The sequence below is a fragment of the Schistocerca americana genome, chromosome 2 (genome assembly GCF_021461395.2).
Source record: "Schistocerca americana isolate TAMUIC-IGC-003095 chromosome 2, iqSchAmer2.1, whole genome shotgun sequence".
NCBI classification, from domain to species: domain Eukaryota; kingdom Metazoa; phylum Arthropoda; class Insecta; order Orthoptera; family Acrididae; genus Schistocerca; species Schistocerca americana.
The window spans coordinates 660,434,104-660,506,192 of NC_060120.1; the positions used below are offsets into that span (position 1 = coordinate 660,434,104).

The window sequence follows — 72,089 nt, forward strand, 5'->3', positions numbered from 1 at the left end:
TTGTACCTCTCTATCTACACTATTCCGTGATTTATTCAGTTTTCAAATTTATACTGACTTTTTGATCACCTGGTACATCGTAAATGAAATGTAGAATCAAATGCGTCCGAAATCACAAACGCACGCGCACTTGATATTTGTCGATTACAGCGCCATCTGCCACGGATGGAAAACAATGGTTTGAGTAAACAGTAGGTATTTTTGGCGTAGAATCCGGTGTAATAGAAATGGGGAATCCCCATTTTTAAATATGAAGTTGATCCCTCCCACGAAGGAGCGATGGTTTGGGGTGGCCAGCTGTACATGTCCCCTTTATTAATATTAACTTTTCACCTAAACCTTTTTTTTATACGTAGCGTCGTTTTCGAGATATTTAGTTGCCTCAGGTTAAAATAAATACCCTGTATATGAAGTCCCGGTGGTGTGAGGATATTCTGTCAAGTCCCTTAAAAATGGTTGTTTACCCAAGCATAGTTATACAGAGAGATGTTTTATTCCGAACATTAGCGGTTGGGCTCAAGACGATCTATTGCAGGGGTCGCCAAACTACGGCCCGCGAGGGCCGGCAAACCGGCCCGCGTTAGCTGGTCGGACATCCCCGGTATCCGGCCCGCCAAAATATTTGAGGTGGTACCTATGCTGCCAACAATTGAGTTTCGAGGCCTATCGCGACCAATACACCGCGACATTGGCTCTGCTACTCGCTACAAGACTACACAGCTAAACTTATTGTTGCGCTGCTTGAAATAACAATGCGTTGACATACTCTACCTCTGTTACGTCTTGCAGTAATAGTGTTGCTAACAATGATTTTGAGATTTCGTTAACTTTGCAGGACGCTTTCGTGAAGAATATGCAGTGACATACTTTTTTGTCGGTGAAATTCTCCATAATTTCGGTTCGGTACGTCCACCAATTAAATTTATGTAATTAAATAAAAATGGTAGTTCGTTTCAGTGCTAGCTATTCCCACAACCTTAGATTTTTGCGATTTCATCTTTCCTTTAGCCTTACATTACGGTGATCATGGAGTGCTAGGGTGCTTTAGGTAGATCTTGGCCCTTATGACTTCGTGGAGGAGTCAATGCGGCCCGTGGACTAAAAAGTTTGGAGACCCCTGACCTATTGCATTGAAATAGACCTCGGGAGCCATCTTGTGGGAGGAAAGGAATGATGCAAGGTAGAAATAAAGAATCGAATACATATTTTTTGCAGTTTTTTATTCCATAAAACTGGAACGTACAGGGCGATGAAGATTTAGTGTGGGACACCACTGGTGTAGTAGTTGCGAGAAGTTTCGTACGAGAACCTGAGTGTGGGATGGCGTCCAGCAGCGAGTGTGTAGTAAGTGGGATATGGATCGAGGGGTAATGGGTAAGAGAAAAATAAGGAAGGTAATGGACGTGGACGGTGGTTTGGGGAAACAACGAGGATCACAATCTTTGGAAAGGAGAGGGGAGAGGGCGAGGGTGAAAAGGACGGAATTGTCGCCGACGATCGGAGCCGTCAGGCGACCACGGGGCGGGCAGCTGTCTCGTGATTTGACGTGGCCCCCATCAGGAGCTCCGCTACCCACCAATGCACAGTCCGCCGGAAGCGGCTTCCGACACCCAGCCTCTACTGTGCGCTGGGAAGTTGGGGCTGCGCCAAGGCTTCCCCCGCCTCACCGGCGGCCGGCTGGCCCCAGCCGGCCGCCGCCGAGTAGTTTCGGCGACTGACGAAGTGTCACCGCCGCGGGAACAGAGTGGTCCGCGTCCGCTTGCCACCAGCTGAGATGTCGCCCTGGTCCGCTGCACTGCACCGCACCGCGTGCTTCTGCCAGACGTTGACCTCGAGGCCCAGAGTCACTCCTTCACCGCTACGGCGAATTGCGAAACAGTTTGTAGCGTAAAGGTAAGTTTTGGAGCCTTGTTGGGGCCCACTCACGAGATGTCCCTCCCTGCGGTTGCACGAGGGGTCCGTCGGCGTGAGAGGGCCTCGGCTGCGTCGCCCTCCGCCGGCGGCGGCGCCGAGGCCCCGCCGTGGCAGCTGCTCACGGTGCAGGCAGCCCACCCTGGGCAGCCGCGCGTCGTTCCTGCCAACAGCCAGGGCGCGCTCTTCACTAACACGCCTCGCACCACTCGAATCACCTGCAGCTACATTGTTTCCAGCTGAATAATCATTTAAATAAGTTTTTAGAATGAGATTTTCACTATGCAGCGGAGTGTGCGCTGATATGAAACTTCCTGGCAGATTAAAACTGTGTGCCCGACCGAGACTCGAACTCGGGACCTTTGCCATTCGCGGGCAAGTGCTCTACCATCTGAGCTACCCAAGCACGACTCAGGCCCCGTCCTCACAGCTTTACTTCCGCCAGTACCTCGTCTCCTACTTTCCAAACTTCACAGAAACTCTCCTGCGAACCTTGCAGAACTAGCAAGAGCCCGCGAAAGGCAAAGGTCCTGGGTTCGAGTGTTCGTTCCGGCACTCAGTTTTAATCTGCCAGCAAGTTTAATAAGTTTTTAGTATTGCAAGTTCTTAAATCGGTCTAAGAAGTAAAAAAAATAATTTCTCCCAGCCCCATTCATACCCCCCCCCCCCTCCCCCACATCCCATGCAGAACGATTCAAAAATTTGTTTTCACGAATTTTTAATAGATATGAATATACTTGCAAGATTTATAACGAAAACTTTGGGGTTCATGCGCTAGTTAGGATAGATAATACACTACTGGCCATTAAAATTGCTACACCAAGAAGAAATGCAGATGATAAACGGGTATTCATTGGACAAATATATTATACTAGAACTGACGTGTGATTACATTTTCACGCAATTTCGGTGCATACATCCTGAGAAATCAGTACCCAGAACAACCACCTCTGGCCGTAATAACGGCCTTGATACGCCTGGGCATTGAGTCAAACACAGCTTTGATGGCGTGTACAGGTACAGCTGCCCATGCAGCTTCAACACGATGCCACAGTTCATCAAGAGTAGTGACCGGTGTATTGTGACGAGGCAGTTGCTCGGCCGCCATTGACCAGACGTTTTCAATTGGTGAGAGATCTGGAGAATGTGCTGGCCAGGGCAGCAGTCGAACATTTTCTGTATCCAGAAAGGCCCGTACAGGACCTGCAACATGCGGTGGTGTATTAACCTGCTGAAGTGTAGGGTTTCGCAGGGATCGAATGAAGGGTAGAGCCACGGGTCGTAACACATCTGAAATGTAACGTCCACTGTTCAAAATGCCGTCAATGCGAGCAAGAGGTGATCGAGACGTGTAACCAATGGCACCCCATACCATCACGGCAGGTGATACGCCAGTATGGCGGTGACGAATACACGCTTCCAATGTGCGTGCACCGCGATGTCGCCAAACACGGATGCGACCATCGTGATGCTGTAAACAGAACCTGAATTCATCCGAAAAAATGACGTTTTGCCATTCGCGCACCCAGGTTCGTCGTTGAGTACACCATCGCAGGCGCTCCTGTCTGTGATGCAGCGTCAAGGGTTCAAGGGTAACGGCAGCCATGGTCTCCGAGCTGATAGTCCATGCTGCTGCAAACGTCGTCGAACTGTTCGTGCAGATGGTTGTTGTTTTGCAAACGTCCCCATCTGTCGACTCAGGGACCCAGACGTGGCTGCACGATCCGTTTCAGCCATGCGGATAAGATGCCTGTCATCTCGACTGCTAGTGATACGAGGCCGTTGGGATCCAGCACGGCGTTCCGTAATACCCTCCTGAACCCACCGATTCCATATTCTGCTAACAGTCATTGGATCTAGACCAACGCGAGCAGAAATGTCGCGATACGATAAACCGCAAACGCGATAGGCTGCAATCCGATCTTTATCAAAGTCGTAAACGTGATGGTACGCATTTATCCTCATTACACGAGGCATCACAACAACGTTTCACCAGGGGGCAACGCAGGTCATCAGTCCCCCAGAACTTAGAACTACTTAAACCTAACTAACCTAAGGACATCACACACATCCATGCCCGAGACAGGATTCGAACCTGCGATCGTAGCGGTCACGTGGTTCCAGACTGAAGCGCCTAGAACCGCACAGCCACACCGGCCGGCGGTTACTGTTATGATTTCTTTTTAGTCAGGGCCATTCTTTTGAATTAATTATTTGAAGTGAGGTTATTCTTTTTTTTTTGAGCAGTCAGATTGCGTTGCGCCAGAATATTGTGGGTCAGTGTTGACATGATAAGAATAAGTAAAGAGAATGTAGGTTCACTTGCATTCAATTTCACTCAGCAGTTTAAGTAAAATATTGAATAAAGAAGTTTCAATGTTCAATAAGCGAGAGACAGGTAGCGAAACGGTAATATCTTGAGTCAGTCCCTTTCGCCTGCTCGGGTGGTTCAGGAGTTGAGCTGGACCCAGGGAGATTCGTTACCAGGTACTCTTTGGTACAAGTTTCAAACTGGCTAAAGGTTATTTTCGTACATACTGCCTTTGCGTGCGACATATTTTTTCTGCAATGAACATTGACTGTTCTCTTGTTCTACTGTAATGTTATAACGATCATTTCGTATTTCCGAACAACTCAGAGCCGTACTCTGTATTGTGTCAAACCCGGAAAGGAACTCCAATGATGGACACAACACCACGGACTGCATGGACTGTCACATTTACTTATGCAACTCACAGAGATCTTGTTAACGTTGGTGCCAATGATTTTTTTTCTTAGAACTTTATAAAGTGAAAAGATTACGTTTGTTATCAAGCGAACCGTGTGAGCAGATTGAGAATTTGTTCGTAGGGTGAACATAGCATGTTATCTTGGATGGAGTGCCGTCCACGTATGTTGAAGTAAATTCATATGAGCCCCGGAGAAGTGTGTTGCGATCCTTGCTGCTCATGTCGTATGTTAATGACGTAAGACATTTCACAGATGACGCAGCTATAAAGAACTGTCTGAAAGGAGCTGCCCAAATGTTCAATCGGATGTTGATAAGATTTCAAAATGGTGCAGGGATGGCAACTTGCTTTAAATGTTCAGATATGTAAAACTGTGTTCTTCACAAAATGAAAGAAATAACGTAGTATCCTATGACTACAATATCAGTGAGTCACAGCTTGAATCATCCAACTTACATAAATACCTGGATGTTCTAATTTGTAGATGTGTGAAACAGAACGATCGCGTATGCTCAGTCGGAGGTAAAGTCGGTGGTAGTTGGTACAACACTGAAAAATCAGTCTACAAAAAGATTGCTTAGAATACACATGTGCGATCCACCTTAGAATGTTACTCAAGTGTGTGTGAAACATACCAAATAGGACTGGCACGTGATACTGTACCTATGCAGAGAAGAGCAATACGAATACTCACAGGTTCGTTTCACTGACTGGAGAGGGTCACGAAGATACCGAAAAACGTGAACTGCCAGACTCTGGAAAAAAGATGGTAACTATCTTGCGATATCCTATTCCTAAGAATCTACTAAGCCCTTGTACTTACCGCTCCAGCTGGGAGCGTTAAGCCACATTTACACTGGTAACAGGGCGCACAGAGAAATTTAAAGAAGATTTCTTCACGCGCCCCGTAGCCCAGTGGAACGGGAAGACGCCCCACCAGCTGATAAAAAAATAAAAGTAACCTCTACCATATAGTTCAGAGTAGTACGCCCAGCACACGAGGACTGCCAAGAAAGTAATGCACCGCATTTTTTTTCTCAGCCGAAAACAATTCAACGAATACGAAACGTTACGTATGTATTATTTGAAGTCTCCCGAGTGAGCGCGCCAAGTTTCCGACACTTCAGACAGATAGCGTAGCTGCAGGACAGTTTCAGAATGGTGTCTAGGTGATGTAGGTTACAAGCAACGTGCCGTCATTGAATTTCTCACTGCAGAGAAAGAAATTGTGCGGAACATTCACAAACGCTTGTGCAAAGTCTATGGAGCATCTGCTGCCGACAGAAGTACAGTTAGTCGCTGGGCAAAGAGAGCGAGGTCACCAGAAGGCGGTTCGGCGGAGCTCCACGATTTGTCCGTGGCAGTCACACCTGGCATGTTGACGCGAGCTGATGTTGTCATTCGTGAGGACAGACGCATTACGACTCAGAAGTTGGCGCTGCATCTGCCAGTCAGCATAGGAAGTCCACACAGTGAAGCAGTGGCTCCGTCACCAGGACAAGGACTGTTGCCGACAGCGCATACACGCCCTTGTTTTGCGCTGGAGGGAGGCCACAGAACGGGTGGAGATTACGTTTAAAAAAAGGCGTGGGTAGAAAAAACACCATTATTTCGTGTGTGTAATTCTCATTATGTTCAATAAAGTATGGTTGAAGGGAAAAATGCAGTGCATTACTTTCTGGGCAACTCTCGTAACAGCAGAATAAGTACAGATCACAGCTTGAACTGTGCCGTACACAGCTCTACCGTTCAACACAAATGATTCAAATGACTCTGAGCACTATGGGACTTAACAGCTGAGGTCATCAGTCCCCTAGAACTTAGAACTACTTAAACCTAACTAACCTAAGGACATCACACACATCCATGCCCGAGGCAGGATTCGAACCTGCGACCGTAGCGGTCGCGCGGTTCCAGACTGAAGCGCCTGGAACCGCACGGCAGTTCAACAGTCACCATACTTTAGTACACATTTGCGCCATAGTCGAACCCAGACATCAAAGCTAGTTTGGAATAATTCGTGGTTTTGCTTCTTGACCCATTTTCTCACAGTATTTTTTAACCTCATGATTACGAACTCTAACTCATTTGTCTCGTCCAATCACTTCATCACCTCGTCCTAGATTGGCATCTGTGACAGATATTGTCGACTGCTACTCCGTCGTTTATCTACTATGTCCGTTTCTCCGTTAAAGCGGGCTTCCTACGCGGCACCTGAAACATGCGTCAGCCGTTATGCATTTCACGCTGAACGGCCGACGCTTAGCTCGCTATTCCTATACATCGTCAGAGTAATTCAAATGGAACATGGCCCAGTTCAGCGGTGTCCACGAACTCGTCAAAGAAGTTACTAAGAAGGATTTTTCTCCCAGACATCCACACCCAATAAGTCCAGGCGAAAAACTAGCCTTAATACTAGGGTGCATGAAATGAAAAATCTCCCAAATGTGTTACTGATTTATTAATAATGCAGACAGTATAAGACTGAAAGTAGTATAATATAAAAATAAAAACAGAAACTGATCGCAATATTAAAACGGTTGGTAAGCTTGCATTTCAGTCTTTTTGTAATCAGGTTATGCGACGACAGTGTTATCCGCAATTGATGGCGTTGGAGTTGTTGAGTGTAAGTAATCGCTGATGAACGACGCACGGAAAAATAAGAGCCGAATGAAATACGGTTTTCCAACTCGATAAGCTTCTGCAGAGTTCTCATTTTCGCTTCGTTGATCAATTTATGACTCAAGTTTTCTTACGCGGCTGGTGACACTCTCCACGAATTTCGCTTTTCTTCTCGAAGCATTATCCTTCACAGTTTGGTCCTTGTATAATGGTACCGACGCGAGGAAATTTTGAAATCATTTCCACCAATTTCTCATCTTCCATCACCGTATATAGTGCTTTTCTCTCGGATACGCTCACTTGTTGTCCTTTGCGGCTGCGTCTATACTGCTCGGCTACAGACGCTTGCTGCCCCAGCGCCAGCCGCAGGCAGCTGACGCATTGTGGGACATACAACGTCGCATACTGCTGATTACAGCACCCCGTGCACTTTTTTTGCGGATAAGGCTAAAACAGCTTGAAAATCGTGGATCAAGTAGCAGAAAATTGAATTTTACCTAACTGGTTGGTGGCTGGGTTCAATGAAGTCGCAAATGTGTACGAATGGATGGTGACTGTGCTGAATGGTTCTGTTGTGTAGGATACTGATCTGTACTACTTCCACTGTTACATTCCTTCTTTCTTTCTTTCACTGGTGCCACGTCCCGTACTGACGCAGGGTCGGTGTTGTTACGAACAGATTTGGCAAGGTTAGGATGAAGGGGTGGCCGGATGCCCTTCCTGCCGCCACCCCGTACCCCCCCCCCCCCCCCCCCCGGGACGGAATTATTGTACCCCAGCTCTCTGCGTCGAGTGTAATTCATGGAATAGTGCGAACGTGTTCAGATGTCGGCGAGTCGTATAACTGAGGCGGAACGTGGGGACCAGCCCGGTATTCACCTAGCGGGATGTGGAAAACCGCCTAAAAAACCACATCCAGGCTGGCCGACACACCGGCCCTCGTTAATCCGCCGGGCGGATTCGATCCGGGGCCAGCGCACCTACCCGAGACCAGGAAGCAACTAATTCCGGCCTTACATGTTCATTACTAAATCTTTTATGCCACAGGAGGCATTACTTTTTGATGCAGGCTCGTACACGTAGATGAAGACATCAATCTTAGCACAGTACCTCTCGGTATGACGTGCTCCTAACACTGCAGCACTATTTATCACAGTCTGTGAATTCACGACAGTATTAAGAGTCTGGGTTATTTTCTAATAGGAGAGTCCTTATGAAAAAGGTTCACATATTAGGATCGAAACTTACGTTTTTCATAATCGTTTTCCTCTGCCGTTTAGCGTTAGGGCAGGCCCCCCTAGGCTGTTGTGCAGGGGGCCCGGCTTCTTCCTCGCTGGGAGCCTTCCTCAGGTGGTGTTGGAAGGAGTCCAGTCGCAGGTCCTCGTGTTCTTTACGGGCTAACTGAGGACCCGTCAGCAGCGCCCGCTGACTGAGGTGTCCCGGTGCAAGCCACACGCCACCTGAAACCCATTCAAACGTTTTATCAAATAATATCAGCAGCACTACAAGATTAATCGCTGATGCTGCTACGCTTTATCATTAATGGAGTTCACAGCTTTTGTCACCTCTTTAACCACATCATTTAAATCAGAAGGTAAAATACTGGCAGCCAGAGTTTGTCGATGAAGAAAGCAGAGTGTCCATGAAACAAATGGCATTATCGATTTTAATTTCGCAACGACCGCACTTTTATTGCCAGTCATAGATTTAGCACCGTCACTACAAATGGCGTTACATTTCGTCCTATCAGTCTCGTAGCTGCGAGTGCTTTCTAAAAACATGTCGTACAAAAACTGCTCACTAGTGATAGCAGGAAGTGTTTTGCATAATAAAATGTCTTCCATGACACTTTCATCCACTTCAGAGTGCACAAATACCATAAACTGCGCACCATATGGAACATCAGTCGATTCGTCAGACTGTAAGGCAAACTGCGGGCTCTACTTTACTTTTGCGATTAATTGGTGTCGAATGTATTCAGCCATATCGTTTCTTCTGCTTTCAGTGCTATTATCGGAAAATTGTATGCTTTTTACCTTGTTTGCCTCCTGCTTACCTAGCATAATTACAGTCACATCCAGGGCTGCTGAGAAAATAAGATTCCCGGCATGTATACGCGCCTTCCCTGCTTTAGCGATTCGATATGTGACTCGGTAACAGCTAACGCTTTCGGTTTGACACTGGATACATAAAACCTAATAGAAATATTGTTAAATCAGAAAACATGTAATCCGTAACATACCATTATTTTTAACCTACAAATAAGAATACTATTTTATTACCTGAATAATAGTAGTTTGCTGCTAATTACGGATTTTCAGTTTTCTTTCGGAGAAATCCAACGGTTTGTCCATTTCCTTGGACTGTTTAATACAATACATATTGAGGTTTATTATTGGTGACAGTAAAACAATACTTCAAATAACTGTCGTCATAAAGTCTATTTTTTCGATTTTGAGCCGCTTCCGCCATTGCCAAATATAACAGACGTACAGAGCTGCGCAGGTATTTTGAGAAACTTCACCATTTTACCCACACAACTCGGAGCGATGTACAAAGACGTAGTAACCACGTCCGCACTCGCTGGCGTACTCGGACAGCTGACTGAAGTGAGCGAAAACGCGCACCCGCAGCTGGTTTTTCTCGCCCCCACGCCTCCATCCTGTCCGCAGAGCACTGCGACCACTTTGCACAGTGCAGTCGATTTCTCGATCACTACACTGTCAACAGAAAGAAAATCAAATCCGCTGCCTTTCAGGTCACTGACATAGTTTTCTCGCGGTTCTGAGGAGACACCAGAATTTATTTTCTTGGAAGGACGTCGCGTATTCAAGAAGATTGGAAAATACTTCAGTAGAGGAAAACATCGTCGTCAGACTAAAATAAAAAGTTGCAAAATGACTTAGACAAGACTTCCACGTCTCTCTAAGTGTGGATAAATGTAAGATAATGTCTGTAACAGAAAGGAAAACGCTTATAGCAATCATCTACATCTACATCTACATACATACTTCGCAATCCAGGGTACCTCGTACAACAACTAGCATCTTCTCTCCCTGTTCCACTCCCAAACATGACGAGGGAAAGACGACTGCCTATATGCCTCTGTACGAGCCCTAATCTCTCTTATCTTATTTTTGTGGTCTTTCCGTGAAATGTAAGTTGGCGGCAGTAAAATTGTACTGCAGTCAGCCTCAAATGCTGGTTCTCTAAATTTCCTCAGTAGCGATTCACGAAAAGAACGCCTCCTTTCCTCTAGAGACTCCACCCGAGTTCCTAAGCATTTCCGTAACACTCGCGTGATGATCAAACCTACCAGTAACAAATCTAGCAGCCCGCCTCTGAATTGCTTCTATGTCCTCCCTCAATCCGGCCTGATAGGGATCCCAAACGCTCGAGCAGTACTCAAGAATAGGTCGTATTAGTGTTTTATAAGAGGTCTCCTTTACAGATGAACCACATCTTCCCAAAATTCTACGAAAGAACCGAAGACGACCATCCGCCTCCCCACAACTGCCATTACATGCTTGTCCCACTTCATATCGCTCTGCAATGTTACGCCCAAATATTTAATCGACGTGACTGTGTCAAGCGCTACACTACTAATGGAGTATTAAAACATTACGGGATTCTTTTTCCTATTCATCTGCATTAATTTACATTTATCTGTATTTAGAGTTAGCTGCCATTCTTTACACCAATCACAAATCCTGTCCAAGTCATCTTGTATCCTCCTACAGTCACTCAACGACGACACCTTCCCGTACACCACAGCATCCTCAGCAAACAGCCACACGCTGCTATCCACCCTATCCAAAAGATCATTTATGAAAACAACAGCGGACCTACCACACTTCCCTGGGGCACCTCAGATGATACCCTCACCTCCGATGAACACTCACCATCGTGGACTACGTACTGGGTTCTATTACTTAAGAAGTCTTCGAGCCACTCACATATTTGGGAACCAATCCCATATGCTCGTACCTTAGTCAGGAATCTGCAGTGGGGCACCGAGTCCAACGCTTTCCGGAAGTCAAGGAATATGGCATCCGTCTGATACCCTTCATCCATGGTTCGCAAGATATCATGTGAAAAAAGGGCGAGTTGCGCTTCGCAGGAGCGATGCTTTCTAAAGCCGTGCTGAAGCATGGACAGCAACTTCTTTGTGTTAAGAAAATTCATTATATTCGAACTGAGAATATGTTCGAGAATCCTGCAACAAACCGATGTTAAGGATATTGGTCTGTACTCTTGAGGATCCGTCCTTCTACCCTTCTTATATACAGGCGTCACCTGCGCTTTTTTCCAGCCGCTCGGGACTTTACGTTGGGCAAGAGATTCACGGTAAATGCAAGCCTTCTGGTGCACCCCTTGTGAGGAGGCAGTTCAATTACGAGATTAGTCACCCTACATAGGGTAAGTATTTAGGGTAATACTAAAACCTATCTCCGCATCCGTAGCTGAGTGGTATTGCAGCAGTAGCAAAAACTACCAGCTGCAGGTTTTCCTCTGTTAGTAGGAAGGAGAAAAGCCATACCTTATGACTGATTTGTAGCCGCTAAAAACAAGAGGCATCAAACGAACCTGTGTTGGAAGCAGCACGGTCGAAGACATACCAAATTTAGAACGGATCGTGCGGTAAAAAGAGTCCGAAATCGGTATCGAAAACGAAAGCTTTCAAAACTATACAGTGCAAGCAGTTGAGGCAGCAGCGCAGAACGTCTCACCGACCAACGCGCAGGCAATTGTTGAGCAGGGCGAATTCGACGCCGCACGTGCCGCAGCAATCCGACGAAAGAACATAAGCACCACCGCAAGAACGAAGTCTCGATAAGTAAAATGAGAAAAACAGTGCCTGTACACAGACAGAAGTATGTCCGTCCCAAGCCCAAAACAAACATGACGAAAGACTTTGTGATAACAAAAAGCAGAAAATCGAAGGGAAAGCGGAAGCTTGTTGCCAGTATAGGAAACTACGTCTGCGGCGCAGATACAAAAAATTCCGGAACTTAGCCCACAAAATTTTTCTGCGCTACCTTTTACTTATTGTGTATGGTGTCCTTCGAAATCTCTCCTCCACAATTGATATGCCGCTCCCAACGCCGTTTCCACTTCCAAAAGCAATCTTGGTACGTCTTGTGAAGCGCCGTCTGTGAATTTTCTTTTATCTCGTCTGTCGTCACAAATCTTCGTCCTTTCAACGTCTCAACACCATAATCGTAAACCCACGTCTGTTCACCAGTTATGATTCTCTTAAGAAACATCTCACGTGCGCTATCCAGAAGCTCTTCATAGACTGCGAGGAGGTCTTTCTGGTGTTGACTCATGGGCAGTGGGACCAACTTAGCGACAACACGATGCATTCCAAGGTGCTGTGTCAGCATGATCGTGACATGGTCCAGCTGAAGCGTTACATTCTTCTGCAATCTCTCAGACAGTCGGTCTTCGGTTGGTACGCACAATTTCGTTGACGTCCCTGAGATGCGCATCATCAGTAGACGTCGAAGGGCGTCCTGAACGAGGGTCAACTGTAACTTCCGTCCGCCATTTTTAAATCGTGTGAAGCATTCATAACACCGAGTACTGTTTACGCACTCATAACCGTAGGCTTCCTGCATCATTTGGTGTGTCTCTGTAAAGGTTTTCTCAAGTCTCACGAAAATTTAATGCAGACGCGTTGCTCCTCTAACTCTGCCATCTCGAAATTCGCAAACTGTGCGACACAACGTTCTACTCAATACAGAACGGAACAATAACTAACAGACATACAACAATGAAACTTCCGGCACTTACGCATTAAACACACGCTTGTTCAGGGATACCAAGGGCTTTTCGCTCCATCACACCACTGGCGCGAAATTACGAATGTTCCGGAATTTATTGAACAGGCCTCGTACATGGAAAGAAACAGAATACCCACTGGACGTTGTCCGTGCCATCAGGTATGCGCGCACTGACGTGTATGAATGACGAAATAAATATTTTTGAATTGTCCTTTATACTAAAAACAGCGTCACAATACATTTACGGGGGACTTCAAAAATTAAGTTACCCATGTTGTCCCGCATGCGGCTGGTCCCGGCGGAGGTTCGAGTCCTCCCTCGGGCATGGGTGTGTGTGTTTGTCCTTAGGATAATTTAGGTTAAGTAGTGTGTAAGCTTAGCGACTGATGACCTTAGCGGTTAAGTCCCATAAGATTTCACACACATTTTTCGTTGTCCCGCGCTAAGACCACTGCGTAACAGGATAGACGCATTGTCAGAAGAGAAATCTCCCGGTCTCATGCATATGTTACCGGCCAAACCCGATTTTAGGATCCACTAGTTTCACCTAGGTCAAACTCGTTCATCTGTTACCGATAGGATAAAACAGTTTAGCCTAGGTCGAATCGGTTTATCCTAGTTAGAATTTACATGCTTTAGGATAAACTGATACGTCCTAGTCTGAACTAATTTTACCTAGTCGGAACGCAAGTCGCTGCCTGTACGAACGGGGAATCCCCGAATCATGTCTGGCTCGCCCCTCGCTCCGGTCAACCGTTCTTAACTCGCACTGTTCTTTGTTTTGAACGGTATTTTGCATCGACGAGTGCGCGTGTTGAATTGCTGGTTGCGTTTAAAAAATGGTTAAAATGGGTCTGTGCACTATGGGACTCAACTACTGAGGTCATCAGTCCCCTAGAACTTAGAACTAACTAACGTAAGGACATCCTGCCCGAGGCAGGATTCGAACCTGTGACCGTAGCGGTCGCGCGGTTCCAGACTGTAGCGCCTAGAACCGTTCGGCCACCCCGGCCGGCCTGCGTTTAAAAGATTTCATTATAATCCTAGTATAATTATTGTAGTAGACAAGCCAATCAAAAGCTGCGGAGAGACAAGTTTCTGGGGCAAACTTTGCAGAGTGAAAACAAAATGTATTCTCATTATCATGTGTTATCAGCAGATGAATATGCGGATTTGGTTAAACAACTAGAAGACGCGGAAAAGTTGGAAAAAAGAACATCATTACAAAAAAGAAGCCGGCCTGAGTGGCTGAGCAGTTCTAGGCGCTACTGTCTGGAACCGCGCGACCGCTATGGTCGCAGGTTCGAATCCTGCTTCGGGCATGGATGTGTGTGATGTCCTTACGTTAGTTAGGTTTAAGTAGTTCTAAGTTCTATGGGACTGATGACCTCAGAAGTTCAGTCCCATAGTGCTCAGAGCCATTTGAACGATTTTTGAACAAAAAAGAAGACTGAAACGATTTACTGTTTTGAAAATTGGTGATGTGAAAAATCTCATTGCACAGAGTGAAGGGAATATAAAATACTTTGTTCCAGCTGATGAACTTCATTGATGTGATTGACGCAGCTCATGTAGCTGTGGGCCATGGTGGTCGCGATAGGGTATTAGCCGAGACATCAAAAAAATATGCCAATATCACAAAGAAAATGATATGCCTCTATTTATTAATGTGTGATTTTTGTCAACAACAGAAGAAAATGAATAGCAGATGCCAAGTCGATTTTATTGATTTCCAAACACAAGCAGACGGGAATTTAAAATTCATTCTAGTTTACCAAGACCATCTGACAAAATTTGTTTTCCTTCGTGCATTAACAACAAAAGAGGGCCGAAGAAGTGGCTTATCATTTGAATGACGTATTCCTAACTGTAGGGGCGCCGTGCATTCTTGAATCTGATAATGGCAGAGAATTTGTCAATAATATTATAAGTGAATTCGCAAATCTTTGGTCAGAACTGAAAATTGTGCGTGGAAAACCAAGGCACAGCCAAAGTCAGGGTTCTGTTGAACGTGCTATTGAAAATATGTTAAGTTTTTGGTTGAAGGACAACAATTCGACGAAGTGGTCAGAACGATTAAGGTATGTCCGTTTCATGAAAAATCGAGCCTACCACTCTGGCATAAAACTGTCACCTTAGAAAGCATTATCCGGAATCGAACCTAGAGTAAGACTTTCCACTTCCCCGTTGCCTCAAGAAATCATAAACGATATTCAGGATGAACATGACCTAAAGAAGGCAATCGAAGATGACAGCAATACTGAACAGTACGAAGACAGTGATGACGATAACATTGTGAAAACTGACACAAACGACTTTCAAAATGCTAGAAAAATTGCGACAGAAAATTAAAAAAAGAAAAACAAGCTAAAAGAATGAAAGCTTCCTCTGACAAATCCCATCCACCATCTGACGTAACCGTACCTATTCCGGATGTAGATAAAGGCAGAGGTGACCTTCGAAACATAATTGGAGTAATACTTCAAAAGACTGATGAGGGCATATAAAAAGTTGGCACCAAACATGGCCTACTTCAAAAACACTATTGCAAGTATAATTTTATTAAAATTTTCCATAATTTTTTGTAATAAAATATTAAAAAATATTTGTTTGAACTTCTTTTTTATTTTTTAGAACTGATTTCGACGTCTGCATTCAGAAGTTTTTAGATGTGGGAGATATTAACCAGGATATTGAAATATCTTTAAGGACTGCAGCCACAAAACATTCTGTTGGATCAGGGCAAGGCTTCGTGAAATGCAGTTGCATGAAAAACTGCACAAGAAACAAATGCAATTGTAAGAAAAACGAAGTACTCTGCAATTCTAAGTACCATCAAAGTAAACCTTGTAAAAATAAGTCAATAAGCAAATTGCAGAAAAGGTGGTTTCTGTGGATGGATACATGTAAGTTGATCTAGTGACAGATGTGAAATTACTGATTAGTTAATAAATAACTTTAATGAATCATACTGAGTATTTTATTTCTATACCTTTATTCAGTTTACTTTGAAAAGCTTATAGAAGATACAAACTAGGTGAAATAAGTTCAGACTAGGACGTACCAATTTATCCTAAAGCATGTAAATTCTAACTTTGATAAACCGATTCGACCTAGGCTAAACTGTTTTACTCTGTCGGTAACAGGTTGAACGAGTTTGACCTAGGCGAAAGTAGTTCACCCTAAAATCGGGTTTGCCAGGTAACACACACACGGCTCCGTTGCGGTACAGGTGCATCGCAGTGTGGGAGCGAAACGGCGCGGGCTACAGGACACGTACTCCGAAGTTGAAGTACGTGCGACGGCACGGTTCTTGCGAACAAAACGTCTGAGCTGCACACAGATTCACAGTGAAGTTTTAGCGGTATGTGGACAAAATGCAATGTCGCGTCCAGCCGTAGTGGCAAGGTGCCGACAATTTGGTCAGGGCCACACACACTTTGGCGACGATGATTGGGAAGGAGAGCCATGGACATCCGCAGCACATGACAATGTCCAGGCAATGCACGAAATGACTCGCAGTACTTTATTATAACGCTTGCTGTGCAAAACCAGCTAAACTGAAACTAACAGTACGATAGCCGGCCGGTGTGGCCGAGCGGTTCTAGGCGCTTCAGTCTGGAACCGCGCGACCGCTACGGTCGCAGGTTCGAATCCTGCCTCGGGCATGGATGTGTGTGATGTCCTTAGGTTCGTTAGGTTTAAGTAGTTCTAAGTTCTATGGGACTGATGACCTCAGGTGTTAAGTCCCATAGCGCTCAGAGCCATTTGAACCATTTTTTGAACTAACAGTACGATATTCATAAACGCAACACTAGAAAAGAAAACAGCCTCCGCCGTCCATAGCTTCATCCTATTCATCCACAGAAAGGAGCAAAGTATGCAGCAACAAAAATAGGTGACTACCTCTTGTGAATCAAACGTGCTGACAGACAGTTAAAACAATTTTAAAAACAAATGTAAATCATTTCTGCTTGACAACTCCTTCTACTCCACAGACGAACTTCAGAACAATACCTACGTGTTGTTAATCATATTCATTATTTATTTCTTTTAAGATAATGTAAAAATCCATCTATGCAAGGTGCCAGCATGCATGGGAGTCCGCAGAATTTTTTCCAAGGTGGGGAAAAAAATCTGAAATTTCCGTTGTTGACATAGCTAATTCGATGAGTCTGAGAACACATAGTGCCACAAATACACTCCTGGAAATTGAAATAAGAACACCGTGAATTCATTGTCCCAGGAAGGGGAAACTTTATTGACACATTCCTGGGGTCAGATACATCACATGATCACACTGACAGAACCACAGGCACATAGACACAGGCAACAGAGCATGCACAATGTCGGCACTAGTACAATGTATATCCACCTTTCGCAGCAATGCAGGCTGCTATTCTCCCATGGAGACGATCGTAGAGATGCTGGATGTAGTCCTGTGGAACGGCTTGCCATGCCATTTCCACCTGGCGCCTCAGTTGGACCAGCGTTCGTGCTGGACGTGCAGACCGCGTGAGACGACGCTTCATCCAGTCCCAAACATGCTCAATGGGGGACAGATCCGGAGATCTTGCTGGCCAGGGTAGTTGACTTACACCTTCTAGAGCACGTTGGGTGGCACGGGATACAGGCGGACGTGCATTGTCCTGTTGGAACAGCAAGTTCCCTTGCCGGTCTAGGAATGGTAGAACGATGGGTTCGATGACGGCTTGGATGTACCGTGCACTATTCAGTGTCCCCTCGACGATCACCAGTGGTGTACGGCCAGTGTAGGAGATCGCTCCCCACACCATGATGCCGGGTGTTGGCCCTGTGTGCCTCGGTCGTATGCAGTCCTGATTGTGGCGCTCACCTGCACGGCGCCAAACACGCATACGACCATCATTGGCACCAAGGCAGAAGCGACTCTCATCGCTGAAGACGACACGTCTCCATTCGTCCCTCCATTCACGCCTGTCGCGACACCACTGGAGGCGGGCTGCACGATGTTGGGGCGTGGGCGGAAGACGGCCTAACGGTGTGCGGGACCGTAGCCCAGCTTCATGGAGACGGTTGCGAATGGTCCTCGCCGATACCCCAGGAGCAACAGTGTCCCTAATTTGCTGGGAAGTGGCGGTGCGGTCCCCTACGGCACTGCGTAGGATCCTACGGTCTTGGCGTGCATCCGTGCGTCGCTGCGGTCCGGTCCCAGGTCGACGGGCACGTGAACCTTCCGCCGACCACTGGCGACAACATCGATGTACTGTGGAGACCTCACGCCCCACGTGTTGAGCAATTCGGCGGTACGTCCACCCGGCCTCCCGCATGCCCACTATACGCCGTCGCTCAAAGTCCGTCAACTGCACATACGGTTCACGTCCACGCTGTCGCGGCATGCTACCAGTGTTAAAGACTGCGATGGAGCTCCGTATGTCACGGCAAACTGGCTGACACTGACGGCGGCGGTGCACAAATGCTGCGCAGCTAGCGCCATTCGACGGCCAACACCGCGGTTCCTGGTGTGTCCGCTGTGCCGTGCGTGTGATCATTGCTTGTACAGCCCTCTCGCAGTGTCCGGAGCAAGTATGGTGGGTCTGACACACCGGTGTCAATGTGTTCTTTTTTCCATTTCCAGGAGTGTAGTAATTATATAGAAAGAAAAAAAAACTAATTGTATCTCAAATGACCGATAATTATCCACTTTGTAATTTTAAGGTATATTACTTTGGTACCTAAACGGCATGCATTTTTCAATAGTGTGAAGTCTTTTAATATTATTTATTTGAATATGAATGCTACCACGGTTATTCAACAATCCGAAATTATGTCGTCGGCGTAGCAAATGAGTTATGATATACTATAGATATAAAATACTTACAACAAAATCATTATACTCCAATAATGTTAAGCTGCCACTGAAATTAAATACCTGAAATATAAAAATTCATAAAAATTCAGAAAATTCTGTTGGATTTCAACAAAAAGAACGCACAAAATGCCACTTGACTGTAACACGAAATGGAGAAACAGGGAATCAAATTTAACACTTACTTAACATTTATGGGATCCATAAAATCTTGTTTGTTTACGGAACCTCACATCTGACCACGTTAACTGATTTACTGCATTACTTCCATGATTTATACCTTTGATGTTGACCGGCGTAACTGAAGTTGAATAAAATGTGTTCAGAATGCTACATTTTTTTTGGTTTGGTTGGAAAGAGGGGATCTTATGGCCAGCATTCGACTAGATGAATGTGAGAAATCTCCCAAAAGCGGCCGCAAATTGGCCGGCGCAACCAACGATTTACAGCTTCAGATTGAATCAAGACAGCTTTCGTATCTTCAGTTTACCACTTTGTTGTGCAGTCCGGCCATCTGGATTCCAAAATTCGTACTCAATGACAGTATCTAGAGCTGTGTTGCACATCATAGAGATTGAGAAGGTCTCAGTCCCTAAAGAGGACACGTTTTCGACCTTGAAATTTAACATTTTTTTCCTGTCTTCCATTGTGGAAAAGGTATTGCCTTTTGCGACCGACATAGTTAATTACCAAGGTTAAGTATAGACGTACACACCTGCAGGACATCATGGTCGTGTTCTCTACAGGGCAGTGCAGCAGGTCTGCCGCGTAAAAACTGAATGCACGAGGGTTGCCCAGAAAGTAATGCACCGCATTTTTTTCTCAGCCGAAAACAATGCTGCGAATGCGAAACGTTACGTATGTATTATCTGAAGTCTACTGAGCGAGCGCGCGAAGTTTCCGTCATTTCCGACAGATAGCGTAGCTGCAGGACAGTTTCAAAATGGCGTTTGTAGGTGATGTAGATTACAAGCAACGTGTCGTCATTGAATTTCTCATTGCAGAGAAAGAAACTGTGGGAAATATGCACAGACACTTGTGCAAAGTCTATGGAGCACCTGCTGTCGATGGAAGTACAGTTAGTCGCTGGGCAAGGAGGGTGAGGTCATCAGAAGGCGCCGCGCGGGGTAGCCGCGTGGTCTCCGGCGTATTGTCACGGTCCGCGCGGCTCCCCTCGTCTGAGGTTCGAGCCCTCCCTCGGGCATGGGTGTGTGTGTGTGTGTGTGTGTGTGTGTGTGTGTGTGTGTGAGTCGTCCTTAGCGTAATTTAGTTTAAATTAGATTAAATAGTGTGTTAGCTTAGGGACCGATGACCTCAGCAGTTTGGTCCGGTAAGACCTTACCACAAACTTCCAATTTTTTATGAGAAGGCGGCTCGGCGGAGCTCCACGATTTGCAGCGGTCGGGGAGACCATCCACGGCTGTCACACCTGACATGCTGCAGCGAGCTGATGTCATTCATTAAATAATGCCAGTCGTGGAAGACATTTTGAGGACGATGAGGAGGTGATTCACACAGTGAAGCACTGGCTCCGTCATTAGGACAAGGATTGGTACCGTCAGAGCAAACACGCCCCTGTTTCGCGCTGGAGGAAGGCCATAGAACGGGATGGAGATTACGTGGAAAAATAGGGCGTGTAGATAAAACACCGTTCTTTCGTGTGTATAATTCTCATTACGTTCAGTAAAGAATTGTTGAAGAAAAAATGCGCTGCATTACTTTCTGGGCAACCCTCGTATATTCAGCATGTCATCATGGGTCTAATCCTCCACACAAAACGGTAAAGTACTGTTGTGATTCCGTTGTGCAATCTGCAATATCATAAAGGCTATATGAGAAAATGACAGATAAAAGATTGAGGACGCTATTTCGGAATATTTCTGAAAAATTTCGTTTACATCGTAATTGGAACTCGCTGTCGCATTTGGGATCGGCTTGATTTCCCATGAACGGTGCCACAACCAAAAAAATCGAGTTGTAGTACGTATGATACACGGAACATGCAAACGCCTAACTACATAACTTGGTTCTCACCTCTGAGGCGGCTCTTGGGCGCACATCGCTTTCCTGGTAGTTCCCGTTTTGCACACCCCTGCAACAGAAGAAAACATCAGATATACTTATCTGGGTGAGCCACACATGCTTACCAAGTAAAAGGTACGTGGAAATTTCTGAATTCGTGGACGTGTAACAACTCCAATTTTTGCTGCAGCATTTGGTGTGATACTGGATGACAGTGGTGAGAAAGATATTACCACCTGATTCGGCGCTATGTTCTACTCTACTAAGCTGCTGAAAAGAAGTTACTGCAGTAAGCACTCAGAACTAGACAGAATTTGTAATGTTTGTGGCAGTTCGGTGGTGTGGACAGTTCTACTCCTTCAGTGTTGTGCTGTGTGAGCTTCTGCGACTTGAAGCTGCCAGTGAAAATTATTTGAAATAATGCGACATCAAGAGCCTGAAGTAAGAAAACTACATTTCTCTTGCGCCCGTTTTCATTGTTACAAACAGTAATTAACAGATAAAATGGAAATATGTGAGCAATTTTGTAAAATTGATAATGGGGATGAATTAAACGTCCACCAGATGACGCATTCGGCATATATGAGAGCCTTTAGACACACTGTTCCCCCAAAGCTCTTTTTGTGAAAAGCCTCACTGTAAACATTGACGTGTGTAATATTTGTATGCGCCCTTCAAAAACTATGTTATGCTGGAGAGAAGAAATAAAAAGTTTAATGCACAACTGCGAAAGATCGCGTTTTATGACTCATTTGACTAGTATCGCTCGTCAGACCCGATTCCCAGATATATGGAAACGATTGTACAGAGCAATTCGAAATGAACATGGCAGTTACAAACGGCTGTAACTATTTAACGCATAACAACATGTCGACAAGAATCATACAGAATGTATGTCATCAGCAAAAATGCATTCTGCGTGTCCCAGTGTGGTTCTGGAAAAATAATCTAATGACGTGAAATCTATACTTCGAAGAACAAGTATTAGAGACGCAATACTTTTTCTCTTGGGCAACGATAGAGGAGGAAATCGGCTGTGAGCAGTTCAAGGAGAATCATACTGACGTCAGCAAGAAGAGTGTTACAGAACACAGGACAGTTACTCAATACCAACACAAAATAACGTGGTCGTATACACTGAAAAAAATCGCCGCTTGGTTCTATAACGTTTTTCTAGCGTTGTCCACTATACGGTTCAGCCAGATCACGAACAATTTCACGTGTTTACTTTCGTTTCTCCGAACCTTAAATTGCGACAGTCGTGGCTATTTATGCATCTGTTGCGTGAAATGTTGTCTCGTCTGTAAAACTTACAGCACATAGTCGTCAGCCGTCTTCCTCAGCATCATTGTTTCCAAACTCGATACGTCTAAGACGATTAATCTTCTTGATTTCACGTTGTTATTAAATCATGTTCATATGTGATCACTATTTCTTGCACGTGACATTATGGACAGTTATCAACGAACACCGTATTGCAAAGAAATCTACGACGGTAACTTTTTTTTCTTTTGCTCGAAGTACTATCCGTTGCTTCGCATTCTTCTGAAAAATTTATTCTCCTCAAAGCTACCGATTTTCTTCTACTTCTGGAACCTACTTCTGAAACCATACTGCTCTGGCGCTACTGTATCACGTAGCTCTCTGAACGTACGCTGAATAACAACAGATCAAATCAAACGACACACTGCAGCTTTTCTTGAACTGGCAGTGTCTAGACCGCTATTAACGAGTAAGCAATACCGTCAAAATGAAACTCGAACTGTCTCTTGATGAAAAAAATTACACACATTGTTAGCTCTATAATGCCGTTACTGCGTTAAATTGGCTTTTGTATTTATAAGATCTTTTGACTGAGATCATTGCGAAAACTGCCGAAACTTCTCAGTTCATTTATTTTAGGGAAGTTCGAGTCAATTACAAACGATAGGAAAGATTTAACCGACATAAATTTAAAAAGTTTAGATTTTCCGAGGTTGAGAATGAGACAGACTACGGGCAATGGAATATTTGTGTCGTATGGGAGCAGCTTCCCGTCAAACTTAAAATACCTCCTAGAGTGAGAAATCTTCTTATAGGAAAACACGTTAACACTGAGCTGGCTTTTTACAAGTGCTGGAAACAAAGGAAGATATTTTTCTCGGCCTAGAGTCTGAATATGTATTGCCTTATACCAAGCAGCTAAAACCCAACCGCCCTCGGTCACTATTTTTAACAAATTAACCTGGTTACAACACTGCTAGGAGTTTCTTCTTCAGAATTTAAAACAAAGAATGGTCTATATTCTATAACATGGTCACAGAATAATGACTAAAAACGAATGATAGGGTATAAATACGGAATCATCGTAAAAGACTGACAGTACTTATATGTCATTTATAAAATAATAAATACGCCAAACGGGCATTAGTCACAAAGATATTTAAGAAAAAGAAAACTGTGATAGGTTGCAACCTGCATCACGCAAGTAACCAGCAGCCCTTAGCGACTCGCTATCACAGTTTTCTTTTCTTTTTCTTAAATATCTTTGTGACTAATGCCCTTTTGGCATATTTATTATTTTATAAATGACATATAAGTACTGTCAGTCTTTTACGATGATTCCATACTTATATCCTATCATACGTTTTAGTCATTATTCTGTGACCATGTTAGCAGTGTTGAAACCAGGTTAATTTGTTGAAAATAGTGACCGAGGGCTGTTTTTCTTTCAGTTCTAACTATTCACGGTCTCTGAACGTGCAGACATGTACAAAATTTTGTAACAGCCTTAGCTTATGCCTGATGACTAGCAACTTGCCTCGGCTTCACACGAATAGCACTAACGAGGGAAACTTCCCATTGCACCCCGTTAGATTTAGTTGTAAGATGCCCCAATTATTATCCCGTCAAAAATTAAACACAGACCAAGCATGAAAACGGGATGAAGGTGTCCGTAACTTTGAAAAAATGGGCAAAATAAAAACAGCCAACGGTCCAAGCTCGAGACGTGCAACATCGAGCAAATCTGACCAGCCACGGCATCGTGGTTGTGTGGTCGCGGTATTGGATTGTGAAGGGGGAGATCCGTGTTCAAATCTTCCTCGGGCTCGACAGTCCGGTCATTGAAGTGTCTGTTCGCTGCACTCATATTCGTGTCTGTGTCATTGTGTAACGTTGGTTTGCAACAGCGAGATGTTACCTACAGACGTACATACTTATTTGTTCTGCATAAGTACCAAATGTTACGACTCTTGCGTTCCGTTTTGGAAGTTTTGACGCTGAATTTCTTTGTTGTAACATAGTTCACACTCGTTTATTTCTTGTTTTCATTTCTGTGTGAGGTCTATGCGGCATCTCGCCTGCTCTCACTATTCATCACGTTTGCTTGCGACGGTAGTGTATTCTTACCATATGACTCCTATTATACAACCAGTGTATAGTACGGCAAGTGACAAGACTACAGAAGGAGAACAGACACGTCAGTGACCGGACGGGCAGTTCATAAATTGTTAAAAAATGAAGGGGCGCGAGGGAGATTTGAACACTGACCTCCCGCTTTGTAGTACAACACCATGACTACAGAATCACAACGCCCAGCTTCTTACAAATGCGCTCGATGTTGCACATCTTAAGCTTGGACCGTCCACTGTTTCTACTCTGTTTTTTTTATTTTTTATTATTATCTGAGGGGGGCGATAGGGAGTATCCCTTGTAAACATCTATGGGCGGACGACTTGTTTGGCGTAGTCGTAATAAATTACACACAATAGTTTTTCTCGTGGATCAGTCTATTAGTCAAAGCCGTGTCAAAACCCCTACAGTAGTCCCTGAGATTAGCCTTCAAATACTGACAGAAAAACGCAGCAGGGAAATTTAATTTATAATATGCAGAGACCAAAATTTTACAGAATCCCATTACTGCAGCTCGTCAGGTTCCTGGAGAAACCTCTAGAGTCTAGAGCGTCTTAACGCTGCAAGCTCTTTACGTAACCTCTGTTCAGCAGTATGGCTTACGCTCAGACATAACACAGTTCACCAAACGCTGCGCCTGTCGATCAGATACGTTGGCTAGGGTACGAACTACCTCCACACCGAGAAAGCTTTTGGTAAACCTCATGTACAAATTGTCTCAATTAGGCATTCCAGAAAAGTTTCTAATGAGGAAGCGATTCTGCGCAACAAACGTTTTAGCACGCTCAAAAATGGATCGCTGGGATGCCACAAGGCTCAACGCTAGGTCCTGTAATATAAGCATTCTATGTAGTGTACCTAAGTTCGAACGCGAGGCGAATGCCTTAAAAGGCAAGCACACTAGCGTCTAAGCACAGTCACAACCGTACTTTCACAGCTACGAAATTTTAAACGTGTTGAGATTAGCACTCTCTGGCGCGATGGTGGACTATATTCAAGAAAGTTAGTAGGAGTAATCCATTAAATTACAGGCCCATATCGTTAACGTCGATATGCAGCAAGATTTTGGAGCATATACTGTGTTCGAACATTATGAATTACCTCGAAGAAACCGGTCTATTGACACACAGTCAACATGGGTTTAGAAAGCCTGTGAAACACAGCTAGCTCTTTATTCACATGAAGTGTTGAGTGCTATTGACAAGGGATTTCAGATCGATTCCGTATTTCTGGATTTCCGGACGGCTTTTGGCACTGTACCACACAAGCGGCTCGTAGTGAAATTGCGTGCTTATGGAATATCGTCTCAGTTATGTGACTGGATTTGTGATTGCCTGCCAGAGAGGTCACAGTTAGTAGTAATTGACGGAAAGATGTCGAGTAAAACAGAAGTGATTGCAGGCGTTCCCCAAGGTAGTGTTATAGGCCCTTTGGTGTTCCTTATCTATATAAACGATTTGCGTGACAATCTGAGCAGCCGTCTTCCGTTGTTTGCAGATGACGCTGTCGTTTATCGACTAATTAAGTCATAAGAAGATCAAAACAAGCTGCAAAACGATTTATAAAAGATATCTGAATGGTGCGAAAAGTTGTAGTTGACCCTAAATAACGAAAAGTGTGAGATCATCCACATGAGTGCTAAAAGTAACTCGTTAAACTTCGGTTACACGATAAATCAGTCTAATCTAAAAGCAGTAAATTCAACTAAATACCTAGGTATTACAATTACGAACAACTTAAATTGGAAAGAACACATATAAAATGTTGTGGGGAAGGCTAACCAAAGACTGCGTTTTATTGGCAGGACACTTAGAAAATGTAACAGACCTACTAAGGAGACTGCCTACACTACGCTTGTCCGTCCTCTTTTAGTATATTGCTTCGCGGTGTGGGATCCTTACCAGGCAGGACTGACGGAGTACATCGAAAAAGTTCAAAGGTAGGCAGCACGTTTTGTATTATCGCGAAATATGGGAGAGAGTGTCACAGAAATGATACAGGATTTGCGATGGGCATAATTAAAAGAAAGGCGTTTTTGTTGCGACGAAATCTTCTCACGAAATTCCAATCACCAACTTTCTCCTCAGAATGCGAAAATATTTTGTTGACAGTGACCTACATAGGGAGGAACGATCACCACGATAAAATAAGTGAAATCAGAGCTCGTACGGAAAGATATAGGTGTTCATTCTTTCTGTGCGCTGTACGATAATAGAGAATTGTGAAGGTGGTTCGATGAACCCTCTGCCAGGCACTTTTGCAGAGAATCCATGTAGATTTAGATGTATATATCCGTTTGAAATGGGGTATTATCAATGGACATCAGCTTAAGAATATACGAACAGTTGATCTATCTGATGGTCGACAGTGGCATGTGAATGCTTCAAACAACCAATAGCTTCTCTGGATTCTGCACACTACAGCCAAAACTGAGAAATTTGGACCAGATGCTTGCGCTAGGGTCTCCTTAAGCGAACCATCAGAAATTTGTAGAATTTATACGTGAGAAAGCTTCCACATTGTTCACTAACTCTCCACTAGTCGACCACATACATACGAGGGCTATTCCGAAAGTAAGATCCGGTCGGGTCGTGAAATGGAAGCCACTGTGAGAACAAAAAAGTTATTTGATTTGCTACGGTTACCTACAGCTTCCAGCTACCTCTATGTAGTCGCCCCTCCGACTTACACGTTTGTCGTAGCGTTGTACCACCTTTCCAGTACCCTCGTCATAGAAGGCAGCCGCCTGTGCTTTCCGCCAAGTCTGTACGATTGTCTATAGCTCATTAACGGTGCCAATAAGTTGTCTTTAAAGCCAGTGGTTCATGTGAGCAGAGATGAAACTCAGGGGTATCCAGTTACGGGCTGTATTGTGGGTGATCAAATACTTCCCATCGAAAACGCTACAGGAGCATCTGCATTGTCCTTGCAGAGTGTGGCTGACAATTGTCATGAAGAAGGAACTGTGTTATGTGGGCTGCATGACATCAGGCGAAATCTCTCACTTGGTCCTCATACTTCACGGGAGAGACTGTTTAGCCAGGCATCTTTATGTGCCCAGAATTGAAAAGAGGGACGTGACGCGATCGACGAGCATACAAGAGGCACTGCCCTCCACATCTGTGCAGAACTTTATCGGATTGTCACTGTTGTTTCCACTTCGCGCCCGATCGGACTTCACTTTCCAAATAGCCATCGTATGAAGGAGTACCCGAGACACAGAAAGACAGCATACTTCCTCCACATTGGGGAAACGTTTGGTAAGCCTCACAACGAGGCATCTCACTGCACATTTTCTTGTGATTGCCTAGTTTATAGTAAGGAATCACTCTGTGCAGAACAGATGTGATAACGCGATTAAAACTGCATCACCGGACTCTCACAAGGCTCGATGCTTGGTCCCATATTATGTACGGTACAAATAGTGTGCGTCAGCCGGAATGTGGGGACATTGCCTTATATGTCGAGAACACTATCATGTTTAAATAAAGTCAGAACTGTAGATTTATAGCTAGGAAATTTCAGAAATGTATATAGCCACTTGCTACAAGATGTAAAAAATAAATAAGAAAAAACCAATCCGGCCTCAGTTTCAAACCGAGATCACCTCGCTCGCCCTCGCTCCCCCCCCCCCCCCCGCGCCACACCCCCCACTCACACACACACACACACACACACACACACACACACACATATGCACAACTAGAAAATGTTGGTTTATGTTGAGTTTGAGTGACTTCGTGTCACATTTACCCATAGGAAAAGGTAGGAATCAGCTCTTTGCAAGTAGACAAACAGAGCTAGTAGTAAGGGATGCACTACAACTATTCCCGATGTATGCACTCGTTAAGTCTTTAAGTGGACTATTATTGATATCAAGCAGTTGATTTTGCCTAAAATTTGTACGGTACGCAAATACGACCGTTGCTCGCCATAAGTATGCCAAGAATCTGTTGTATTAATTCTGCAATCTCTAGTTAACGATGAGAATTTTTTCCAGAAACACGCGTTGTAGGGTTCTTAAGCGGATAATCAATCTATGATACCACCGAAAAGAAGTAGAATATGTATGTACGAAAGTTTTCACTTCACTCAGCGATTAACTCATTTGTTATGATGTCAATATAGAGACCTGTCTCTACGATCATTAAGTAATTATATACGGGGCAGTCAAATGAAAACGAGACAGATGGAAAAAAGTAAGTAAATTGTTTATTATTTCAAAAATAACCACCATAACTGATAGTACATTTATCCAACAGTCAGATCAGACATGCCTTCATGGAAAAATGTTTGCGGTTACCATGATTGTACCCAGGTTTGCACCTATTCGTCCAAAGCAAATAGACGGCCACGAATGTTTCTCTTCACGTCTCCAGATATATGGGAATCGCATGGAGAGAAGTCGGGGAAGTAAGGAGGATGTATAAGGGCTCCTCAGTGGAACGTCTGCAGCGTAATCGAAACAACAGGCACGCCAGCGAATACTTTCGAAATAATAAACGTTTTGGTTACTTTTCTACATCGTTTTCATTTGACTATCCCTTTATAGTATAGTATCATACAGATATTGGACGTGGATATGTAAAATTCGATCACGGTTTAAATTACGAACTTAGGGTGTTCAAATGGCTCTGAACACTATGGGACTTAACTTTTGAGGTCATCAGGCCCCTAGAACTTAGAACTACTTAAACCTAACTAACCTAAGGACATCACACACATCCATGCCCGAGGCAGGATTCGAACCTGCGACCGCAGCGGTCGCGCGGTTCCAGACTGTAGCGCCTAGAACCGCTCGGCCACCTCGGCCGGCGAACTTAGGATGTGTTTCGCGTAATCCTAGGAAATGAATATAATGCTTGAAATACGTATTTCCGAGAATGAAGATTGCAGTTAGCATTATTTCGACGCCGTGGTGTTTAGAGATGAGGTTCTTACTCCGAAGAACGCGAAAATTATCTGTGATCCATTCAAGGGAACCATGTTGGCATCTGCATGATGAGATAGCCCAGTGGAAACTTAAATTAGGTTCGCTGGCCGGACATTTCAAACCTGCTCTTCCCCAATATGGGTAAAACATGTTACAACTGTCCAAACCCGTGGCCTGCACTTCGAGGAGGTGATGGAACAGACTCTCCTGCACCCGTACACCTTCGAGAAAGGTGTCCGTTGAGCTCAATTTGGACACCAAGGTGAAATGCCGCTTTGCACCGTGCTGCTACAAAAATAATCTGATCGTACTCACGCAGTTGCACTGCCAAGCATGCTCTCGTAACCTGTACTACCACGGTATAGACATTCGAGCCCTCCACCCTGTTACTGTTTGCCCCATTATTCGCTGCTTGAATATTCAGTGCTGTGCCGGTAACACCAGCAGGATGAAATGGCTGAAGGCAGACGCAGAATACGACAGAACAGAATGACTCGAGTTACCTGTAGCGCTGCTGGTCGGCGCCGACGGCTTGCGCCGGCTGCGCCCACTTCTGGGCGCAGCCGGCGGCCAAGTGCGCCTCTGCAGTCCCGGCGGCGTAGTATATTGCTTCTGTGGAGTCCCCCCCCCCCCCCCCCCCCCCCACCCTGCGCCACACCCTAGCAAAACAGCGTTGCGGTAGGCGGCCACGTGACCGGCCCGCTGGCTGGCAACACGGCTCGCACTTGTGCGCAATGCACTGCATCCTGCTTGGAAGCCACCAAGGTCAAGGCCTGTACCCGAAACAGGGCTGCTCGATTGGATACTGCGCCGCCTCGTCCGGCCACAGCGCCGCAGTCGCTTCCAGGAACTGCAATATCCCGTTGGCTGCCATCTCATATCGCACCCCGGCAAGAACAGTGACACAACCCAAAAACGCAAGACCTGAGAAAACTTGGCTTAAAGAATTAATTATTTGAAACATAATGAAAGCTTCCTTTGAATTTCAAATTAGTGTTGCAGGCAGTGAATTCTATATACAGCCTCACTTACCGGTTAATCACCTCTAGTCGAATTGCTTGTGAAGTGGCAAAACTCCCGAAACTTGGCTACACTGCATGTTACCGGAAAGTTGAGTGCAGCTGTGTGTTTGAGCGTCACTTGTTAAGAAGCTCGTATTCTTAAATTGTTGTAAGAGTCGGGCAGTTTGCATTACAACAGCGAATTGATATTGTGGAGCGTTGAATAAAGATAGGCTCCGTCAAAGAATGTAAAGAAATGATTCAAGCGAAGTATCCTGGTAGGAAACTCCCTACGACCAGCAATATTGAAGATCTGTGCAAGAAATGGCGTGCTGTAGGATCCGTTGAGAACGTGCAGATGGATAGGTGACCGACAATGAGGACCGCTGAAACTATAGGCACAAGTCCATGCGTACATCGTGTACCAAAAGGTATGAAATTAAAAGCTTATCGTGCGACTGTGGTCCAAGAGTTGAAATTTGAGTATCAGTATAAAATAAAAGAGTTCATTACTGCATTTCGCTGTTAACATTAGCTGCTAACACAAACCACCGTGACGTGCGTGGCAGAGGGTACGTCCTGTACCAGTTATTATGGTTAATTTCCGTTACTTTCACGTATGGAGCGTGGGAAGAATGATTGTCTGAATGCCTCTCTCTGTGCTATAATTATTCTGATCTTATCCTCATGATCCCTTTTTGAGCGATACCTAGGGGACTGTAATATCCTAGAGTCATAATGTAAAGCCGGTTCTTGAAACTTCGTTAATAGACTGTCTCGGGATAGTTTATATCTATCTTCAAGTCTTTCAGTTCAGTTCCGTCAGAATTTCTGTGACACTCACGGACAGATCAAACAAACCTATGATCATTTGTGCTGCCCTTCTCTGCATACGTTCAATATCCCCTGTTAGTCCTACTTCTTACGGCTCCCACACAATTGAACAATATTCTAGAACCGGTGACTTATAAGCAGTCTCCTTAGTAGACTGACTGCACTCCCCCGTATTCCCGTATTCTACCAATAAACCGAAGTCTACCGCCTGCTCTATCCACGATTGAGCCCATGTGATCATTCCATTTCATGTTCCTACAAAGCATAACACCCAGGTATTTGTGGAAACTGACCGATGCCAGCAGTGATTCAGTGACACTGTAGCCATAGGATACTACGTTTTTTCGTTTTGTGAAGTGCACAGTTTTACATTTCTGGACATTTAAAGCAAGTTGCCAATCTTTCCACCACTTTGAAATCTTATCAAGATTTGACTTGATTCTTTCAGACAGTACTTCACTATAGATAACGGCATCATCTACAAAAAATCCGAGGTTGCTATTAATATTGTCCGCAAGGACATTCATTAATATGCAACAAGAACAGAAAGGTTCCCAACACACTTCCCTGGGGCACACCTGGAGTTACTTCTACATCTGCTGATGATGCTCAGTTCAAGATAATATGCTGCGTCCTCCCGACCAAAAAGTTCTGAATACAGTCACAAATTTCACTTGATACCCCATGTGATAGTACTTTTGACAATACGCGTAGGTGTCGTGCTGAGTCAAATGCTGTTCGCAAATTAAGAAATATTGGGTCTAAGTCACTGCCTTGATCCAAAGCTTTTAATGTCATGTAATAAAATTGCGAGTTGTGTTTCATATGATAAATATTGTCGAATTCCATGTTGGTTGGCATTGAGGAAGTCATTGTATTCAAGATACCTCATTGTGTTTGAGCTCAGAATATATTCCAAGATTCCACAACAATTCGATGTTAAGGATATTTGACGGTAGTTTTGTGGATCAGTTCTGCTATCCTTCTAGTACACAGGTGTGGCTTATACTTTTTTCCAAGAACTGGGCACGGTGTTTTGTTCGAAGGACCTACGATAGATTATAGAAGAGGGGCTAACTCAGTCGCAAATTCGGTGTAGAATCTGACAGGGATTCCATCGGGCCCTGTAGCTTTGATCATTTTTAACAATTTCAGCTGTTTCTCAACACCCCTGACACTAATATTTATTTTCATTGTTTTGCTTCAAGTCAGATGAGATCTGGTTTTAATTGTCAGATTATGTAAATTCCAGAATTGGACATAAAACCCACGTATTCTGCGTCATGAAGAACCTCTCCACTCAGAGAAGGTAGGTGTTTGGTGTGCGTTGTCCGGCAAGCGCATTATTGGTCCCCTATTTTTCAATTACGCTGTAAAGTTGTAAACAGTGCCAGACATCTAGAGATTTTTTACTCTTTCTATGCATAATTAACAGATGCAGAGAAGCTGTATGCAGTATTCCGACAAGATGCAGGAGTCGCTCACACATTCAACCAAAATATGGCCCCCATCACTGACGTGTTCCCCTGGGGACAGACTCGTCAGTAGAGGCCTCTGGCCTCCAAGGTCCCCGAACTTCACACCGTGTGATTTTCATTTATGGGAGGGACACACTAAAAATTAAAGCGTATGTTGACAGTTCTCGCAAAACAGATGATCTTAAACGGAACATTACTAGAGAAATTAACTATATCACACCTGCAGAATTACAGCGGTTTGCTGGTAACGTCATTACACGAAATCAGCGATGCCTGGAGGCCCATAGCCATCACTTCCAGCGTCTCTTATAAACAGGTAACTACAGGTTTTGGTACTTTTCGTGCACGTTTGAGCACTTTGCACGTATTTTTCAATGACGTAAACTAAAGATGCCATTTTCCGACTTGGGTCACTTTTCTTGCCGGGGTGCTACGTTGGATTCGGTATCGCAGCTGCACTAAGCCATAGGTGTCTGCGAGAGATGTATAGACTTCCTGTTCATTATTAAATTCTCACTCATTTCTAACACTGATTGCCTGCAGTTCTGCGGAACCTCAGATTAAGCACTGTAGAGGTGACGGCAAATCTTGTGGCTTTAGCAGTCAACGTGTACCTTGGTTTGTTTGGTTGTCATGCAGTTCACAGGAATTGTGCCGTCTCCTTGCGCACTAAAGTCAGTTGGTAATTTTCATGTTCGTGAATCATAACTGCGATCTATCGCAATTACCTGGACAGAAAGTTTTACGTTTACAGTCACATGGTGACCCAGAAGTTTTCCCCTGTTTGCAAACATTTATAAGGCTTAAAATATGGCACATGGACAATATCATGAATCGCATCTGACATATTCAAGTTTTTGTGTACATACGTACTTACTGATATTCTGTTTGTTATAGCGCCCAATGACTAACGGCAGCGGACTCGGATGCCATTTGCAAACAACTTGTACTCTAACAAGGAGAAAAACCAACACACACTGGACTCGCATTCGGGAGGACGACAGTTCAATCCCGCGTCCGGCCGTCCTGATTTAGGTTTTCCATGATTTCCCTAAATCGCTCGAGGCAAATGCCGGGATGGTTCCTTTGAAAGCGCACGGCTGACTTCCTTCCCCATCCTTCCCTAATCCGATGAGACCGATGACCTCGCTGTTTGGTCTCTTCCCTCAAACAGTCCAATCCAATCCAATCCAAAGACCAACATGCCCTCTGGATCACGAGACACGGACACCAAAAACAGTGCAGAAAAAAATCCCAGACATCTTACCATAGACAGCCACTAGGTGTTAAAGGCATCAAGATGCGGTACGCGAAGTTTCAGGAAACCGATAGCGCTGTGATCTCTTTAGAATAGGATGGCCTAGACCTAGTTTAGACAGTGACAGATGCCTTCGTGAGAAGCCCCAAGAAATCAGTTTGCTATTTTCTCTGGACTGTTTTTGGTGATTGTGTCTCGTGATATCAGACGACACATTGGGCTTTCTCCTGGTTTCAGTACAGTACATGTTGTTTGAAAATGGCTTCCGATTCTGCTGTCGTTACGGCACTAGGCCCTATGACAAAGAAAGTAACAGTCAGTATGCATGTACACAAAAACTTGAATATTACACATACAATTCAAGATAAAAAGTGTTCGTGTATGTTTCATATTTATGGCTCATTAATTTTGGTAATCAGGAAAAGTCTTCTGGGACACCTGTTATTATGTTATCAGTGAGATGTATGGCAACATGTTCACCATTTACTCGATTTCTAAACCTGACTTTTTTAAACTTGCATACAGAGTGTTTCACACTTAACTATGTTCAGTTTCTTTCTCTCTTCAAAACACACGCATTTACACACACACACACATCATACTACTAGACATTCAGAAATTCTTCTGAGAAGTAGGAGAAGTAATCGAGCCGATACGATTTCACTTCGTGTTTGATGTTAATTTTACTGCCCATTTAATTCTCCACATCACTCCCTAGGTGTTCAAAGATTTATACGCTGAATACCTCTCTCGTTTCTGTACCACGATATGGGGAAATGTCAGGTAATGTTAATAATTCCTCCTCCTTTATGAATGTCACTGTTGTTCTCAAACTTGAATTGATTGTTGACAACAAACTTCACAAGGGAGTAAACGTATGTGAGGTTGTTGTCAGTATACCCAACTGTATAAAAAACCTGTCTGTGAGAGATTCTAGGGTGGATACCACGTACCGTAAAATTTTGCCATTCCATTGTGGCAGTTTGGCATCGTTTGTCCACGATAAGCTGACGATTGGTGCGGTGGCTGTCGAGAACTGCAAAGCCTCCACAGGGGCTTGCATCAGTGCTGGAATTGCTTTCCGCCTTTTGTGCTGAATATTTCCCGCTTAACCCTTTCATACCCTCTGGCTACAATTATGTACATTAACTTTTACTGTGTCTCAGGTGCAACATAAATATTTTTCCCAGTGGAGACATGAGGTACACATTTTTGAATATTCAACATTTTATGATGTGCAAGTGCTGCCAACATTGGGCATTATTATGAAAATATCAGCAAGTCACTGTAGCAGTCCGTAACAGCCCGTTATGACCGGAGTACACGGATCGGGTTGATTCGCTATATTCCACTGCAGAACTCAATATTGTTATTGTTATTTTGCATAGTAATTACTGAATGATAATTTTACTACTTATTACGATAGGAAATATTTCGTAATTAGTTATTTTAGCCCATAAAATGAAGCCAAGTGAACAAAGTATGTTTTGAAAACGGATGCATATTTTTGTGTAAATTTTGAATCTAAAATCATTAAAAACTTATCTAATAGCATTACCACACGAAGAAAAATTTCTCGTCCTCCATAAAAAGTTCGGACCCGAAAGGGTTAAGTGACACTTCCGTCGGATCGGAAATCACCTATCTATTGATATATTCATGCTCGACAGTTTTACCTGCAACTTGTGTTTTATTTATTTATGGAAAATAATGACAAATGAAAGTAGATGAATGTACAACCTCGACACTATAAATCGAAAGTCAAAAACTGATTTTTGGACTCTTTTTGTACATTGCATTCATTGAACTCAGCACAGCAGGAATGGTTATATAGTGGAAGTAACTACGCCTGACGGAATTGTCAAAATGATATTCACTAAAGATCATCGTCATTTGTGTTTGATTCAAGATCATCATCATCATCATCACTTGACTGCGTGGTGTTGATGATAGCTTGATCGACGATCATTTTCGTTATTCCATCTCTTGTTCAATACTCTCGCTCCGCCTGCTGCACTTTCCTGCAGTAGTCTTGCCAGTCCTGAGCAATAACTGAAACGACAGCTGCGTTTACAAGATCCTGCTGTCAGCATTGGGCGTGTCACCAGAGACATTGTTCTCCTTGACAAACTGCATACTGGCTTCTGTCTCGGGTTCTTCGGCCGACGTTCATCTAATGATTTTTCTGACGTTTCGCCAGCACGAGTGGCTGGCATTGTCAAGCTTCACCCCCCATTGCCGGTGGTGAACTGGAGCCGAGCTCGCGGGCGCAGACTATATGTACCTGGCGCGCCAACGTCCGAGGGCTTCTCCGCGGTCATTTCCGGTGCGGTTCTCCTCTTGCTACCTGCGACGGTCGTTCGCTGCAGTACGGGAAGCCAGGATCCGTTTACCTTAAGGCTTTCCTCTTTCTTGTTCAAACTGTTCGCGTGTTTTTGTATTTCCACAGCTTCTCTGAACAAGCGCGTGTGATAGTGCTTCTCTACAGCCAGAACTTCCGTGTCGACGAATTTTATTACGTGGTCGGTCTCATTCAGTGCGTGCTCTGCCACGGCCGATTTCTCCACCTGTCCCAATCTGCAATGTCGCTTATGCTCTTTGATCCTGGTGATAATGGATCGTCCAGTCATTCCGACATAAACTTTTCCGCATGTGCATGGTATACGGTATATTCCCGACATTGCAAGTGGGTCTCTTTTCTCCTTCGCCGATCTAAGACACTCTTTGATCTTCCTTGTCGGTTTGAAAATCGTCTTTACGCCATGCTTACGCCATATACGGCCGATTCTGTCCGTCACTCTGGGAATGTAGGGCAGAAAGGCCGTACCCGACATTTCTTTTTCTGATTCCTTACTTCGTCGAGTGTTTGGCTCTTTTACACTTCTAATATAATTTGTGGAGTACTCATTGCTCCTCAGGACAGTTTCCAGGTGTTGCATTTCTCGTTTGAGGTGTTGCGGCTCACATATTCGTCCTGCTCTCGTTACGAGCGTACTAATCATGCCTCTTTTCTGGCTCGGGTGGTGGTTTGACAGTTTGTGCAGGTATCGGTCCGTGTGTGTCGGTTTTCGACACACACTGTGTCCCAGGTTTTCGCCGTCCCTTGTGACCAACACATCTAGAAATGGCAGTTTCTTGTCCTTTTCTACTTCCATGGTAAATGTTATGTTGGCATGGAGGCTGTTCAAGTGTCTTAGGAAGTCACCGAGCTGTTCTTCACCATGGCTCCACACCACGAAAGTATCATCGACGTACCTGTACCACACCTTAGGTTTGCAAGTCGCCGAGTCCAGTGCCTGTGCTTCGAATTGTTCCATGAAGAAGTTGGCCACCACTGGACTGAGAGGACTACCCATGGCGACGCCTTCCAGCTGTTCGTAGAAATCGCCATTCCACGTGAAATAGCTCGTGGTGAGACATGCATGGAAGAGCTTTCTGATGTCTTGCGGGAAAATGGAATCGATGTGCTCCAGAGCGTCACTGAGTGGCACTTTCGTAAATAACGAAACAACATCAAAGCTGACCAGGATGTCGTTTGGTGCAAGTTTCAGTTTCTTAAGCTTCTCAATGAAATGTCCTGAGTCCTTAATGTATTTGTCGGTCTTCTCCACGTGTGGCTGGAGCAGAGAGGCCAAGTGTTTTGCCAGTTTATATGACGGTGATCCAGGAGCGCTAACGATCGGTCTCAGTGGAACGTTGTTCTTATGGATCTTGGGTAATCCATACAGCCGAGGTGGTAGGGCTTCTGTGTTGCGCAGGTTTCTCTGTATGTCCGCCGGCAGAGAAGACGCCTTGATTAATCGATTCGTATTCCGTGTGATACGCTGCGTCGGATCTGCGCTTAGTTTTCGGTACGTCGTCGGATCTAATAGGTCTCGGATCTTTTGCTCATAATCTACGGTCTTCATTACGACGGTCGCATTCCCCTTATCGGCAGGCAGTACCAATATACTCTTGTTGGCGTTGAGATTCTTAATGGCTTGTACCTCTTCTCTCTTCAGGTTGCAAGCTCGGTGCAGTATCCTGGCTGTTTCAGTGCGTATTTCCTCTGCCCTTTCACAGGGAAGGGTCCGAATGGCTGCTTCGGTGTTGGCAATGATGTCCTCCATAGGTATAGTTCTCGGGATGATAGGGAAATTCCCTCCTTTTTGAAGAACAGACACTTCCTCTTCGGTCAGTTGTCGTTCAGTGAGGTTGATCACTGTGTGTGACATGTCGGGAATCGCCTTGTCGGTCTGCTTCCGGCATCTTTCAAACTTTTTCTTCTGTCGCTCGGTGCAGCGCTCGAGTTCGTTTTGCATGCTCCTGTGAGTGATGCTGTCGATCTTGTCCCAGTCGTCTCGCTGCATTCCGCTACTTAGTTGGTAGAAAATGTCCAGTAGTTCCTGATCCGTTCTTGCCAAGTCTCTCCGTGTTGTCTGTATTCGCTCACGAAGAAAAGCTCGTTCCATTCTGTCGTAGATACGATGTGCTTGGGCGGTGGTGAATAGGCGCTTACATCTCAAGAACTTTGGTGTAGCACATTCATCTCGGCACCGTGACAGTAAGGCGAGAGAGGACATCAGTCGCGCTTTCTTCTTCCGTCGTTGGTCAAGGCGTCGGTACAATCTGCAAATCTCCTCCCCGTTATGTCGGAATGACTGGACGATCCCTTAACACCAGGATCAAAGAGCATAAGCGACATTGCAGATTGGGGCAGGTGGAGAAATCGGCCGTGGCAGAGCACGCACTGAATGAGACCGACCACGTAATAAAATTCGTCGACACGGAAGTTCTGGCTGTAGAGAAGCACTATCACACGCGCTTGTTCAGAGAAGCTGTGGAAATACAAAAACACGCGAACAGTTTGAACAAGAAAGAGGAAAGCCTTAAGGTAAACGGATCCTGGCTTCCCGTACTGCAGCGAACGACCGTCGCAGGTAGCAAGAGGAGAACCGCACCGGAAATGACCGCGGAGAAGCCCTCGGACGTTGGCGCGCCAGGTACATATAGTCTGCGCCCGCGAGCTCGGCTCCGGTTCACCACCGGCAATGGGGGGTGAAGCTTGACAATGCCAGCCACTCGTGCTGGCGAAACGTCAGAAAAATCATTAGATGAACGTCGGCCGAAGAACCCGAGACAGAAGCCAGTAGGCAGTTTGTCAACAAGTGGCCACGAAAGCCTCAACAATTTTGTATTGTTCTCCTTGATATTAGGTTTTATTTTGCTCCATGCCAATTCTATCGGATTAGGATCGCAGTTCTAGGGCGGTAAGCGGACTACTATCTGGCCTCTGCTGTCAGAGATTTTATCCACGACATACACTTTCACGGTTGGTTTGTTTTCTTTATTTTAGATAACAGTTCAGCTTTCTTCATTGTGTCGGTACAGCTTAATTTCCAGTCTCGCAACCACTCTAACATCGTAACCCTGAAATCATATTTGTTAGGAATTCTGTGGAACTTCCTGCTGTGGTATTGTGCGTTATCTGTATAACTATAGAACTGAGTGGAATATAAGGAACCACCATACCCGCATACGCCCCACCCGTAGACTGCCGCTAGTTTTGTCCACCTCAAGAAATTCGCTGGTTAGTGGAAGCAATTTCTTGCCTGAAACGCCCCAACAAATTGAAACTTTGTCTCAGACCGGGTTCTCAGGTTCGAGTCCAGGTGGAACACAAGAGTTCAGTTTATCAGGAAATTTCAAACAGCATACACTCCATTGCAGGCTGAGAATTCTTTCTAGTTTCTTGCATCTTGCTGCAAGTACTTGCCGAATTTGTCATTTTCTAGGAGTTTTTCTCACACTTGCGGGAGATATGTGTGTTCAATACCGGCGCGAAAATATCAGTGTCGAAAAGGAGAATGACACGAAGACAGATAGGCCGAAAGAAATATACTACTGGAACCGTCAAATAGATGTAATTGGCACCAACAGTCAAGTAAGTGCGAGACGGGATTACCAATTAATTTGGTTCGTCAGAAACGAAAGCAGAATGGTAGTTCAGACATCTTTAAATTTTAGCTGGTTTTCAATGTTAACATAAACGTAAATGCATTACATTTATGGTAAAAGAGTAATTAAAATGCACTCTTTTGGTGAGATACCGCGCCGCGGCGCATTGTTGTGTCTGTTATCGAATATTTCATTACACGATAGACAAGAGATGTTCGAAATTTACAAACGACATCCTCAAAGTTCTTAATCTACGTGAAATCCTTTGATTTTAATTAAAAGAAAAGTGTTTCTTGGTTATATCAATATGTATACCTCCAACTTTTTTTCTATTTCTTATTTTTGTGTTGCGTCGCGATTTTTGTTGTTGTTGGTGTCTTCAGTCCAGAGACTGTTTTTATTCAGCTCTTCATGCTACTCTATCCTGTGCAAGCGTCTTCATCTCCCAGTACCTACTGCAACCTACATCCTTCTGAATCTGCGTAGTGTATTCAACTCTTGGTTTCCCTCTACGATTTTTACCCTCCACGCTTCGCTCCAGTACTAAATTGGTGATCCCTTGATGCCTCAAAACGTGCCCTACCATCCGATCCCTTCTTCTAGTTAAGTTATGCCACAATCTCCTCTTCTCCCCAATTCCATTTAATGCCTCCTCAGTAATTAGGTGATCTACCCATCTAATCTTCAGCATTCTTCTGTAGCACTACATTTCTAAAGCTTCTGTTCTCTTCTTGTCAAAGCTCTCTATCGTCTATGTTTCATTTCATATATGGCTACACTCCATACAAATACTTTCAGAAAAGACTTCCTGACACTTAACTCTATACTCGATGTTAACAAATTTCTCTTCTTCAGAAACGATTTCCTTGCCATTGCCAGTCTACATTTTATATCCTCACTACTTCGACCATCATCAGTTATTTTGCTTCCCAAACAGCTAAACTCCTCTACTACTTTAAGTGTCTCATTTCATAATCTAATTCCCTCAGCATCACCTGATTTAATTCGAAAACATTCCATTATCATCGTTTTGTTTTTCTTAATGTTCATCTTATATCCTTCTTTCAAGACACTGTCCATTCCGTTCAACTGCTCTTCCAGGCCCTTTGCTGTCTCTGACAGAATTACAATGTCGTCGCCAAACCTCAAAGTTTTTATTTCTTCTCGATGGATTTTAATACCTACTCCAAATTTTTCTTTTGTTTGATTTACTGCTTGCTCAATATACAGATTGAATAACATCGCCGGCCGGAGTGGCCGAGCGGTTCTAGGCGCTACAGTCTGGAACTGCTTGATCGCAGTTCGAATCCTGCCTCGGGCATAGAAGTGTGTGAAGTCCTTAGGTTAGTTAGGTTTAAGTAGTTCTAAGTTCGAGGGGACTGATGACCTCAGAAGTTAAGTCCCATAGTGCTCATAGCCATTTGAACCATTTGAGTAACATCGAGGATGGGCTACAACCCTGTCTCACTCCTTTCCCAACCACTGATACCCTTTCATGCCCCTCTGCTTTTATGACTGCCATCTGGTTTCTGTAAAATTTGTAAATAGCCTTTCGTTCTCTGTATTTGACTCTTAGCATCTTCAGAATTTGAAAGAGAGTATTCCAGTCAACATTATCAAAAGCTTTCTCTAAGCCTACAAATGATAGAAACAGTTTTATTCATTAATAATAATGCAGCAACAGTGGCGACTGCTCTGGTCTTTAAGAATAATTGCACTCCTGCAACAATTACTTGCAGCAAGTTCCTGAAATAAAGTTGCTCCAGTCACTTGAAGAAGTAAACTTGAGCAAGTTTGTATTCTAATGTAATCACCTCAATAAGTGCTTACAGAAATTACTTGCTAGTGGACAGAAGCCTTTGGTGGTACGTCGCATCTAGGGTCAGCTTGACGTTGCCGGCTCCCGGAGATACGTGAATGCCTTTCAAGGAATACCAATTTTCTCCGCTTCTTTCATTTCTAGCGACATCATCAAGTAATTGAGGCCAAACGGTACGATAACGGGTTTTGAATTATTTCAGAATAAAAATAACCTTGGTTGCAAAGTATATAAATGTCGTGTGACTATGGCCTCCCGTCGGGTAGATCGTTCGCCGGGTGCAAGTCTTTCGATTTGACGCCACTTCGGCGACTTGTACGTCGATTGGGATGAAATGATGATGCTTAGGATAAAACAACACCCAGTCCCTGAGCGGAGAAAATCTCCGACCCAGCCGGGAATCGAATCCGGGCCCTTAGAATTGACATTCTGCCGCGCGGACCACTCAGCTACCAGGGGCGGACGGTTGCAAACTTATTAATGTCAATAGCGACTTTCACACTATTGTGGCGTCACCAGATCGTGCAAATTAGCTTTGGGTGAAAGGCGTTCTGATGTTACATGGTTTGGCAACCAAGACTGTTTCTGTTTTGAAATAACCACGTATTCTCGTTATTGTGAGTGCGCGCACAGATAATCTGTGACACGCTAGCAGCATTGCAAGGGAAAGGGAAATTCAGTTACGATGCGGAAGTCGATTGTGAAAGACTGGTTCCGTGTGGCAGAACTTTACAGTGAGGCGGTGCAATAATAGCGACCAAATGAACTTACCGCAGGTTAAACCATCGCAAACACATTGCTGATGACCATACCATTGTTGTTGTTGTGGTCTTCAGTGCTGAGACTGGTTTGATGCAGCTCTCCATGCTACTCTATCCTGTGCAAGCTTCTTCATCTCCCAGTTCCTAATGCAACCTACATCCTTCTGAATCTGCTTAGTGTATTCATCTCTTCGTCTCCCTCTGCGATTTTTACCCTCCACGCTGCCCTCCAATACTAAATTGGTGATCCCTTGATGCCTCAGAACACGTCCAACTAACCGATCCCTTCTTCTAGTCAAGTTGTGCCACACACTCCTCTTCTCCCCAGTTCTATTCAATACCTCCTCATTAGTTATGTGATCTACCCATCTAATCTTCAGCATTCTTCTGTAGCACCACATTTCGAAAGCTTCTATTCTCTTCTTGTCCAAACTGTTTATCGTCCATGTTTCACTTCCATACATGGCTACACTCCATACAAATACTTTCAGAAACGACTTCCTGACACTTAAATCTATACTAGATGTTAACAAATTTCTCTTCTTCAGAAACGCTTTCCTTGTCCTAGCCAGTCTACATTTTATATCCTCTCTACTTCGACCACCATCAGTTATTTTACTCCCCAAATAGTTAAACACCTTTACTACGTTAAGTGTCTCATTTCATAATCTAATTCCCTCAGCATCACCCGACTTAATTCGACTACATTCCATTATACTCGTTTTGCTTTTGTTGGCGTTCATCTTACATCCTCCTTTCAAGACACTATCCACTCCGTTCAACTGCTCTTCCAAGTCCTTTGCTGTCTCTGACAGAATTACAATGTCATCGGCGAACCTCAAAGTTTTTATTTCTTCTCCGTGGGTTTTAATACCTACTCCGAATTTTTCTTTTGTTCCTTTACTGCTTGCTCAATATACAGATTGAATAACATCGGGGAGAGGCTGCAACCCTGTCTCACTTCCTTCCCAACCACTGCTTCCCTTTCATACCCCTCGACTCTTATAACTGCCATTTGGTTTCTGTACAAATTGTAAAAAGCCTTTCGCTCCCTGTATTTCACCTCTGCCACCTTCAAAATTTGAAAGAGAGTATTCCAATCAACATTGTCAAAAGCTTTCTCTATGTCTATAAATGCTAGAAACGTAGGTTTGCCTTTCCTTAATCTTTCTTCTAAGATAAGTCGTAGTGTCAGTATTGCCTCACGTTTTCCGATATTTCTACGGAATCCAAACTGATCTTTCCCGAGGTCGGCTTCTACTAGTTTTTCCATTCGTCTGTAAAGAATTCGCGTTAGTATTTTGCAGCCGTGACTTATTAAACTGATACTTTGGTAATTTTCACGTCTGTCAATACCTGCTTTCTTTGGAATTGGAATTATTATATTCTTCTTGAAGTCTGAATGTATTTCGCCCTGTCTCATACATTTTGCTCACCAGATGGTAGAGTTTTGTCATGACAAGGCTGTCAGTAGTTCTAGTGGAATGTTGCCTACTCCCGGGGCCTTGTTTCGACTTAGGTCTTTCAGTGCCCTCTCAAACTCTTCACGCAGTATCATATCTCCCATTTCAAAAATGGTTCAAATGGCTCTGAGCACTATGGGACTTAACATCTGTGGTCATCAGTCCCCTAGAACTTAGAACTACTTAAACCTAACTAACCTAAGGACATCACACACATTCATGCCTGAGGCAGGATTCGAACCTGCGACCGTAGCAGTCGCGCGGTTCCGGACTGAGCGCCTAGAACCGCTAGACCACCGCGGCCGGCTCTCCCATTTCATCTTCATCTACATCCTCTTCTATTTCCATAATATTGTCCTCGAGTACATCGCCCTTGTATAGACCCTCTATATACTCCTTCCACCTTTCTGTTTTCCCTTCTTTGCTTAGAACTGGGTTTCCATCTGAGCTCTTGATATTCACATAAGTAGTTCTCTTTTCTCCAAAGGTCTCTTTAATTTTCCTGTAGGCTGTATCTATCTTACCCCTAGTGAGATATGCCTCTACATCCTTACATTTGTCCTCTAGCCATCCCTGCTTAGCCATTTTGCACTTCCTGTCGATCTCATTTTTGAGACGTTTGTATTCCTTTTTGCCTGCTTCATTTACTGCATTTTTATATTTTCTCATATTTTCATCAATTAAATTCAATATTTCTTCTGTTACCCAAGGATTTCTACCATCCCTCGTCTTTTTACCTACTTGATCCTCTGCTGCTGCCTTCACTACTTCGTCCCTCACAGCTACCCATTGTTCTTCTACTGTATTTCTTTCCCCCATTCCTGTCAATTGTTCCCTTATGCTCTCCCTGAAACTCTGTACAACCTCTGGTTTAGTCAGTTTATCCAGGTCCCATCTCCTTAAATTCCCACCTTTTTGCAGTTTCTTCAGTTTTAATCTACAGTTCATAACCAATAGACTATGGTCAGAGTCCGCATCTGCCCCTGGAAATTTTTTACATTTTAAAACCTGGTCCCTAAATCTCTGTCTTACCATTATATAATCTATCTGAAACCTGTCAGTATCTCCAGGCTTCTTCCATGTATACAACGTTCTTTTATGATTCTTGAACCAAGTGTTAGCTATGATTAAGTTGTGCTCTGTGTAAAATTCTACCAGGCGGCTTCCTCTTTCATTTCTTACCCCAATTCCATACTCACCTACTACGTTTCCTTCTCTCCCTTTTCCTACTGCCGAATTCCAGTCACCCATGACTATTAAATTTTCGTCTCCCTTCACTATCTGAATAATTTCTTTTATTTCATCACACATTTCTTCAATTTCTTCATCATCTGCAGAGCTAGTTGGCATATAAACTTGTACTACTGTAGTAGGCGTGGGCTTCGTATCTATCTTGGCCACAATAATGCGTCCACTATGTTGTTTGTAGTAGCTTACCCGCATTCCTATTTTCCTATTCATTATTAAACCTACTCCTGCATTACCCCTATTTGATTTTGTGTTTATAACCCTGTATTCACCTGACCAAAAGTCTTGTTCCTCCTGCCACCGAACTTCAATAATTCCCACTATATCTAACTTTAACCTATCGTTTTCCCTTTTTAAATTTTCTAACCTACCTGCCCGATTAAGGGATCTGACATTCCACGCTCCGATCCGTAAAACGCCAGTTTTCGTTCTCCTGATAACAACGTCCTCCTGAGTAGTCCCCGCCCAGAGATCCGAATGGGGGACTATTTTACCTCCTGAATATTTTACCCAAGAGGACGCCATCATCATTTAACGATACAGTAAAGCTGCATGCCCTCGGGAAAAATTACGGCTGTAGTGTCCCCTTGCTTTCAGCCGTTTGCAATACCAGCACAGCAAGGCCGTTTTGGTTAGTGTTACAAGGCTACATCAGTCAATCATCCAGACGGTTGCCCCTGCAACTACTGAAAAGGCTTTTGTCCCAATTCATACCATACGTTGCGAATAAATAACTGACGCAGAGATGGGTCAGTGCTTGACGGCAAGTCATCTGAACGACCCCGAAATGTAAGGACTCGGGGAAAACATCGACCGTACCCGGGCATCATTTCTGCAAGACGATCATTCCGCCGTAGATAACAGACACTTAACATGAGCTACGGCATTGTACGGCTCATTTTACACCTAGATTTGCATGAACAGCCCTATGTAATACGGACAGTACAACTCTGAAGGCCCTCCGACAATGTCGCATGTGTTCGGTTTTGCTACAAATACCTGGAAATGTTGGCGGCTCACCCCAGGAGTTGTTGAGTACCTGATGATGACTGACAAGGCTCACTTCACATTGCGAGGCGCAGTTAAGAAACAAAATTACTGGATTTGGGGCACTGAGAACCCACAGAAGATCCAACAGGCGATACAGAGCCCAAAATCGACGGTGTGGTGTGGACTCACTACAGCTGGGATCATTGGTCCATATTTAGTTCGGGATGACAATGGTGCAACATGTACTGTGACTTCCGAGCGAACTGTTCGCATGAGTGGTTGGGTTGTGTTGCTTTGGGGCAAGAGACCAAACTGCGAGGTCATCGCTCTCATCGGTTTTAGGGAAGGACGAGGAAGGAAGTCGGCCGTGCCCTTTCAAGGGAACCATCCCGGCATTTGCCTGGAGTGATTTAGGGAAATCACGGAAAACCTAAATCAGGATGCCCGGACGCGGGATTGAACCGTCGTCCTCCCGAATGCGAGTCCAGTGTGTTAATCGCATGATTCAAAATTTGTCTTGCGTGCATTACAACAGCATCCCCTTCTAGTGACGTGGTATCAACAAGATGGTATAACTGCACACACCGCCCGTCTGTCAGTGGACGAACTGCGCAAGTAGTTTCCCGGATGTCGCATCTCCCTATTTTGTGATGTGGTATGGCGGTTTCTTAATTTGGGGTCACCGTAAGTCCAGAGTGTTCGAAAATCGCCCTGCAAACTTCCACGCGCTAGAGGCCAATATCCGTAGAGAATTATAACGTATTCCTGTTGTCGCACCAGAGGACACTTTGCGCTGCAGCTTCACAAGCCTACATGAGTGCTACCATAAAGGCGGTGGTCACCCGAGTGATGTGATCTTTAAGAAGTGAATGCTATTTGTCGCGTGGAACTCCAAAGACCCATTGACACATCTGCCCTTGGTAATCATGAATACCTGTGTTAAGCCGGCCGGGGTGGCCGAGCGGTTCTAGGCGCTACAGTCCGGAACCGCGCGACCGCTAGGGTCACAGGTTCGAATCCTGCCTCGGGCATGGATGTGTGCGATGTCCTTAGGTTAGTTAGGTTTAAGTAGTTCTAAGTTCTAGGGAACTGATGACCTTAGACGTTAAGTCCCATAGTGCTCAGAGCCATTTGAACCATTTTTTGAACCTGTGTTAATAACAGTATTAATAAACAGTTGAAAAGCGGCGTTCCATCTACAGCACCCTCTACTTTGTTCCTCAATGACGAGCTACACCAGAATATGATGCCACAAAATATTGGTGAACTAAAATAGGAAAAATAATTCAGTTTTTCACATTTTAATCTCTAAAATTTGGTTATTGACTGAAGCGCAAAATTTTCAGAGTTGAGACTTTTAAAAAGATCTGCAGCACATGACTCTCAGTTCAGGTTCTTATCATTACAAACAGTTAAGAATTTACAATATTCTATTTTATTTATTTATTAGCCCCTTAGCGTAGTAAAGCCCTGTGCGGTACTGAGCTTCATGTATTACGTTTTACCTAGATTCAGTGTCAGTGCACTTACAGAGACCGTTATTAATTTTCAACACAGTGTTATTAACACTTTTAAGCGTTGAAGTTACTCCTTTAAGCTTGAGTATAATACACACATCAAAAAAAGTTTTGCATCACCTCGGTTCCGCGAGTTCCGGAACCTGTACAGAAAACTAGAATAGAGATCAACATAAACATCATTCCCCCCTTTTTTTATTGCTCATGAAAACCATACATTACATGTCGTACCACCATAAAGCGAGACCTTCAAAAGTGGTGGTCCAGATTGCTGTACACACCGTTACCTCTAATACCAAGTACCACGTCCTCTTGCGTTGATGTATCCCTTTATTCGTCGTGCCGTACTATCCACAAGTTCATCAAGGCACTGTTGGTCCAGATTTTCCCACTCTTCAACGGCGATTCGGCGTAGATCCTCAGAGTGGTTGGATGGTCACGTCGTTCATAAACAGCCCTTTTCAATCTATCCTAGGCATGTTCGATAGGGTTCATGTCTGGAGAACATGCTGGCCACTCTAGTTGAGCGATGTCGTTATCCTGAAGGAAGTCATTCACAAGATGTGCACGATGGTGGCGCGACTTGTCGTCCATGAAGATGAATGCCTCGTCAACATGCTGCTGACATGGCTGCACTATCGGTCGGAGGAAGGCATTCACGTATCGTACAGCCGTTACGGCGCTTTCCATGTCCACCAGCGGCGCACGTCGGCCCCACATAATGCCACCCCAAAACAGCAGGGAACCACCTCCTTGCTGCACTCGCTGGACAATGAGTCTAAGACGTTCGGCCCGACTGGGTTGCCTCCAAACACGTCTCCGACGATTATCTAGTTGAAGGCATATGCGACACTCATCGATAAAGAGAACTTGATGCCAATCTGAGCGGTCCATTCGGCATATTGTTGGGCCCATCTATTCCGCACTGCATGGTGTCGTGGTTGCAAAGACGACCTCGCCATGACGTTGGGAGTGAAGCTGCGCATCACGCAGCCTATTGCTCACAGTTTGAGTCGTGGCACGACGTCCTGTGGCTGCACGAAAAACATTATTCAACATGGTGGTGTTGCTGTCAGGGTTACTCCGAGCCATAATCCGTAGGTAGCGGTCATCTACTGCAGTAGTAGCCCTTGGGCGGCCTGAGCGAGGCATGTCATGGACAGTTCCTGTCTCTCTGTATCTCCTCCATGTCCGAACATCGCTTTGGTTCACTCCGAGACGCCTGGACACTTCCCTTGTTGAGAGCCCTTCCTGGCATAAAGTGACTATGCGGACGCGATCGAACCGCGGTACTGATCGTCTAGGCATCGTTGAACTAAAGACTAGGCGAGCCGTGTACTTCCTTCCTGGTGGAAAGACTGGAACTGATCGGCTATCGGACCCCCTCCGTCTAATAGGTGCTCCTCATGCATGGTTGTTTACATCTGTGGGCGGGTTTAGTGACTTTTCTGAACAGTCAAAGGGTTTGTGTCTGTGATACAATATCCACAGTCAACGTCTATTTTCATGTGTTCTGGGAACCGGGGTGATGCAAAACTTTTTTTGATGTGTGTACTTGCATCATCAGCAAGAATAAGTATTTCTACTTTTTGTACAATGGACGACAATTTATGTACAAAACAATACCACCAGTGGTTTTGGCGCAATCTGTAATCAAACATTACAGAACGTTATCGAGAAAGAATTCCCAATCTTTTCTCTGTCGTTTCTCCATACAGAAATTATCGAGCTGCAGACAGGACCCGGTTTAAATATCCTAAAGCTCGAATTCCTGCAACACGTCTCAAATTCCCACAACGAGTCCCCTCCCTCCACGGCACAATTTAATCACGCAGGAGTATACCACTTCTCTATAGTCAAAGAAAACCTTTGACAGCTTCCTGATTCTGCATACAGTTTTACGCTTCAGAGCTAATGTAATAGACGCCAAAGAACAAGGTTACGCTGTACTGTAGACATCTACCTCTGTCGGCGCACATTCATCAGTCTGGAAGTTCGAAAATATGTACTCTCCGGGAATTTGGACCGCCTCAAACCCTGTGGGATACACAAGGAGCAACATGTAGTCACGGTTCTTGGAATCTGGTTGTCATGAATGCACAATAATGTGTCAAACTCTAGGGACTACGCTTACCTTGATTCAATCCTGGGCCGTTAAAAGTCAATTATGCTTAGCACTTTGAAAGAGGATTTGAAAAGTTAGCTCACTTTAATATTGGAAGACATGATACTAAACCAATAAGTCCATTAACGTTGTAAGATGTGAAATTTTGTTAACTTAATGTTATAGATTTATTTAATAAAATTGCAGCCAAATATCCATATACAGTTACTTTGCTTAACATTTTACATTTTTGCATATTCATTTGTCGATTTCACTCTTTTACTACACAGTTTTATGTGATATCGTTCACAGGCTTCGTTACACAGTTCACATACACATGTTGTAGTTAGGTCATGATAAGTTTTGTTTTTGCAAATTAGATGATGAAAGCCGTGAATAGAGAGTCTAGTTACGACATGTCGCAGCTCGAAGTTTGGTGCTATCCATGAGCGGTTCGTCATTGCTTCGGTGCCATAGAACTCCGGCCATACTTTTTCTCGTTTGTCCTCCATGATCTTCAGTTGATTTCTGGAAGCCCTGGTGTGTGGTATCATATATCGAAGTTTGATGTCTTCAATTAGGAATGTCTCTCTCGCTAGCAGGTACACTAGTCTAGATCTTGTTGTCTTTGAGAGACCTAGTGCTCTTTTTAGATAAGTCGATTTTACCTTTTCTAGTGTTCCTAGATTTTTTCTGTGAGGTGGTCCGATATAACCTCCATCCCATAGGCCAGGATTGGCAAGATTTTTGCGTTGAATAATTTCATGGCTGTTTCTAGATTGAGCAGGCGGATGTTTTTGATGTTCTGTATTGCTATTATTGCTTGGGCTGCACGTTCTGTTGTATGTTTTGTGAAGCATTTGGCTGTTGGTTGCAGTGTCACCCTAGGTATTTAAAGTCTGATGAGATTTTTATTTTTTGTCTTCTGATGTTGATTTCCGCATTCTTGGGTGTTTTGTCTCCTTTTCTGAAAATCACCATTCGTGTCTTTGTTTTGTTTATGTGTAGTTTGTGTTCACTGCACCATTTGTCTATTTTCTCAATGATTTTCTGCAGCTTCTGTACATCTGTTGAACCTACGGCCTTGTCGTCAGCGTACGCATATACATCTTCTTCGTTTTCTCCAATTCGGAGTACTTCTTCAGTGGCAAGAAGGTGCAGCAAAGGGCTTATTGGGTTACCCTGAAAGACACCGTTTGATTGCAGAATGAGGTTCGAAAAAGAGATGTTGTCTGGTATTGTGATTAAGTTGTGTTCGATGATTGACTTGATTATTCTTGCCGATATGCTATCTTCTCCCATGGTGTTATCCAGTTTTCGGACTGTGAGATCTCTTTCCAGTAGGTCAAAGCCTTTGGTAAAGTCTATGAACACTGTGTAGAACATTTGTTTCTTTTGTAGCGCTTCGTCGATGTCGTTTAGAAGAAGCCTGACTGCCGTAAGTGATGATCTTCCAGATATGAAACCCATTTGTCGTTCTGGGAGATGACTGTCCACAGAGGGTTTTATTTTTTGTGTAATTAATTCTATAGATGACATTAAATTTGAATAAGAGTTCAGTAAAGTTTATTTCCCAATTCTCTGTTACAATTAATGGCTCTGAGCACTATGGGACTTAACATCTGAGGTCATCAGTCCCCTAGAATTTAAAACTAGTTAAACCTAACTAACCTAAGGACATCACACACATCCATGCCCGAGGCAGGATTCGAACCTGCGACCGCAACGGTCGCGCGCTTCCAGACTGAAACGCCTTGAACCACGCGGCCACTGCAGCAGGCTACAATTAATGGCAATATAACATTTTAGGTGATTATCGCTACTGGTATCCAGTTGCATTTTTTTTTCTGTTTCAGTTTTTTAAGGGCGGCATTCATACTCACATTAATAACACACAGAGGTGAAAAAATCCTGGGATAGCGATATGCACACACGCAGACCACGGTGGTATCGCGTACACAAGGTATAAAAGGGCAGTGCATCGTCGGAGCTGTCATTCGTACTCAGATGCTTCATGTGAAAAGGTTTCCAACGTGATTATGGCCGGGCGACGGAAGTAAACGGAGTCTGAATGCCGAATGGATGCATGGGACATTTAGTTTCGGAATCTTCGGGAATTCAGTATTGCGAAATCCACAGTGTCGAGAGTGCGCCGAGAATATCAAAATTCAGGCATTACATCTCACCATAGACAACGGAGTGGACTACTGCCTTCACTTAACGACCGAGAGCAGAGGCGTCTGCGTAGAGTTGTCACTGCTAACAGACAAGTAACATTGCGTGAAATAACCGCGGAAATCAGTGTGGACTGTAAGAGGAACGTATCCGTTAGGACAGTGCGGCGAAAATTGGCGTTAGTGGGCTTGTAACCTCCCCACAGACAAAATATAATTATGTATAGCATTCACATTTAGTGTAACCTCCCAACAGATAAATTCCGCAACCTACCAATAACAAAATGTGACTAATCTCTCAATAAAATTGTGGCTCAGTTACAACCTTTCAATAATTGACTGTGAATTTAAACTGGTAAATTTTGGACGTCAGCATTGCTGCGTCATGGCCCTGAAAGATCATAGTGAATAAATTGAAAATTCTTACCTCAATAAGGTCGCCGGATAACGCGTATCTATCTTCTCCTATAAGAAATTGTTCTGGCACAGCCCAGTGCAATGCTGGCTGATAGATTTGTCATGTATAAAAGGAAACAACTGATTTTTCTTTACAATAATTGGGATGACCATGGATTGGAGAAATTAGTAAATTCTTTAAATAGAGATGAATGATTGTCAGAAGTTAATTTTTATGAGAAAGATTATTATTAAGAGATTTTTTTTAAACATTTACATGCTCCTTTTATCTTATACTACATCGCTCAGGCACCGCCATCGCTCCCCACCACCGGCCCAGCCAACTCCATACACACGACCGCTAGCTACTACTTAAGCCGTCGGCACACGGACCGTGCATCCGAACGTTGAGCGTTGAGCGTGCCGAGTTCCTGACGTCATATCGTGGAATAGCACGTTCGGGAGTCTTTCCGAACGTGCAGAGCAATATCTGGCATGTCAGATATTCTGAGCGTGCGTCTGAGCGTTGACCAATGAGATGGCACAACGCCACCTACGTCACACACACGCCGTCTCCCTCCAGTACAGAGTTGTGAGACGCCATATTGGTATTCATTTCAAGCTTATATGTATATATGCTGTTTCTGAGCACCAGCAAATTCAGAATCACTGGAAAACCCGTTGTTAACTGTGTGATTCGTTCCAATAAAGTAACGAGAAACATCACATTCATGGCAAAAGATTTATTATAACTTGCGTATTACGAGAGTAGGCTATTTGAAGGTAGCGACACACGGAAGATCCACTAAAACGCATTGTTCTTGGTACAATTTGTTATAATTAAATTTCAATTAGTAACATATCTACCATAAGGTTTTCTGAAATGGGTAACATACTTTGAATACTTTTAGTGTCTGTGTTGTTGGCTTAGCGTAATGAATAGCAGTACTGTTTTGTATTGAGTTGTTAGTTGGGGCGGAGGTTCGCGTCTTGACTCTACTAAATTTTATTTCCTAACATTCGCGTTTTTATTAGTTTCTGATACTGTATTATTAGTTTAATATAAGTATATACCATAATATTTGATGTTATGTAAATATAAGTTCAACTTTTTTTGAGGGGTGACTTTGTTCGATTGGCTTAATCTACAGGACAGCTTGCGCTACTTGAATAAAGACATTTTGCTCCTTTTTCTTTTACGCTTCGTAATTGACATGTTGTAAAGATTCTGCTACTGGGTAGAAACAGTGATTAAGTAAGACTGACCTTGGGGTTTTACTAAAATGTGGGAATGATGAAATAATGTTTATCTTATGCGGAGAAGTATTCCAAATTTGTACCCCACTGTTTGTAATGGAACTTTTATATGTCTCTGTCCTTATTGATTGGACATGGTACTTTCCTTTTCGTGGACGATGGGGAAAATGTGCGATTTAATAGAGCTAACGTGGGAATTTTACGCGCGCCCGTTGAGTAAACAGTGTGATCTACGAACTAGAAACATCCCTCAACTGCCGCTGGAGTGCGTTGCGATCGCCTATACCACGTTGGGGCCCACGTACCGTATGCTCAAGTCGCGTCATTCCTGAGCGTTCAGCAGCACGTTGAACTTGGCACGCTCAACGTTAACGTTCGACTGAACGGCCCATGTGCCGACGGCTTTACTCCTACTGCTACACAGTTCCTACTGCATACCACACTGCTCTCTGGTCTGAGATTCCCCTATAGCTTACATATCGCAGGCAGCGTGTGAGCAATCCATCGAAATTACATCTGCTCGAGTGCGCTAGCAATAAATTCCTTAGTCATGGACCTGTTACAGGCTACAGCAGCAGCCGACCGACACGTGTGCCTTCGCTAACAGCACATCGCCTGCAGCGCCTCTCTCGTGCCCGTGACCGTATCGGTTAGAACCTACTCGACTGGAAAACCGTGGCCTGGTCAGATGAGTGTCGACTTCTGTTGGTTAGAGCCGATTGCAGGGCTCGAGTGTGGCGCAGACTCCATGAAGCCATACACCCAAATTGTCAACAATGCTCTGTGTAATAGCGAGGGCTGTATTTGCATGGAACGGATTGGGTCCTCTGGTCCAACTGAAATGGTTATGTTCGGCTGCTTGGAGATCATTTTTAGCCAAACCCATGACCCGCCATAAACTGCAGTAACAGTTAAGTAACAACGGTTTATACTTTGTACATATGTACTGTTTGTGTTTCCCTTTTTTGATTATAAATGTATAGCCATGGTGTTCTTTTAATCATTGACAAAGGTCTTCTTAGGCACTTGTGGGTTTTATTGTTCTGAAGAAGGTGTAGTTATCTACGCCGAAACCTAGGTAAACATTAGGTGCTTTTTTCGCAGTCGAGGCGGGTTTCTAGTTTTTTAATAGTAATCAGACGCGCTAACCACTACGCTACAGAGGTGGACAGATTCTAAAGTACCAACGGAAAATGTTGTATGTAATGTAATAAATTGGCAGTTGATGTTAGTTACAGTCTCAGACTTTTAGTGGATGACAGGACTGAAGGATGTTTGGAGCTATAGTACTGACCAGGTGAAGGCCTCAGAAACGGCCAGCCGAAGCGATTTATATTTGGCACGCCACTTGTATACAACCTAAATTTAAAGTCTCTAAGATATTTTGACTCAACAGCCGTCCGTTCTTGAGAAAAACGCTCCTAAATTTCATGACGCCTAATCGATTCACGACTGACGGAATCAACAGGTAACTGAAAACTGAGCATTTCTCATCATCATACGAGGGTGCTTTGATAAGTCTGGTATATTTCCATGAAAGAATTGAATATTTTTGCTGTGCCTTCATAGTTGGGAGCCTTGATTATTCCAAGAATTTCATCAATTTACATGGTTCATTGTTGACAACCGTCTGAATTAATTGATCAGTGTGTCGACTACGATTGAAAATGGAGAAAACAGAGTTTCGTGCTGTTATTAAAAATTTTGATTTGTAGGGTTCGACCGCCGCGCAAATCAAAACAGAATTAGATGAAGTACACGAAGATACTGCACCATCATTGAACACCATTTACTTTTGAATTAATTAATTTGAATGCGGCCAGACAAGTTAGTGGAGATGAAGCGTTCTCTGGCCGTCCAGTTGAGGTCACCAAACTGGAAATCATTGATAAAATGTGTGTGTGTGTGTGTTTGAGGTTTACGGGCGCTAAACAGCGGGGTCACCAGCGCCCAAACGCATAAAAACTGGAACACATGCAGTGAAGGGACTAAGACGTACAGCGAACAAGGAGAACGGCTAAAACACACAGACCTGATGCAGTTTCAAATCCTCACATACAGAGGCAAAACAAGAGGATAAGGAACACACTAAAAAGGAAGGGAAACAAGGAAAAGAGAACAGAAACCGAAGGGAAACAAGGTGGTAATCGTGACTGGCTGACCTCTTACCTAAAACCTGGGTGAGCCAGTCACCCAGCAGCACATTAAAACCCTCTCCCTAAAATCCGAGGCAACAAATCGGACAGGACACAAAACCGTAAAACCTTAACTACAGTCGTTGCGTCATCTTGTAAAATAGAGGGCAAATCCGGTGGCAAAGAAACCACCGCCCTCTGGTCAGAGAATAAAAGACAGTCAAGTAAAATGTGGCGGACAGTACTCTGGACGCCACAAGCACTGCAGATTGGGGGGTCCTCCCGCCGGAGTAAAAAGCCATGCGTTAAGGGACTGTGCCCGATGCGGAGGCGAGTGAGGAGAACCTCATCCCGCCTGCACGACTGGTAGGACGTACGCCATGGCCGCGTGGTGGCCTTGACCAGACGCAGCTTATTTTCACCGACTGCCAGCCACTCCTCTTCCCATTGACGCATAACACGAAAACGCAAAAGGGAGGTAACAGCATGGAGAGGGACGGCACATTCAACAACGTGAGGGAGGGAACATGCATCTTTGGCAGCCACATCCGCCAGCTCGTTTCCCCTAATACCAACGTGCCCCGGCACCCAGCAGAAGGAAACCTCCTTCCCCTGCCGTTGCAGGTGGAGTAGGGCATCATGGATGTTCTGGACGACCGTATCCGCTGGGTACAAGTGTTGCATGTTCTGAAGGGCACTCAGGGAGTCAGAACAGATGAGGAACTGAAGACTGGGAACACATTGCATCTGCTCCAATGCCCGCAAGATCGCAAACAATTCGGCATCAAAGATGGTAAACGCAGCAGGAAGCCGTAACTTGATGACTCGATCAGGGAAAACAGCAGCACAACCAACAGAGTCCCCCTGTTTAGAGCCATCCGTAAATACTGGTACATGGTCGGGATGCTGGTTTAAAATATCAGAAAATAAGGAGTGCAGCTCCTCCGGTACTCCGACAAGTCTAAAAGGATGCTGGGCCTCTGGAGCAACCAGGGAGGCAGGCGAGTAAAACCTTGTCGTTGGGGGGCCACACGCTCCACACCAAGGGACTCAAGCAAATGCTTGGCACGAATCCCAAATGGTCTCGTTGCCCTGGGACGACTGAAAAAGAGACGTTTCATAGGCGGTCGGGCAACGGTAGGGTACGCAGGGGAGGTAGGACAGGCAAGGAATTGACACACCCGTCGCACCATGAGGAGTTTCCGCCGGCTGGTGAGCGGCGGTTCCCCTGCCTCAGCACACAGGCTGGGGATGGGACTGGTACGGAAGGCACCAATGGCCAGCCTGATAACCTCAAGGTGTACTGCGTCAAGGATCTTCAGATACGAAGGCCGTGCGGACCCATACACGGTGCAACCATAGTCAAGACGTGATCGGACGAAAGCCCTATAAAACTGCATCAGACGCGCCCGATCTGCTCCCCAGGACCGATGGCTCAGACACTTCAAAATATTCAGTGCCTTCAGGGCCCGCACCTTGAGGTCTTTAAGGTGAGGCAACCACGACAAATTGGAATCAAAAGTGAGGCCCAGGAACCGCACAGTGTCGATAAAAGGAAGAATGGTGTCCCTCAGACGCAATTGAGGGGAGGTAAAAAGACGTCGAGAACGATTAAAATGAACACACACACATTTGTCTGCAGAAAAGGTAAAACCCGTCTTCGCAGTCCATGCCTCTAATCGCTGTATCGTAAGCTGCAACTGCCGACTAGCAGTGACAAGACTGGAGGACGAACAGAAAACAGAAAATCGTCCACAAACAAGGAGCATTGGGCAGGACTCCGGATAGTGGACGTGATACTGTTAACGGCGACGGCAAAGAGGGTGACACTTAAAACGCTTCCCTGAGGAACACCATTCTCCTGCACATACAAATCAGATAGCACATCACCAACCCTATATCGAAAGAGGCGGTGGGAAAGAAAGGACCGAATGAAGATGGGGAGATGGCCACGAAAGCCCCACTCATGGAGTTGATTGAGGATATGGCGGCGCCAAGTAGTGTCGTACGCCTTATGAATGTCAAAGAATACACCTAGACAATGCTGGTTACGCAGGAAGGCCTGCTGGATGGCCGCCTCAAGCAGGGTCAAGTTGTCTATAGTTGAACGACATCTCCGAAAGCCACACTGAGAGGGGCTAAGGAGCTGCCTGGTCTCGAGCAGCCAAACCAGGCGACGGTTGACCATGCGTTCCAACGTCTTCCCGACACAGCTCGTCAAAGCAATACTTCGATAACTACTGGGATGCGTTCGGTCCTTCCCCGGTTTGAGGAGAGGAATCAAAATCGCCTCCCTCCATGAGTCAGGGTACGTGCCGGATAACCATATCATATTAAAACAATTTAGAAGAACTTCCTTGGATGGCAGCAACAAGTGCTGCAGCATGCCGTACTGGATTTGATCATGACCAGGCGCAGTATCATGAGCCACAGTCAGCGCCGAATCCAGTTCCCGCATTGTGAAGGGGCAGTTGTAGGGTTCAGAATTTGGAGACAGGAAGTCCAAGTGGCCCCTCTCGACGGCAATGCGGTAGCGGCAGAAATCTGGATCACAGTTAATAATGGCGGTAGATTCCGCAAAATGCATGGCCAGTGTCTGGGCAATGTCTCTCGGCGCCGTGAGGAGACATCCCTGATGCAGCAATGCCGTGACAGGAAGTTGGCTGCGTTTCCCGGAAATCCTCCTGATGGCTTCCCATACTTTCGTAGAATTAGTGGAGCGGGAGATGGAGTTCAAGAACGATTGCCATGACCGTCGTTTGCTCTCTTTAATCACTCGCCGCGCTTTGGCCCTTGCCACCCGAAAGGCCGCAAGATTGTCGGCTGAGGGACGGCACTTGAAGCAGTGCAGAGCTGCACGGCGGGTTCGGATGGCTGAGCGGCACTCAGTGGTCCACCAAGGGACAGGACGCCTCTTGGGATGACCGGATGACCGTGGGATGGACAATTCAGCAGCATGGGAGATCACAGCTGTAACATGGTCTACCCATTCGTGGACGCTGGCACAGTGTTCCAAAACAGCCAGTTGGCTGAAAAGTGGCCAGTCAGCTCTGCAGAGGTGCCACCGAGGCGGCACTGATAATGCCACAGCCTCATCCAGGAGGCGAATCCAAAGGGGGAAGTGGTCACTAGAATGGAGGTCGGCAACAACCTCCCACAGAGCAGAATCCGTGAGTGCTGGAGAGAAAAAGGAAAGGTCAATAGCCGATGACGACCCAGAAGCAGTACAGAAATGAGTAGGAGCACCAGAGTTGAGGATGCACAGTTCTTCAGACATCATGAGGCGTTCCAGAAGGCGACCCCTGGGGTAAGTAGTCAGAGAGCCCCATAAGACATTATGAGCATTGAAGTCCCCCAGGAGAAGAAATGGGCGGAGGAGTTGGCTAATAAGGTCTGTGAGAGCCTCAAAGTCCCATTGCGCAGTCGCTTCACAGATTTCAGTGTTCCTGCAATTCCCTCAAGACCCTTGTGGATGTAAAAGGGAGAAACCCTCTCAAAGCTACCCTCCTTCCGTTTAATAATCAAAAACACATTCTGATTCTCAGCATGTGCTCTGTAACGACAGTCTGATAAATCTCGATCAACACCAGGCGCTGGAGGACTCGCAGCACGAAGTCGCTTCTTCGATGGGGTGTGTTTTCCTACCAGCGGCCCACCCAAGCCACTGGTAGGGGGAAATGTAGAGGTCGAAGGGTCCATTGCGGTCCCACGAGCAGCTAGGGAACTAAAGGTCTGCTCAGACAGAGCCCCGCGTGCCTGAGTAAGCCTTATACAACTGGGGTGCGGCAGGTGCCCCAGAGGTTGCCCGCTTGCGACTGTTCCACCCCAACAGCCATGCATCTCATAGGCGCGGAGCACACCGGAAGATTGAGGGGTTTTTAGAGAGGTCGGCCTTCCTCGCAATCCAGGCGGTCAAGCCAAGATTACCATTCCCCGCAGCACACAACATTCCACCGCCGCGCCATACGGCGGTCGCTGAAGCATGTCCGGGGGTTGCGGTGACAGGAGACTGGCGGCGCTGACCAGTCCCCAGCTCAGGACCCCGGGGTCGCCAAGCCCGTACCCAGCAAATGAATGCTGAGCCCCTGGGGGCATTGATAAAATCTATGACGTGATGATGAAAGACCGTTGAATAAAAATTCATGAGATTTCTGGAACTGTAGGCACCACAGCTGAACGAGTGCGTAGTACCCTGCACAGAGAATTGGTTGTGAAGAAGCTGTGTGCAAGATGGGTGCCGCTATTACCCACAATCGACCAAATTGCATCCTTGACATTTCAACACAATATGTGGCGATGTTTAATAGCGATCCGCAAAACTTTATGAGCTGACTTGTGTCTCATGATGAAATCTGGATCCAGCACCAATATAATTGAAAAACAGAGTACTCATATTTCGTCCATCGGCGTTGTTGCAGAGGTCCGTACAGTTCAGTGTCAATTTGCGTTCACACATAAACAAGATTCCTCTGTCATTTATTAATGGCACCTGGATTTTCACAGATGTTTGAAGATTATTTGATTAAAAAGAGAATTTGAAAAAGTTTTTTGTTATATTTGTTTTCCAGTAACATCAAGAATGTGTAATCATGGGCGTATCTGTTGTTGATCACTCTGGCCTCCACCACTCAAAGATAACTTTGAGAGAAAAACATATGTTAACTGCTAGAACAGTTTCCAAACATTACACTTTAGTAATTAGTTCTGCAGTGACATATGAAGTCTAGTTCACTGCTTATACATATCACAGTTCACTGTAACTCGGAGTAATCTGCTTCCTGCCACTGCTGCTCTGGTCGTCGTCCCGGTGCATTTCATCTGAAAACTGGATCTAGTTGCGTGAATTCCATGAAATAATCCAAACTGACGTATACAATATAAAAGATTTTTACATAGGATATAGATCAAATTACACAAAATAGTGGAAAACAGCAATGTCAACCTAATTTTTCTTAATTATGGCTTAATTAGTGAATGCAAAATAGTGCTAGCATATATTAGACGAACATGACATACACGTAAACAAATGACGTAATAAATTTTATAAAAATTATTGTATTATACAAAATCACTTATTAGATACAACTGGAATAACGAAACTTTCAGTGAATTGCCTTTTCGAAGAGTATTTCATTAGGGTATCAAAAAAGGAATGTAAAACAAGAGGTTGTTTTATTTCAGCTTGCACACATTTTTGTCACAAATGCTCGTCGTTTTGTATACTCCGCTAATTGCTGAGAACATACCACCTGAATCCATGAGTAAACACTTCTGGGCTAAGTTGCCGTGGTCGATCTGTAGAACTTCTTCTCCCTGACGTTTCGTTCTCAACTACGGAGAACATCTTCCGAGGTGAGTCGACGACTGGCTGCTAGGAGCTGGGGCCACCGCTTATATGGAGATCGTAAAGGGCGCCACCGCACGTCACGTGACAGTTGCTCTTGTCCTTTAAGCCAGGTCTTCCTGTAGTTCATATGTACAGTACATATGATCGCATGTGCAAAGGATTTTATATACTCCTGTTTTGACAAGCGGTAGGCGTAGGTCCTTTGCGGTGTTCAATTACTCACGTGTATTTCTTGTTGGTTTGAATAATGCCTAAAAACCTTATCTTCTTAGCACCTGCTGATATGATCTGTGTTTTACCTCTTAAGATGTAGTGCCCCATTTATCTCCTTGTCAGAGAAGCTATTTCTTCTGCAAGTAATTTTTAACTGATGAACCTCCAAGTACAGTGGTTAGCAGATTCTTTTATTTCGGTCCACTAATGCTTTAATCACTGCTGCTTTCTGCTTGGGTGTTGTTTGGGATTTTTTGGGGATTTTTGTGTTGATATCTATCGGTGTTAGTGGGCTTTCTGTAGACTTTGTGCATTAAAGTACCGTTAGATTTTCTTTTTTACCGTAGCGAACTTTGAATTATGTGTAATACCTTTCAGAAATTTAGAAATTCTGAAAATTATTTTTCTCCGGGACGTCATATAACGAATGTCTCACAACATCCCGGAACCAACAAGAGGGTTTCGTTTTGGCCCTGCGAAGGGCTGAATCTTCAAATTTTTCCTCATAGAAAACTGCGCTCAGTCTTGTCCCACTGAAAATAAATTGATGTAAAATTACGGGTAAGGGAAGTGAAAATGCCTTCCAACTGTGAAAGCGTCTCTTTAAGAATAATAAACAGCGATATTATGTCAACAACTAACACAGCTGACCATAACATCTCTTAGACTCAGCCTGAAGGATTTTAATTTTAATTGTATATTTTTTTGACAGGAATCATTATTATAAGAGTCAGTTTTCCCTACAAGTTGTTAGGAGAGAAGCCAAGTGTCGGACAATCACCAGTTAAGTTCTTGAGGCAATGTTCTCGTGAGGCTGGGTTCAACAGAACCAGTATTCGAGGAATTTTGTGGTCTCAGTAACGGAAGCTTCATTTTCTGAGACTTTTTCGTCCTCTAATTGAGGGTGGTCCATAGAGACAAATCCAGTTTTGTGAATGATTCATTAACATGTCTGAAGAAAGTGAAGGTTTCCAGGATTGAATCTTTTGTCGTATGAAGTGAACTTTAAACTTAGCGGAACAATAAAAGTGCGTGAGAGCTAACGAAAACTTGGACATTAATGAAGAGTAGCAGATTAATCTGCCAGGCGTATCACTGTGGCGTGGTTCATCTTACAGAGGACTGGTCGCGTCCTATTTCCTTAAATACACCGTCAGACTTAACCTTGAAATGTTGCTCGCTATTCCTCGCGGTCTTAACAAGCATTTCAGCAGTGAAGTTGTTACTTACAGAAGGAGCAGTCACCGATCTCACTTTCAAATCCGTGTGAGGGCATTTTTCGGTCGTAAATTAGCTGCGAGATTGGTACGTGAAAGAGAAGTGATGGAAAATATCAAGAAGACAGTGCACATCACAGAATCACGAAATTAGAGGGAGCTGACTGGGCAGGCCTACGTTGCTATTCCATTAGTACAAAGCGGATGGTTGACACTTTGTCAACAACGCATTGTGGCAGAAAGCAGTCATTTTTAAAATTTAAGATAGCCACGAAATTTGAATATTCCTGTTTTTTAATTACAGTGATATTCTGTTTCAAAGAGCGTATATATTGCTTTTAGACTCTGTACGGAGTGAATTCTGGGTATCTCGCCTTTAAAAGTTTCTAGTAAAGACTGGAGCACAGCCTAAAAATGGTTCAAATGGCACTGAGCACTATGGGACTTAACATCTGAGATCATCAGTCCCCTAGAACTTAGAACTACTTAAACCTTACTAACCTAAGGACATCACGCACATCCGTGCCCGAGGCAGGATTCGAACCTGCGACCGTAGCGGTCGCTCGGTCCCAGACTGTAGCGCCTAGAACCGCACGGCCACTCCGGCCGGCGAAACTATCTATTGTTTGAAAAAGTAAACAATGATTACAGCTACTGAGACGTGGAGTTTGTATGTAGGACATGCTGCAAATGAACCATAAAAACACAGTTCCTGACAAAAAAATTATTTTGTTGCGTAGAACATAACTGGGGTGTACAGAATAGGTGTCCCTGTGGTACAGCACAAGTAAATTAATGCACATCGTATTACAGATAGAACTTACTGTACTAGAGATTTTTTGAGATCTCTCTTGAAATAACTACAGGATGTAGCGTCTTACAGTGAGATGAACTCGGCTTGACACATACAGTACACTTTTTCTCGCGAGAAATTATACGCAAGGTTTATCCGTGAATCTCAGTGAAATTGACACGACAGAGGGATTAGGGCGTCAGCACTAGTTGTATAGGTATAGTTTCACTAGCAGTAGCTTATTTATATACCGTATTTATGAAGATCATTATATGTATGCGTGTACACATGTAAGTTCCACATCTCCTCCTAAATCATTGGAACGATGCCAATCAAATTTAGTATGCTCATCATTACTATCTGCATAGAAACATTGTGGTGGTGGTTAGAACCACCTGCCTTACATAAACGTGTGGCTGGAGTTGGGGGTGACATACATGCATAGCTCAGGAACGCCTCGAGCAATTTTAATCAAATTTTGTTTGTACACAACTAATTATTTGTATAAAAATACAGTGAGAGTAAGATACCCCCCAGGGATGAGGGCAAAGGAAGAAAAGGGGCAACGTAAAAATGTTCTGAAACACGTGTTGTCATTTCTTTCCAGTATTTAGTTGACTTGGTATACTTTACTAGTCTGAAACGTAAGCTCTTTCTGCTGGTGTTGTTCAATGCGATAAACAAAATTTTAAATATAGAAATGTGAGTGAATGTGAAGAAATGAGATGAAATACAGGGTGTTTATAAATGAATATCGGCGTTTTAACGCTTTATATATTTATTACATTAAACTTACGGTTATAAATGATACGTCAAATGAAATAGCAACTCACAGTTGTGATTTGGCACCAGTGCGCATGCACAGCGCGCAATGTTTCCGCCGAAATCCGCTAGAACTTCACTATACCCAAGCGCTGGATAGGCCGCAAGGGGCCCAATGACAGGGCTTGCTTTGCATGTCCTCCACGTTCACCCGACCTAACGCCACGCGATTTATTCCTTTGGGGCTTCATCAATGATCGTGTGTACGTGTCTCCGCTACCAGCAGACCTCCATGAATTAAGAAACCGGATTGAAGCAGCTGTTGCTACAGTCACTGAAGACACACGTATCAACGTTTGGGAAGAACTCGGCTATAGAGCTGATGTGTGCCGTGTGATAAACGGTGCTCACATTGAAAATTTATAAGGTTCTTGGACAAACTGAGTTGCTCTTCCATTTGACATATCATCTATAATTGTAAGATAATATGATAAGTATTATAAAGTGTTAAAACCCCGATATTCATTTATAAACACCCTGTACTTACCTTGTTAATAATGTAAAAACTATTTATTCTACTTTCACACTTAAAAAGTTGAACCATTATCACGAATTTCTGCATATTTCTTACCCAGGCAGAAATGTAAGTTTCCTCGGGATTCAGAAGATGTTTCCTGGCCTAGTTCATCGCGTGCTTATACACTTTATTTTTGACATGTTTTCTGGTTTAGCCCATTGTGTGTCTGTATGATTCTGGCCTAGATCATTGCTTGCCTGCACGCTTTATTTCTGACGTGTTTTCTGGTCTAGATCATTCTGTGTCTTTATGTCACGCTTTCCAGCCTAGATCATTGTGTGTGTGTGTGTGTGTGTGTGTGTGTGTGTGTGTGTGTGTGTGTGTACTTTTTACATGTTTTCGGGTCTACATCATTGTCTGCCTGTAAATTATACCTATAAGTTCTGGTTTAGCTCGTTTCATGTCTGTAGGCTGACACTTTTTTGTTCTGCACTATTACGCATCTGTACGTTCTACTAGTGACATTTCTTCTGGTGTAGATAGTCTCCTCGCAGCACCCGAAGCGTCGTTTAGCACCGAGTAGTGAAATGTGTGGCTTACAAGGAGCTACTCCACCGTTTTACACCATCCTCTGCGTAACTCCCTACGTTCAGTTATTGTCCGATGTGGACTGCTGAGTTACCTAGTTCGATTCTTTTATCGAAATGATGTGGAACAAGTCAGTTTCAGCATATATATATATATATATATATATATATATATATATATATATATATATGATTAGTGTTAACATTAATTAACATGTAACTAATAAGCAAAGGCAACGGCCTTGCTGCAGTGGACACACCTGTTCCCACGAGATCACCGAAGTTAAGCGCTGTCGGGCGTGGTCGGCACTTGGGTAGGTGACCATCCGGGCCGCCATGCGCTGTTTCCATTTCTCGGGGTGCACTCAGCCTCGTGATGACAATTGAGGAGCCACTCGAACGACTAGTAGCGGCTTTGGTCAAGAATACTCACTGAGGATGACACGGCGGTCGGATGGTCCCGTTAGGTCACTCGTGGCCTGAAGACGGAGTGCTTTTGCAATTAATAAGCACCCAGTTGCATAAAAGAGATTTATTTCTTTTCCGGTTTCGGGTACGGTAAAGAAATTAAATTTCTTTTATGTAACTGGTTGCTTATTATTTCGTTACAGGCAACTACAGCTGCTGAAGATGAATAATAAAATACTGAAATTAATGGAAACATTATTTTTAGGCCTACTTATGCAACTACACTTGGAAACAAGTTTTTTATGGCCACCAGTTTTTAAATAGAAATTCGTCAATGGAATAGGAGTTGCCGCGGAGAAACAATTTTACGTCAGATTCAAAACTTGCTTCCCAACTTGTCAGACATTTTATGGCTTTGAACAAATGATGAAAAATTTTTGTTGCTGCATAGTGAACTCCCTTGTGAGCCAGTCTGTTTTCATAAAGTGTAATAAAGGTCACTTTCCGCTGTAGTGTCGTAGGTATTGGCATCACTGTTCTTCTCAAATTCTGATGGATTATACATGATCGATTTCATTAGCGAATATTTGTATTGCGACTAGCAGTTAAAATGATAGCTCCTTGAAAAGATACCTACTGACGTCAGTAGGTGAACACCACATATTATTCTTACTGCTCGCTTGTGTGGAGTCAATACTATCTTTACAAATAGTGAGCTACCCCAGATAATTACTCCGTAAGACGTAAGACGTTACTCCGTAAGAAGTTAATGTGCAAAATATGTCACGAGGTTAATTCGTTTGTTTCCAAGATTAGCTGACAGCAGTTTGGAACTCACAAATGATTCATTTCGCTGATTTCACGCGATTTTTCTTTACAACCACCTTGCGCAATGATCGACAGTCACTGTCCGTCAGTAGATGGGGTCTGTGCGATCTTGGTTTAGCTGTGGCTGTTCCTTCGCACTTCCATTTCACAATCACACCGCCAACAGTCAGCTAGAGCAGCTGTGGAACGGTTGAAATATCTCTGAAGGATTTGCTACTCAGGTGACATCCAGTGATTGGCCCAAATTCGAAGTCGCTGAGCTCCCCTGACCAACGTACTCTGCTGTTGCGGCTCCTCTACTGAAAACACAGTACTCTCCGCCCCCTATTATTACTGGATGGTTCTCCTCGTATGACAACTCAGTAGTCAATTCTGCATACATAGGCGTCCAGCTACTTTGATCAGGTAATGTGTGTAAAACGCCAAATCAGCTGCTGTTAAGAAATGCTTTAATTTACCCTAACAATTCCGTTCATTGAAGTTCCATAGTTAACAAGTGTGAAAGATCTTGCACTGTCCTTTAGTACACACGAAAACAGTTTCCGTAGCATGTAATTTTATACCGAGCTTCGTGACGTATTACTAATTCACTCCTGTAATGTCGTACCATTAAAAACCTTCTGATGTCTAGTCCATAACTTGTTCTGTGGCATTAAAGCATCCATATATGCGAAGACACATGCAGTTATCCATTATTAAAGTCTACCACGGTAAAGTGTATCCTAAGAAAGTCATTAAGTGCAGGAGAATAAGCGTCTAGGTAATTGTGATCGTGTAATACACATTAATCAGTCAGAACGTTGCTTGAGCATTCAAAGGACATTTGAAATGGTATGAAAAATTTGCAACTGATGTTAGAGATGTGGAAAAACAATTCGATTGCCTCTGTGTACAGACACTGTTCATCTGTAGGGACCATGACACATACAACCGCACTTATCAACTCACTGGGTATTTGTTATAGAAATTGGACCAATATTTCCAATACCTACTTAAACTGGCAATGCTCCTAATACTTTCGGGCTTTTATTCTATAATCTGCCAATTTTCTGGTTTCTTAAGAGAATTTTAGCTGATCTATTTTCGCTTACTCAGAGCGTCTTTTGTGGGTATCTGAAGACGGAATTTTTTTATTTCGGTTTCGGCAGCGGTGTAATTTGAACAATGTAACAAATGAGACATCTGAGAAGAAAACTTATTTAGTACACTCAATAAAGTGACAACTCACACCCATAACTCTTACTCCGCCATCGACGGAATCAATATAATTTGGCTGAAGTGTGTAAGGTCCGGTGGACTCAAACAATGGTCCCCGAAAGTGTCTCTAAAACTGTGCTGTTTAACGCCGCATTTACCAAACTGAGATACATGCTTGAAGAACTGGCCACAAGAATGTTTTAATCCTTGGGCATCGCATGTAACAGAACAGGAATTTTTGTAAAGGTGTGCGGATTACTCCTTCTGGAGTGACAACTTTGTGGCTCTGTCTCAGTATCACGATGCGTGCGTGGTGTATAAAGATGGATCCATGTCCAGTGAAGGCGCCGCAGTGCTTGTTGGGACCCCGAAGCAAACAGCAAGGCCTATACGAGCTGAATCCCCACTCTACTATTATGATAGCCGAATTGATTACCATTTTGAAAACCCTATTATTCGCACGGACGTCCACAGCAGACACAGTAGTTATCATCTCTGATTTTTGTGGCACAACCTGACTAGAAGAATGGATCGGTTGGTAGTACACTTTCTTAGACATTAAGGGATCACTAATTTAGTACTGGAGGGAAGCGTGGAGAGGGGGGCGGGGGGGGGGGGCAGTAAAAATCGTTGAGGGAGACCAAGAGATGAATACAGTAAGCACATTCAGAAGACTGTAGGTTGCAGTGGTTACTCTAAGATGAAGAGGTTTGCACAGGACAGAGTATCATGGAGAGCTGCATCAAACCAGTCTTCGGACTGAAGACCACAACAACGAATGTACAAGTTGAATACTGGTGTAACTATATATGTAGTTTTAATGCACAATTTTGATGCTTGCAAACTGTTCTCCTGTTTTGTCTAGATGGTGCTTACAGACCTGCACAAATGTTCAGTTCTCCAGCCACTACTTTTGAAACAATTCTCACAGCACGTAATGAAGAACATTTTATTGTTAATTTAGATATGCAATCATTCACGTGAGTTGAATTAGGAGTATCCCAATGTGTGCCAACGGCGATTTATCATTTCTTATTGTGTTAATAGTCAGATTTTTATAGTACACTGCCAATGTTCATTTAGTGTTGCGTGTTCGTCTTGTTTACCCGTTATCGTATACTCTGATTGTAAATTTTATTTTATGTCTAATCAGCCCTTTGTTAATGCTACGTTACATCGTACGAGAGTATGATTTCACTAGTGTCTACCCCGTGACTTATCAAAATTGTCAAAAGCATTATGACAAAAAAAATGGTTCAAATGGCTCCGAGCACTATGGGACTTAACATCTTAGGTCATCAGTCCCCTAGAACTTAGAACTACTTAAACCTAACTAACCTAAGGACATCACACACATCCATGCCCGAGACAGGATTCGAACCTGCGACCGTAGCAGTCCCGCGGTTCCGGACTGCAGCGCCTAGAACCGCACGGCCACCGCGGCCGGCTTCATTATGACATTTCCTGTGATTAGCTGGCTGTATGGAAAAGTTGTGAAAGGCAATAAATAAATAAATAAATAAATAATCTTTGAAGCAATATTGGAGGCAGAAATTTCGAGGATTTGCTGCAAAACCTGTGATTTAAGAAAACGGAAATGTTTTATGTTTAGGTATCATTTTCATTTTCATGAAGTCTTTGTTTGTTAGAGTGAAATTTCATTCTTGTATCAGTACATTAAGCAAAAATTAAAACATTTTGCCCTTAGATTATGTTCTTTAACAACTTTGGGTATTACACTAACTCATATTGACTGCCTCACTAGAGTGCTATTTCTGCAATGGAGTTTATTACCTTAGTAAATCAAGTAACTTTTCAGTATCCCAAGTGTAGCTTATATTCTGATAGCGAAACTTAATCCTCTAAACATCACAGTGAAACGACAACTAACGATATCAGCCACCTGTATAAATCTAAAGTTTGTACAGACTATGCAGCTTAAGCAGTTAACTTGAGATAATTTCACCTACATCTTCACTCCTTAGCGTAGCTATTGCTAGCTGAGGCTGATTAGAATAAATACTCAAGACTTCTGTGCATTCGTAGCTGATTGCCTGCTGTTATATGACCCTGTTTTATTGATTTATTTGTTTTTTTTTTCTTTTCGTGCTGATTCTTCAACTCGCTCGTTTGACTTATTTGAGCCACAGTCTCACTCCCGAGACTATAAATTTGCAATAAACAAGAGCATTTGATATGAGCTACTTATTTGTATTATGACTGTGTTTAGAAGAGGCCACATTATATCTTACAGAGCAGTTTTAGAAAAAGAAGGTGAGTGTCATTTCTAGGTGTCAGATTTTCCTTTTCAATTTTTAAAATGAAGCTTTAATGTTCTAGCAGATATAACTGACCTGATAGAAGGACAAATTTCACTCTCCATCTTCCCGAAAGGAGCTTTTGGTTTGAATAAGCTAAGGTCTAAAAGGGAAGATGGCGAAGGAAGTGCGTGACATTAGAACAGTGCATTTCTGATGTGCAGGTATCTGAAAAATTTTGTTCGATTTGAGCACTCCAGCCCTGCTCTGAACTTGATTTCAAGTTTTTGTTTCCCATCCTGTAGACACAGTCACGAATGTTTCAAATTGACTGTGAGGCATCACATAAGGACGTTTGGGCCCTGTCCAGTTTTGTCATTTTCGCGTTATCTGTTGCTTCCTGCAGCCGAGGTAGGTATATTTGATGATAAAAACGCACCATGTACTGAGTGTTTTTCTCCGCCACTTGTTAACAGATTGTAAGAAGTGAGATCTCTTTGTCCAATAACATAATGGGCCATCTCCAGCGAGCGTTCAACATGAAGGACTGATTTACAGTAATTCTGGAGACGCTAAACGTACATAAAACCTCAACAGAGTGTTATACGTTTGTATATTCCAAGTTTAAAACTAAATTTTGTGTGTTGATCGATACGAGATAGGACGGTATTTCCAACATATTGCTTCATATTGAAATGACCTATACATACATACATACATTAATCCTTGTTCCATAGATCAGGAATACGATATTTCGTAATGATGTGGAACGTGTCACTTTAACATAAGTTTTCTTTACACAAAATAATTAATTTTGTTTACAGTTACTACTTGATGTCTAAAAATTCATCTACTGAGTAGAAGGGTAGTAGTTGTTAGCATCAGATCTATCCCCTTTTTTATGCAATGGTTTAACAATAGCATGTTTCAGTCTATCTGGAAAAATTCCCTGTTTCAGTGAGCTACTACATATGTGGCTGAGAATCCTACTTATTTGTTGGTAACATGCTTTTAGTATTCTGTTGGAAATGCATCAATTCCATGTGAGCTTTTACTTTTGAGTGAATTTATTATTTTCCTAATTTCAGTAGGAGAGGTGGGTTGAATTTCAATTTTATCAAATTGCGTAGGTACTGCCTCTTCCATATACTGCCTTGCATTTTCTAATGAATAGCTGGCACCTTTTCTCTACAACATTTAAAAAATGATTATTAAATATGTTTTCTGCTTCTGACTTCTTATTAACAAACTTTTCATTGTGTTTGATATAAATACAGTCTTCCTGTGCTCTCGGTTGCCCTGTTTTCCTTTTCATAATATTCCAAATTGTTTTAATTTTATTATCAGATGTGCTAATCTCACACATAATGCACATATGTCTGGACTTTTTAATAACTTTTTTTATTACAGTGCAGTAGTTTTTATAATGTTTCATTGTTTCGGGACCATTACTCCTCCTAGCTATAATATACAGTTCCCTTTTCTGTTTACAAGATATTTTTATCCCTTTAGTAAGCCATGGCTTTTTACTTGCTTTCTTACAATTATATTTCACTATTTTCTTAGGGAAACTGTTTTCAAATATACTCACAAAGGTATCATGAAATAGGTTAAATTTTAAATCAGCATCATGTTCCCTATACACCTCATCCCAGTCTAACTCTTGCAAGCTTTCCCTAAAATTTTGAAGTGTTAAATCGTTAATGGAACACACTATTTTGGAGGACTGTTTTGCATTACTGTATCGAGCTATATCATATACTGTAGCTAGCTGTGCATCGTGATCAGACAGACCATCCTTAACAAGAAAAGTTTCTATTTGATTGAATTTGCCTTGTTCTATGAAAACGTTATTTATCAGTGTGCTGCTTTCCTGTACCATCCAAGTAGGAAAATCAATAACTGACATCAAATTGAAAGAACCAAGTAGTACTTCAAGGTCAAGCTTTCTATCTGACTCTTTCAGAAAATCTACATTGAAATGACAACAAACAACTGTTGGTTTCCTAGTGAAATCCTGTTGAGTGCCGACTACACTTACAACTACTTGAGCCTCTTCCTTATCTGACTGAGGTTGCAAGGCAAATCTATTGTTTGTGCCAATGGTGAAACTGTCTGATGCTGTTGTCTTTCTGTGGATCCTGTTCCTTGCTACCACTTCCAACCGGTCTTCACCCTCCTCCCCCCTTAACCTCGTCAGTTCCTCCCTAGCACTATCCAGTTCAGCCTGAAGGGCTCTAATCTTCTCTTCCTATTCCGCTATTTTCCTATCTCTTGAACATAATCTGCAATACCATGGAAGAGACCCATTTACTTCCCCGATTCCCATGCCACTACATTCATCCC

General features: G+C 43.8%; 1 protein-coding gene across 1 annotated transcript; it reads right to left on the minus strand.

The window, feature by feature from the left end:
* Positions 1–1,203: 1,203 nt before the first annotated feature.
* On the minus strand, positions 1,204–30,123 carry LOC124594308. The gene is made up of 5 exons (XM_047132671.1): positions 29,944–30,123; positions 29,748–29,891; positions 20,931–20,988; positions 8,511–8,722; positions 1,204–2,074 (listed from the first exon to the last, which is right to left on the minus strand). The coding sequence occupies exons 1-5, from the start codon at positions 30,121–30,123 to the stop codon at positions 2,033–2,035; spliced, it is 636 nt and encodes a 211-aa protein (XP_046988627.1). The 3' UTR covers positions 1,204–2,032.
* Between the last annotated feature and the right edge of the window lie 41,966 nt (positions 30,124–72,089).

What these genes read in the sequence shown, in the direction of transcription:
- LOC124594308 (XM_047132671.1), bottom strand. Translation starts at nt 30,123, where the DNA reads ATGAGATGGCAGCCAACGGGATATTGCAGTTCCTGGAAGCGACTGCGG. An exon ending in GCCGACCAGCAGCGCTACAG is followed by an intron (nt 20,989 to 29,747) that starts GTAACTCGAGTC and finishes CTTCTGTTGCAG; the next exon opens with GGGTGTGCAAAACGGGAACT. An exon ending in GCCCAAGAGCCGCCTCAGAG is followed by an intron (nt 8,723 to 20,930) that starts GTGAGAACCAAG and finishes AATGGGTTTCAG; the next exon opens with GTGGCGTGTGGCTTGCACCG.